Source organism: Salmo trutta, chromosome 35 (assembly GCF_901001165.1).
Source record: "Salmo trutta chromosome 35, fSalTru1.1, whole genome shotgun sequence".
NCBI classification, from domain to species: Eukaryota; Metazoa; Chordata; class Actinopteri; order Salmoniformes; family Salmonidae; genus Salmo; species Salmo trutta.
The window spans coordinates 22,025,754-22,097,842 of NC_042991.1; the positions used below are offsets into that span (position 1 = coordinate 22,025,754).

The 72,089-nt window shown below is 42.8% G+C and overlaps 1 protein-coding gene and 1 pseudogene across 2 annotated transcripts; one reads left to right on the top strand and one right to left on the bottom strand.

Moving 5' to 3' along the window:
• Nucleotides 1–9,784: 9,784 nt before the first annotated feature.
• Nucleotides 9,785–16,863, bottom strand: LOC115174864 (uncharacterized). Of its 2 annotated transcripts, none has more exons than XM_029733827.1 (7): nucleotides 16,709–16,863; nucleotides 14,749–14,881; nucleotides 12,533–12,738; nucleotides 12,243–12,418; nucleotides 11,876–11,936; nucleotides 11,393–11,532; nucleotides 9,785–11,306 (listed from the first exon to the last, which is right to left on the bottom strand). In XM_029733827.1, exons 1-7 carry the CDS (start codon nucleotides 16,761–16,763, stop codon nucleotides 10,296–10,298), a joined length of 1,782 nt encoding a protein of 593 aa, XP_029589687.1. In that variant the 5' UTR covers nucleotides 16,764–16,863; the 3' UTR covers nucleotides 9,785–10,295. The 2 variants fall into 2 exon arrangements, with proteins under 2 accessions (XP_029589687.1, XP_029589686.1); XM_029733826.1 differs by having other exon boundaries at nucleotides 11,876–12,020.
• Nucleotides 16,864–22,982: 6,119 nt separating this feature from the next.
• Nucleotides 22,983–57,489, top strand: LOC115174403 (mediator of RNA polymerase II transcription subunit 23-like; annotated as a pseudogene).
• The last annotated feature ends 14,600 nt before the right edge of the window (nucleotides 57,490–72,089 follow it).

A 72,089-nucleotide genomic window follows, 5' to 3' on the forward strand; every position in this document is an offset into this window, starting at 1 on the left:
CAGGTGTAGCGGTGGAAAGGATTCACTCCATGGTGCTGAAAAGAAAGCTCTGCTGTTGGGACAGCTTTATGAAGGCCCTAACAGTTTGTGGGCATTGTTTGTCACTGTTATAGTACGAGTAATGTATTGTTTAGTGCTGTATTGTGTAGTGGCTTTGCTGGCATGCATCAAAAATAATGTTTTTTACGTTGTCCCACCAAGATTGACATGCTAAAATCTCCGCTGGTGCTACCACACCTAATTCTACTACTCAGCTGTTCATCAAGACCATAGCTGTTCATCAAGACCTCAGCTGTTCATTAAGACCATGAATAGTAGAATCAGGTGTTGTAGAACTGAGGTTGAACAAAAAAGCCTGCATACAGTGAATGTGGAAGTATTCAGACCCCTTCACTTTTTCCACATTTTGTTACGTTACAGCCTTATTCTAAAATGGATCAAATAAAAACATTTCCTCATCAATCTTCACACAATACCCCATAATGACAAAGCAAAAACAGTTTTTTTGAACTTTTGCAAATAAAAAAAACAAAAATGTAAATACCTTACTTACATTAGTATTCAGACCTATGAGACTAGAAATTGAGCTCCTTGAGATGTTTCTACAACTTGTTTGGAATCCACCTGTGGTAAATTCAATTGATTGGACATGATTTGTAAAGCCACACACCTGTCTATATAAGGCCCCACAGTCGATAGTGTGTGTCAGAGCAAAAACCAAGCCATGAGGTTGAAGGAATTGTCCGTAGAGTTCCGAGACAGGATTGTGTCGAGGCACAGATCTGGGGAAGGGTAGCAAAAAATGTCTGCAGCATTGAAGGTCCCCAAGAACACAGTGGGATCCATCATTCTTAAGTGGAAGAAGTTTGGAACCACCAAGACTTTGGACCCACCAAGAACCACCAACTGAGCAATCTGGGGAGAAGGACCCTGGTCAGGGAGGTGACCAAGAACTCGATGGTCACTCTGACAGAGCACCAGAGTTCCTCTGTGGAGATGTAAGAACCTTCCAGAAGGACAACCATCTCTGCAGCACTCCACCTATCAGGCCTTTACGGTAGAAGGAAGCCACTCCTCAGTAAAAGGCACTTGAAAGCCTGCTTGGAGAAACAAGAACAGAACAGCTACGTCTGGTAAGACAAGGGGTGGGGGTGTGTGTCTATTTGTCACTAACAGCTGGTGCGTGATGCCTAATATTAAGGAAGTCTTGCTCACCTGAGGTAGAGTACCGCATGATAAACTGTAGAACACACAATCTACCAAGAGAGATTTAATCAGTATTTTTCATAGCCGTCTATTTACCACCACAAACCAATGCTGGCACTAAGACGACACTCAAAGAGCTGTATAAGGCCATAAGCAAACAAGAAAATGCTCATCCAGAAGCGTCGCTCCTAGTGGCCGGGGATTTTAATGCAGGCAAACTTAAATCCGTTTTACCTCATTTCTACCTGCATGTCACATGCACAACCAGAGGGAAAAAACTCTAGACCACCTTTACTCCACACACAGAGACAAATACAAAACTCGCCCTATATTTAGCAAATCTGACCATAATTCTATGCTCCTGATTCCTGCCTACAAGCAAAAACTAACCAGTGACTCACTCAATACAGAAGTAGTCAGATGATGCAGATGCTACGCTACAGGACTGTTTTGCTAGCACAGACTGGAATACGTTCCTGGATTCATCCAATGGCTTTGAGGAGTATACCACCTCAGCCACCAGCTTCATCAATAAGTGCATCAACGACGTCATCCCCACAGTGACTGTACGTACATATCCCAACCAGAAGCCATGGATTACAGGCAACATCTGTACTGAGCTAAAGGCTAGAGCTGCCGCTTTCAAGGAGCGGGACTCTGATCCTGATGCTTATAAGAAATCCCGCTATGCTCTCCGACGATACAATACAGGACTAAGATGGAATCCCACTACACCGGCTCTGATGCTCGTCAGACGTGGCAGGGCTTGCAAACTATTACGGACTACAAAGGAAAACCCAGCCGCGAGTTGCCCTGTGACATGAGCCTACCTGACGAGCTAAATGCCTTTTATGCTCTCTTTCGAGGCAAGTAACACTGAAGCATTCATGAGAGCACCAGCTGTTCCAGGCGACTGTGTGATCACACTCTCCGTAGCCGATGTGAGCAAGACCTTTAAACAGGTCAACATTCACAAGGCCGCTGGGCCAGACGGATTACCAGGACATGTACTCAGAGCATGCGCAGACCAACTGGCATATCTCCCATTTATAACATTGCACTAATCCATCAAAGTTTCTCACAATAAAGTGTAATCTGTGTGTTTGCTTGTTTACGTCTCTGTCCCTTACCCTGTTCCTTTTAACTCTGCTCCTGTTCTCCAGGACCTAGGAGTTCTGCCCAACACCCAGACATGGATCCACCTGATGTCCTCCATTACCAACCATTCTCCAACGTTTTATTACATCATCTACAGCTACTGTTGTTGTCATGTTGTCATTATCTGCTAAGAAAGTTTTATTGCTCTATCGTACCGGGCACATAATATGTGAGATACACAGATTAACTAAAAACACTAGCACTGCAAACACTCAGAACAAAGACAGCAACAGTGCCTGGACTTTGCAGTTTCCCTCTTCAAGTCCCTCTTCTGAGACTGGCTTCCTGTTGAGAACATGTGACAGGCAGAAACTCGCAGCCACCTCTATATTCCAAACACCAGAATTCAGTATTTTAGTCTATGATTGCCATGTGAGCGCGGTGAAAATAAATGAATGACGATCAAAGTTTCTGTATTAAAATCTTAAATATTGCCGGTTTTTTTCTCAGCTGTTTCACAGGGTGTTCATTATTGTGCGTTATCCTTTGATTGTATTTATTTGCTCCACATTATTCATTGTTGTGTCCTAGGACCTACTAGATACATGTATATTCATCCACAAGGGTGTATTAATGTGCTATGCGAGATTGAAAGAAATGAATCATAATAGAGGACTAGTGAAATTATATTATTTCAGTGTAGATAAGGGAAGGGCAGGTTAAAGGGCAGGTTAGCCTAGTGGGCAACCTGCTACCTGCCACCCCAACATTGAATTTACTTACCTTACAGATGACGAGGTCAGCTAATTTCCACTCCATTCATACGCAAATCCATTTGATTCATACACTGGTTTGTCTGGCTGCACATGCGAGATAGGCTACCTGCCACCCCAGCATTGGGCAGTAACCAAAAGGTTGCTTGTTCAAATCCCCGAGCTGACAAAGTTAAATCTGTCATTCTACCCCTGAACAAGGCAGTTAACCCACTGTTCCCCGGTAGGCCATTATTTTAATTAAGAATTTGTTCTTAGCTAACTTGCCTAGTTAAATAAACATGGATTAAATGTTGTAATGTTAACAAGGCAATTAATGTTTTCATTTTATTAGCTAAACAAAACCTTTTTAAACAGCAAAATTGTTGCAGAAATCAGTCTTGTTTGCATAGCAATGATGAAATGAACATCATTTAGGCCGTAATGATCTCCAAAATTCTAATCATTAGGTCATCACAACGTTGATATAGCAACGGACGCTAATAGTTTATCGAATCCCATTGTGACGTAGAGGAGGACACTATATGGCCGGGGGACATTACTTGGGATGGGGGCCCCTCAGGGGAGCATGCTTCGTCCCCTCAAGTACTCCCTGTTCACCCACGACTGCGTGGCCAACCACGACTCCAGAACCATCATTAATTTCGCTGACGACAAACAGTAGTAGGCCTGATCACCGACAACTATGAGGCAGCCTATAGGAAGGAGGTCAGAGACCTGGCAGTGTGGTGCCAGGACAATAACCTCTCCCTCAATGTGAGAAAGACAAAGGAGATGATCGTGGACTACAGGAAAAGGAGGGCCGAACACACCCCCATTCACATCGACGGGGCTGTAGTGGAGCGGGTCGAGAGTTTTAAGTTCCTTGGTGTCCACATCACCAACAAACTATCATGGTCCAAACACACCAAGACAGTCGTGAAGAGGGCACGACAACACATTTCCCCCTATCAGGAGACTGAAAAGATTTGGCATGGGTCACCAGATCCTCAAAATGTTCTACAGCTGCACCATCAAGACCATCCGATGGTGCAGCTGATTGGTTGCATCACCGTCTGGTATGGCAACTTCTTGGCATCCGACTGTAAGGTGCTACAAAGGGCAGTGCGTACGGACAAGTACATCACTGGGGCCAAGCTTCCTGCCATCCAGGACCTTTAAACTAACCTGTGTCAGAGGAAGGCCCAAAAAACTGTCAAAGCCTCACCCAAGTCATAGACTGTTCTCTCTGCTACTGCACGGCAATCGGTACCGGAGTGCCAAGTCTAGGTCCAAAAGGCTCCTTCAGCTTCTACTCCCAAGCCATAAGAATCTGAACAATTAATCAAATGGCCACCCAGACTATTTACATTGACACCCCCCCCCCCCCCTTTGTTTTTACACTGCTGCTACTCGCTGTTTATTAACTTTACCCCTACTTACATGTACAAATTACCTCAAATAACCTGTACCCCCGCACATTGACTCAGTACCGGTACCCCCTGTATATAGCCTCGTTATTGTTATTTTATTGTGTTACTTTTTATTAAATGTTTTACTTCAGTTTACTTAGTAAATCTTTTCTTGAGTCTATTTCTTGAACTGCATTGTTGGTTAATTAAGGGCTCGTAAGTAAGCATTTCACGGTAAGGTCTACACCTGTTGTATTCGGCTGTCACGTCCTGACCAGTATAGGGGTTATTGGTTATTGTAGTTTGGTCAGGACGTGGCAGGGGGTATTTGTTTTATATGGTTCGGGGTGTGTGTGTACTTAGAGGGGTGTTGTATTTATGTGTTCCGGGGTTTTTGGTTTATGTTCTTGTTTTGTATTCTAGGTTGTCTATGTTGTGTATTTCTTTGTTTGCCTGGTGTGGCTCTCAGTCAGGAACAGCTGTACATCGTTGTTTCTGATTGAGAGTCATACTTAAGGAGCTTGTTTTCCACATGTCCCTTTGTGGGTAGTTGTTTTTGCATTGCTTGTAGTCGAGCCTGCAAAACTGTTTACTGTCGTGTTTTCTTGTTTTTCCGTGTTTACGTTTATAATAAATATAATGATGAGCACGCAACCCGCTGCGCCTTGGTCTAATTCCTACGACAGCCGTTACATCGGCGCATGTGACAAATAAAATTTGATTTTATTGCTAAAATAAAGGTTTAAGGAAACACATGCATGCAGCACATCAAAACAAGAAAAAACAGCTCAATGAAGCCTGATGGTTTTTTAAGTACAAAATCAAATCTTGCCTTCATTTAACAAAAAATTTTAAAATCATGAAAAGGTAACATGATGTGATAATATCTTACTGTGGTGTGTAAAGAATCCAATAATTTACCCTGTATGCAGTACAAATCACATTGTTTTGGAAGCACCTCCTCTAAGAGTATGAATTAGGCTGTTTGAGAAGGTTTGAATCCTAAGCAACCTGCCTACACATAGTTTGAAGCACAATACCAACATAGCTACAGTAGTAGGTCAAAGTTGTGTGCTGGAAAATCTTGGTACAGCATGGGTGGAATAGGCATTGTGGTGTTTGTGAATTTCCTTTATTTTTCTGCTTCAGACCAATGCCTATTCTCACTTAAAACATAGTATTTTTGTTTTTAATAGTCCCAAGCTCTCGTCTTCTGGCCTATAGATCATCCATCAGCATTAAACTTTGCTTCGTCCACAGCTGTCTATTACCCAGTTCTGCTGCAAATATGGATTTCCTTTACAGAGGAGCACAATCATGAATTTCTGATATGATCATTCACCTACCATAAAACCTACTTCCCGATAATGAAAGGGCTTTGGAGCAGTCGTGTGATAGATCCAGCTCAGACCTTTATATTACCCCATGGATCTGGCTGGGAGGATGACAGACTTTGAAGCTTGGAGTGGGAAGATTACCTGAAGGCTTTCCTGGCCATTACCGCTGTTGTCTCCTCAGCTGCACAAGGTAATTGAGCAGAATATATGTCTGGTCTCAGCACTGTGTTCAATATCACCCCACTCACCCCTCATTTGTGCAAAATAAGCAATATGACTTAAACAGGCAAGCACTCCTTTGTCTTCCTCGAAAGAGTGAGGCTGGCTGTGAGAGGAGGGAGAGAACTCAGTGAGTGAGGGAGAGTGTGACAGAGAGTGTGAGGACTTTACTTTGATGGTGTTTGCAGTGCGTGACCCACATGGAAACACGGCCTACAGGTTTGAGCTGTCTTCACTCTGTGTAGTGCTGCATATCCACATTTGCCAGGCTTACGAGATTTTAAATACAGCAGAGCTTTGCTAAATCAGCTAAATTGGAACTTCCTAGGTTTTTCTTTAAGAAGCATATGAATGATGTTTTTTGCCTAAGTAAAAGGAATGCTCAAAGAGAAGTGAGATAAGCTTGCCTTGAGCTATCACGTTTGTACAGAAATTACACTTCTGTACAGAGCAGGAAACTGTCTCTCAGAAGTGCACCTTCCAAATCCACATCTTCCAATTCACAGTCAGTACAGACAGATAGACTGCAGATGTGCTGTTATAGGAAAAGGGCCCCATCTAGTGTACCTATGATTCTGTTTTTATGATATAAGATATGAAGTTCTGGTTTCACTTGTGAGCAACAGATTTAGGGCACTGATGTGAACAGTAGGCCTGCATGTATTTTTTTATTTAAAACTCAGTCTTGAAGTGCTGTGCTTTATCTTGGCCAGGTCGCAGTTGTAAATGAGAACTTGTTCTCAACTAGCCTACCTGGTTAAATAAAGGTGAAATAAAAATTAAAATAAATAAAAAAGTCTTGAGAGATCTTTCATATTTAATCTGTTCAATTTTCAAGAATGTCTGAATCATGAGAATAAAATACTAACATCCACTAAGCTCCTCTTTTCTGAGTCCTGATTGGTGCATTTCCTTTTCTTCAGTTCCTCTTTTCAAAAGCTTTCATCACAAAAGAGAATAGCTCGCTTGTATTATGCCTCACAATGAACCAACATTATGCTTCTGGCAGTCTGTCCTATGTTTTTGATGCTGTGTACAACACAGGAGGTTGGTGGTACCTTAATTGGGGAAGACGGGCTCGTGGTAATGGCTGGAGTGGAATCAGTGGAATGGTATCAAATACATCAAACACATGGTTTTCATGTGTTTGATGCCATTCCATTTGCTCCGTTCCAGCCATTATTATGAGCCGTCCTCCCCTCAGCAGCCTCCCCTGGTGAACTGTACAATATATTGTAGACCTACATCATTGTTGATTTCTTAATTAAGAACAACAATTGCATTGCTTTTGTGCACACCCAGTGCTGTATGATGTAAAACTATGCTCTTGAGTCACTGGCCTTCTCATATAATGGTTGTAAACCCTTGTTTGAACACACAGATAAAAGCACACAGTTGATTCACACCATGTTTCAAATCTAAAGTAACTGCACCTTTTATTCTTAAGAACAGATGACAAGATATTTCATAACCACAATGTATTATTCAGTCTATTTCCTCACACCCTCCCTACTCAGTGAAGATTAGAATACATGGAGATTCCATAGGGAGCTTTGTCACCTCCTCAGGTATTGGTCAGAGCATGGACTATTATTTCCAAATAGTTTTACGCCACATGGACGGTCGTTTTCAGCATTGAATCATGACTAGTAGTGTGGGTGATGCCCTACACAATGTAGGGCATAACACAATATGTTGTTATATGATAATTTTATAATTAACCACTAACAGGCCTGCAGATGGAAGCAGGAGTTATCAGGGTGTACAATCATTTATCTGGAACTGACTGGTTCTGTCCTTTAAAGAGACTACAATAAAGCTCACATTCTGCAGTATAAAGACAAATCTGTTTTTAAGGAATGATGTTAAATATCAAACACAGGCAGATATCTTTTTGACCTTTGTGGATACCTTTTCGTGACATAAATGACCCACTTCCTTTTTAATGTGGTTTTTTGGAACAAACAAAAACAAAAGGTCCCTCAGTTCATGTTCTAAATGGTAGACTTCTTCAAAGAGGTGATCATGAGAATAAATATCCAGAGTCCATGTGAAAGTCAACTGTTAACAGTTAACCAGTTCACACACGCACGCATGCACGCACAGTCACACTCGCATACCCACCAAAATATTAAGTAGAAAGAAGTGAATAAACATGCTTTTGGTCGTTGGTGCTTTCAAAAGTCAATATTGCCTCAATGTGCTAAGTATAATACAAGTCACCAACGACATCAACGTGTAAAGTGTTTAAGGAAATATCAGATATAAAGTACCAGTCAAAAGTTTGGACATACCTACTCATTCAAGGGTTTTTCTTTATTTTTACTGTGTTCTACATTGTAGAATAATAGTGAAGACATCAAAACTATGTAATAACACATATGGAATCATGTAGTAACCAAAAAAGAGTTAAACAAATCAAAATATATTCTATATTTCAGACGCTTCAAAATAGCCAACCTTTGCCTTGATGACAGCTTTGCACACTTTTGGCATTCTCTCAACCAGCTTTATGAGGTAGTCACTTACATTTCAATTAACAGGTGTGCCTTGTTAAAAGTGGAATTTATTTCCTTCTTAATGCGTTTGAGCCAATCAGTTGTGTTGTGACAAGGTAGGGGTGGTAAAAGACCAAGTCCATATTATGGCAAGAACAGCTCAAATAAGCAAAGAGAAATGACATTCCATCATTACTTTAAGACATGAAGGTCAGTCATTGTGGTAAATATCAAGAACTTTGAACATTTCTTCAAGTGCAGTTGCAAAAACCATCAAGCGCTATAATGAAATTGGCTCTCATGAGGACCGCCACAGGAAAGGAAGACCCAGAGTTACCTCTGCTGCAGAGGATAAGTTCATTAGAGTTACAAGCCTCAGATTGCATCCCAAATAAATGCTTCACAGAGTTCAAGTAACAGACACATATCCAGATCAACTGTTCAGAGGAGACTGTGGGAATCAGATCTTCATGGTCAAATTGCTGCAAAGAAACCCCTACTAAAGGACACCAATAAGAAGAAGAGACCTGCTTGGGCCAAGAAACACGAGCATTGGACATTAGAGTGGTGGAAATCTGTCCTTTATTCTGATGAGTCCAAATTCTTGATGTTTGGTAGCAACCGCCGTGTTTTTGGGAGACGCAGAGTCGGTGAACGAATTATCTCCGCACTTGTGGTTCCCACCGTGAAGCATGGAGGAGGAGGTATGATGGTGCTTTTCTGGTGACACTGTCTGTGATTTATTTAGAATTCAAGGCACACTTAACCAGCATAGCTACCACAGCATTCTGCCGCAATAGGCCATCCCATCTGGTTTGTGCTTGGTGGAACTGTCATTTGTTTTTCAACAGGACAATGACCCAAAACACACCTCCCGGCTGTGTAAGGGCTATTTGACCAAGGAGAGGGATGGAGTGCTGCATCAGATGACCTGGCCTCCACAACCACCCAACCTCAACCCAATTGAGATCGTTTGGGATGAGTTGGACCGCAGAGTTAAGGAAAAGCAGCCAACAAGTGCCCAGCATATGTGGGAACTCCTTCAAGACTGTTGGAAAAGCATTCCAGGTGAAGCTGGTTGAGAGAATACCAAGAGTGCGCAAAGCTGTCATCAAGGCAAAGGGTGGCTACTTTGAAGAATCTAAAATGTACCTTGATTAACAATTTTTTGGTTACTACACAATTCCCTATTTGTTATCGCATAGTTTTGATGTCTTCACTGTTTTTCTACAATGTATAAAATAGTCAAAATAAAGAAAAAGTTTGACGGGTACTGTATATATCCTTTATTTGCATTGTCTTCATAGTCAAAGGGAAAGGACATATTGTTCTCTGTAAGTTAACAGTAAGCTTTGAAGTTTAGTGTGCGGTTAGAAACCTTTACAGCCACACTCCTCCTTCTTGTTAATCATCATGAGGTAAAGTGGCATTGCATGTGCCTTCATATAAACTTTGTATTAAATTTTAAACAAAAAAGCTATCTGGCAATACATTAATCGCAATAAGTTAGCAGAAAAGTATGGATAAAAAGGTAAACAAAACCTCCTCAAAAATAAGTTAGTTACAATCACATTGCTGAAGCATTTTCAAAGCATTTTGGATTAGTTAAAAAGATGTCCTTCATTTGACTTGGCAACTGAATCAATTGGTACATACAGCAATCTGAATTATTCTTCCACATACGGTAAACAAACTTTTTTGCTGTAATAATGTGTGTCCAATAGGTTAACTGTCCGATAGGTTAAGTGTCCAATAGGTTAACTGTCTAATAGGTTAGTCCTCCATGTTGATCTGTAGACTCCAGACATTCTGTAGTTTAGTCAGGTCACTCTCACCCTCACTCTCCTCTGAGGATTGCCTCACTAACACACTGGGTAAGATCTCCAACTGCTCTGACTGCCTGTCCTTCCTCGCTCCCTCCACTTCTGGAATAGGCTTAGAGAGCAAAGGCATCTGGAGGATCCCTGTTGTAGGGCTCCAGTCAACACAGTTACCACCACCTAATCCATCCTCTTCCTCAGACTCCTGTGGAAACAGAGCTTGCCTCTGGCTTCTGTACAGGTTGACCTGGGCTAGCAGCAGGGGCTGATTATCCCTCCTGTTAGACCGCGTCTGGTACTTTGTTGTCACCATCTGCTGCTTTGGGGCTGCTCCCACGAAGCCGTAGTCTGAGGGGTAACTTTGGGGCTCTTCAGCTTTGTCTCCCCACAGGTCCACCTCAGTGGTCTCTCTGACAGAGAAGTGCTGTAGTGCGTAGGGACCCACCTGATCAGGCTCTTTGTAACTTGTGCTCTCCACCCCCAGCTTCATATCAGACAGCAGTGGCATTCTAAAGAGCCCTGTCTTGGGGTCCATGTCTAAACAGATCCCAGTCAAAACATTCTCCACAGGCTCCTGTGAACCTGGTGCACATCCCTGTGCTATGTACGGGTTGACCTGGCTGAGACGCAGGGGCAGGGTTTTCTCACTGTCAGATGCCTCACTTTCCCTTACTTCTGGCATCTCTGGGGCCGCTCCAACGAAGCCGTAGTCTAGAGGCTCTGGTTGGGCCTCACCGAACTCATCTTCGCATGATCCCTCCTTTGGAGGCTCTATGCCAGGGGCTTGCTGGGCAGTGTAGGGTAGTACGAGTTCCCGCTCTGTTTGGTGGATCAGGGCAGGGATGTTGTTAGGCTTTATGGCCATCAACTCCATGGGCTTGGCAATGTTGACCAGTACCACATTCACTGTCACAGCATGCTCAGGACAGAAAGTCATCGGTGGGTTCTGAATGTCCAATATTTCCTGAAAGAGCAAAAAGGGTGACATCTTAGTAAATTGCACTTCGTAGCCATTGTTGAAGGCTTCTATTAGTCGCATATTATTCTTACCAGGAAAGGGGGACTTTTCTGTTTATTACCACAGACAAAGTGGTAGACAAGGCATCCGGCCAGGATCAGCATGAAAAGGCAGATAACTGATGGCACAACGGCTCCCATCAGCATCAGTAGCAGCTGGTTGTAGAAGGGATCTGTAAAGACAGAGTGGTCGGGTAGAGATCAAACAAGAGATCTATACAGTGTACAGACATCACAGGAAGAGAAAAGTCTATAGGTTACAGCTGAGGACACACACACACGCACACCTTCAAATTCAATATAATTCCTTCTCTACCAGGAAGAGAAAATACACCATGGGAAAACACCTAAAGTCTCCTGTCACATTTACCGGTAGAGAGAACAATTGTTGGAATGCTTTTGTGATTTACCAAAACCTGTTGGGCAGGTTTATCCTGACAGACATCCATGCATGTAATAAACATTTTCAAAAACACTGCACACTAGGTCATTGGATTAACTCAAGTCTTATTTTACCCTTTGGGGTTGTTAGGCACTGCCATTCAGATGCATGCCAAGGTATAGGAAGTGATAGGACCTGGGAATTAGCAGAGAAACAATACTGGGTTTCATAGGCAAGCAACCTATATTCAAAGGATCTGTTTTCCACAGTGAAGTGATGCTAAAAGACAAAATGAATACAGAAAGTTAAAATACAGAAAATTGAACTGACACTCATAAAAATCTGCATTATAAAATAATTACGATGATATAAAAACATAGAATTGTCTATTATAATATATTAATGCAGCAATTTGCACTGATTAAAGTCCCTATATGGAGTCCTACATATTATGTAATTGAATTATTTACACAGTGTTACAGTAACCAACATAGCACCAACCGTTTTGCTGCTTCTGTTGTCGTACACAGAGAGGTTGTATGTCATCTGAGGGTATATTCTCAACAAGGAGTACTCTTTTGTCATGTTTCCAGTCTTCCATCTCATTGGACCCTTCAGCTTGACAGTAACACTATTCTCCTTCATCACAAGTTTTACAAGTGGAGGTCCAAAGGTTGCTGTTGGGGATGATAAACATTTCATATCCTTCTCTGATTTTATTTCGAAGTGGTTCGCTATCACTCCTAAATCATAGATAAGGAAAATTATATTTGAAGAGGATCTCAACTTACTATCAGCTTTGGGGTCAAACCTCTTTTCCGTGAATGCCCATTTGGAGGATAGGTTTGTGCCCACAGCCTTGACTCTGGCAAAGTAGCCTTCATCCAGGTCAGTGGTCTCATTGGATAGATCACACCAGGTCTGAGGGATGTCTCTGCACTGCTTCTTCACCCTCCAGCGCACCTGTGTCGCCCCACTATCCATTCTGTCACCATAACTAGGAGACGACAAATAAACACATCATGAGATGTGTCCTTAAATCCATGGATCATGGGTATCTATTTACAATTATAAACTGGGTGGTTCGAGCCCTGAATGCTGATTGTCTGAAAGCTGTGGCATATCAGACCGTATACCACGGGTATGGGAAAACATTTATTTGTACTGCTCTAATTACATTGGTAACCAGTTTATAATAGCAATAAGGCACCTCCGGGTTTGTTGTTTATTGCCAATATACCACAGCTAAGGGTTGTATACAGGCACTCCGCGTTGTGTCATGCAGAAGAACAGCCCTTAGCCGTGGTATACAGTGGGGGAAAAAAGTATTTGATCCCCTGCCGATTTTGTACGTTTGCCCACTGACAAAGAAATGATCAGTTTATAATTTTAATGGTAGGTTTATTTGAACAGTGAGAGACAGAATAACAACAAAAATATCCAGAAAAAGTCATGTCAAAAATTGTATGAATTGATTTGCATTTTAATGAGGGAAATAAGTATTTGACCCCCTCTCAACTAGAAAGATTTCTGGCTCCTAGGTGTCTTTTATACACTCTTAAAGGAAGTGCTCCTAACCGCAGCTTGTTACCTGTAAAAAAGACACCTGTCCACAGAAGCAATATATCAATCAATCAGATTCAAAACTCTCCACCATGGCCAAGACCAAAGAGCTCTCCAAGGATGTCAAGATTGTAGGCCTACACAAGGCTGGAATGGGCTACAAAACCATCGCCAAGCAGCTTGGTGAGAAGGTGACAACATTTGGTGCGATTATTCGCAAACGGAAGAAACACAAAAGAACTGTCAATATCCCTCGGCCTGGGGCTCCATGCAAGATCTCACCTCGTGGAGTTGCAATTATCATGAAAACGGTGAGGAATCAGCCCAGAACTACACGGGAGGATCTTGTCAATGATCTCAAGGCAGCTGGGACCATAGTCACCAAGAAAACAATTGGTAACACACTACGCCGTGAAGGACTGAAATCCTGCAGCGCCCGCAAGGTCCCCCTGCTCAAGAATACATATACATGCCCGTCTGAAGTTTGCCAATGAACATCTGAATGACTCAGAGGACAACTGGTGAAAGTGTTGTGGTCAGATGAGACCAAAATGGAGCTCTTTGACATCAACTCAACTCACCGTGTTTGGAGGAGGAGGAATGCTGCCTATGACCCCAAGAACACCATCTCCACCGTCAAACATGGAGGTGGAAACATTATGCTTTGGGGGTGTTTTTCTGCTAAGGGGACAGGACAGCTTCACCGCATCAAAGGGACGATGGACGGGGCCATGTACCATCAAATCTTGGGTGAGAACCTCCTTCCCTCAGCCAGGGCATTGAAAATGGGTCGTGGATGGGTATTCCAGTATGACAATGACCCAAAACACATGGCCAAGGCAACAAAGGAGTGGCTCAAGAAGAAGCACATTAAGGTCCTGGAGTGGCCTAGCCAGTCTCCAGACCTTAATCCCATAGAAAATCTGTGGAGGGAGCTGAAGGTTCGAGTTGCCAAACGTCAGCCTCGAAACCTTAATGACTTGGAGAAGATCTGCAAAGAGGAGTGGGACAAAATCCCTCCTGAGATGTGTGCAAACCTGATGGCCAACTACAAGAAACCTCTGACCTCTGTGATTGCCAACAAGGGTTTTGCCACCAACTACTAAGTCATGTTTTGCAGAGGGGTCAAATACTTATTTCCCTCATTAAAATGCGAATCATTTTATAACATTTTTGACATGCATTTTTCTGGATTTTTTTGTTGTTATTCTGTCTCTCACTGTTCAAATAAACCTACTATTAAAATGATAGACTGATCATTTCTTTGTAAGTGGGCAAACGTACAAAATCAGCAGGGGATGAAATACTTTTTCCCCCCACTGTACCACACCCCCTCGGCCCTTATTGCTTAACTAGTTCATGGAAATAGTCTCTCGTGACAAAATTGAGGAGCTGATTTGGTTCTGGGTACCAAGATTATGGAAATGTATAAAAGTGTCCTTACATTGCATACTCCACTGTGTAATGTGTGTCATTTGGTGTGTCTTTCCCAGGATGCCACTTTGCAATGTTCCTCAGGTTCACAGAGTTAAAATGAACTCCTTCAGGACATCCGACACTGGACCCATGTGAGACAACTAGGAAAGGAGAAACAGCAGAAAGTAGGTGATCAACTGCCAAGGGCATTACGAATTGTCAACTTGAGACACATTAGACTTTTTAGAGAGCATCACTCCCTGTAAACAATTCTAAAATAAATAATAAGATCATTAAGAGAATGAAATGACATCCTTTTTCCTTAAGATACTGTAGAATGTCTTAAAGTTCTAGTTGAAGAGAAACATTGTATAGAACAACAACAGGATGTTGATGTGATTAAGGTTGAGAGATAAGATATTTCATAAGCCCTCACAAAGAAGCGCTTATTTTCCCGACTGCACGAGACCACATTTGTTTCCTGTGTGTTTCAGAATACCACATGTGCTCAGTTAAACAGGTCTTTCAAGGACCTCTCATGATTATATTAACCATATTAACTCCATTCATAACTTCAACATACTTTTTGTTGTGATCAATGCCTCAGCATAGCATTAGCATTAAGTGTTATATATGTCACTACTCAACTCTGTAACTGCATATTTTTTCGATATAGCACATACTATATAAGGTTAGTGGAAAATACAGTAGAGGGAGTGAAAACAAAAGTAAACCAAAGTAAATGCCACCCACATACGTGCTGCCGTTGGCTACAGCTGAAGGTGTGTTTGGGCGAGTTTTAAAATGACACAAAATGATTACATTGGTTAAGCATGCTTAAAATGCATTTTTAACCATCTACTGGACATCGTTGCCCTAAGGCAACAGAAAACCGTTTTGCCCCTCCTCCATAGGGCGACAGGTAGCCAAGCAGTTAGAGTACTGGGCCAGTAACTGAAAAGTTGCTGGTTTGAATACCTGAGCCGACAAGATGAAAAATCTGTCGATGTTCCCTTGAGCAAGGCACTTAACCCTAATTTGCACCATGGGCGCTGTACTACTATGGCTGACCCTGTAAAACAACACATTTCACTGCACCTATCCGGGCGGTGTGTGTGACAACAAAACATGTTTTTTTTATGCATATTTGATGAAATGTCTGTAAACAATCCAATGAGGTGCAGAAGTTGGTATGACGTATCAATTGAGGCAGGAAGCAGAGTGAAGTGAAAGCATTGTGTGAATAGAGACATGTACTTGTGTAGGAATTTCTAAAGAAGCATATTTGATTGGTTTTGAACATATTTTGCTTTTATATATATTCAAAAAAGTGTTATATTTGTTGCCTCAGGGCAACAAGTTAGGGTACTTTTCAGGGTAATGAAAGGCATGTTACATGATGTTAAAAGATGGCCTTGGTCAATGTTTTTGCCAACATATCCACTGACATTGACAAGCAATTGAGCAGATAGGATCATACCCTCTGATAGTGAGAACAGTGAGCTTAAGGACAGTGACAGCAAAGAAGAATAGAACCCAGAATCAGGTTTGAGAGGCAGTGAAAATTACTAGTTTATGTCCAACTTGTATTTTTTTATGAATAGTTTTTGTTTCTACTATATTTCACTTAATAAATGTTGTGAAAATATTTTAGTATCCTTATGGCACAGCATTATGCCATAAATGTCTGGGTGTGGGGGGTAAAAGTGTTTTATTTGTATTATTATTGATGGGAAAATGGGAATTTTAAATGATATACAACATGTATCTTCCAAATTGATCTACAACAGCTGAACGATGACAGCTGAACAATTCCTATAGCTTGACGGAAAATAATACTTTGTATTAGTAAAATATTGAGATTAAGACATAATTAAACTTGCCTGCTCAATATGTGAATAGATGTAAACTACACTACATACCACAATAGTAAACATTTTCCTTGTAATTACTGATTATGAGACGCAGCCAATGAAAACGAAGCCTACCTGCCGTCCATAAATAAATAATCAAGAGATATTTGACCATTCTTTCCGGTAGCATTGGTAAAACAAATATAGAATATTAAGCTCATGGACATTTCAACCAATCGGCTACAGTAAATTATTCAGTTCGAGGATCTCCTTCAGTGTTGCTATTTGCTTTACTTTACCTTGGTCAGGTAGCCTTGTTGTCAATACTCACGTGAAATGGGCGGAGTTATTTACAGTCAGCAAGGAGGAATTTAGTGAACACGCATCTGTATGGTGAGATAGTGCTCCGTAAGCCACGCCCCAGTGGGCAGAGCTAGGCATGTTGGACTGGGACACGTTTCCATTCTAAAACGATGGGGGGAGGGGGCTGCTAAACTGACATGGATTTTTTTTTAAAGATGGTCATACTATGGATCATTTAGCTATTTGATTTAGAATTTTAGTACCCTTTTAGGTATCAAAAGTATTTCAAAATGAATTGATAAAATATTGATTTTGGCCTTTACTACTAAAGCCCATAGAAACGCATTGAATAATACAACCATAAATGGCAAAGTACAATAAATTAAAAATTAAAAATAAGAAACAAGGTTTAACCTAGGAGACATAAAAAAAAATAATCCGGAAATATATATATTTATTATTTTATTTTACACATATTTAGCACCTTTTTGGGGGTAGGTTCAAAACTACCTTCAAACTTCCTTCGGTTTTTAAAACCGGTACCGGTGTTGTGCCGAAAGTCTCCCCCCTGCCAGAACCCCCATTTCATTGATCTTAGTAGCAGAAAGCTTTTTTTTATTTGTGTCCTTTAAGGTAACTGTCAATTATCACGTTAAGCTGCATTTCCTTACATTTTTTATGGCAATTTGATTGTGGGGGAGGCACTAGTAATGTCTGCAGTTTTCGGTTTGGCTATTTGTTTCAAGTGTAGTCCACAAATAAATCTCTTTGCCAAAAGTCATCTCTCCCATGTCTTATTCGACTAGTAGTTGTTCTGAAATGTTTATTGCTTGCCTACATTTTACTCCCTCCTCTATAACACACATACATTCATTATTCATTTCGGTTGCCTATCCTGATGTGAAGTTTGTTCTATAGAAAGTATTTGACTCTGATGTGTGCCACAGAAACTATTTGACTCTAGTGACAAAATTCAGGAATTTAGAAGGGGAGGGGGGGGATTTAATACGGTGGACCCATTTTACAATGGGTCCACCGTGGTTCTGTGTAACCTAGTTATGATAATATAGGCTATTTGAGACCAATCTATTGCAGTTAATTTCGTCTTTGACCTAATAAGCCAAATATCTTTGAGTGTATTTGAGTAGTAAGCAGGTAAACAACAACGAGTCCTAGACAGTTTGCAATAGAACATACCAGAGGGGGGCATTGTTTACTAGGCAACTTAAATTATTGGGAACATCTGGTTACCAGCAGTGTTCGGGAATACATTGAGTTTATGACAAAACAGATCAGAGGACACCTTTTCACACAGAGATGTATTTATAGCAGTGAATATCATGTATTTTTAAGTAGCAGCCATATCAGGCAGGGAAACTAATTGTTCACATTTTGGTAGAACATTCAGATTTTACAGCTTGACGGTGGAGCCACTTTTGCCTACCTGAATTGTTAGGATGTTCATGTGATCACAACAAAACTACTTATTGGGCTCAAATAGAGATATAATTTTTCTTTGAAAAAATTGGCCTGGCTGAGAAAAGAAGATTCAGTTTTCTGCCTGAGTGTGGCGCCGTTTACAGCAATTTTCTGGATTATCTCGTGACCAGAACAAAACTACCTATTTTACTAGCGATTGAAATAAATGGTGTTTCTTTGAAGAGATGGGCCTGGATGACATTAACGGTTTTCTCACCTTATTCTCCTTGAGGTGATCCATGGTTGTTGGTTATTTACCAGGTAACAAGAAGTGAAAAATGAAACAAGGACTGAAGCAATAGACACCTTATTTTACATAACTAGAGATGTAAAAAAATGTTGTTTCTTTGAAAAGAAAGACAGGCCTGGCTGACATGAAAAATACATTAAAGGGAAAGGATCCACAGACACACAGGCTGATTATCTTCCTGCACATCTCTTTATTTACCATGCTGGCTGCCATGGTTAACACAAACGCAGGACATTGAATGCTACCCGAATTTACTCAGAAAAGTAGCATAAGTAGGCCTACAGTATCACAGCGAGGTCGAACAGGTGTGTGCTAGTTAGATTATCCAGGGTCCACAGCAACACTATTGATTATTCTCTACCTCCAGTGCATGCTCTCACTAACACTCATCTTATCTTTGTCTCCCCTTTCGGAGGGCCTGAGGCTCTAGAACCGTGACTGAGGACTCCCTGGCCTGACACCTCGACATGCCTGGCCCAATCCAAGCTGTCCACACTCTACCTGCTACTTGCCTGTTACCATGACGACTTTATGAAAAGCGATCTGACCATAGGGTCTTGAATGTATGCTTTTATACGGCCTGTATCTTTGTATTACAGCAGTCAAATAAAAAGTATTGCAAACTGGAAGTGTGACTTCTTTCCCTAAGGATTTCCTATGGCTGAGGTATTTTGTTAGTTATCAGGTATTCCATACCAAGGCTAGATGAGCCTGAATGGCAACAACACCAGACACAAATGCAATGCAACTAATTAATCTCATTGGTACATGACGGTTCAGTCTGTTGAATACTGCATCAATGAAAAGATGGATTTGTTGGCTGAATTAAGGTTTTATTAAAACTTCAAAAAGGTCACACACACAATAGAGTACGTTTATAAAATAAAGTAATTGACAGGAAAAGTAATGTACAACATCAATTATTGTCACCGGCTCTCCCTTTATTTTGCTTAACTGGGGGAATGGGATGGAGAAATGGTTTACAGTAGGCAGGGTGGTGCACTATGTATTGGGAAAATGGTGCCATTTGGGAGACATTCCATCTGTTGATGAAGCCACCTAAAAATCAATGGCTGCATACCAATTATCCATCCCTCGCCTAATGGGTACCCAAGCATTGGATAAGTGTAAGCATTGGCTTGAGTTACTTTACGCCATTGTTAAATGGATATGCAGCCAAAGTTAATGGTCACACACCTTTGAATCATAAAGGGTGTTATATAAACAAGCAAATAATTGACACAAGTTGTTACAGTAGTGGGTAAGACATTGGATCCAGAGCTGTATGAGTTAATTATGGATTTTAAAGTAACAGGCATGTAGAGGGGAGCCAGGTGGGATTGGGCCAGGCATGCCTAGGTGTCAGGCCAGGCTGTCCTCAGTCACGGTCCAAGTGCCTCAGCCCCTCCGGAAAGAGAGACAGAGAAAAATTAAAGTTAAGAGTTAGTGAGAGAATGGCTAAGACTATAGTACACACCACGTGCACTGGAGTAGAGAATAATCAAGTGTTGCTGTGGACACTGGATAATCTGACTAACACACACACACCCGTTTGACCTCTATGTGTCACTGTAGGCCTGTTTATGTTACCCTGTCTGATTCAATTCGGGTAGCATTCAACCATGGCAGCCAGCATTGGAAATAAAGAGACATGCAGACAGATAATCAGTCTCTGTCTCTGTGGGTCCCATCCCCTTAATGTATTTTTCATTTCAGCCAGGCCTATGTTTTCAAAGAAATACCATTTAATTCAATCTCCAATTGAGAAAAATAAGTTGTTTTGTTCTGTTAACCAAATAATACAGAAAATTGCGGTAAACAGCTCCACACTTAGACAGAAAGAGGAATGTACTTTTCTCAGCCAGGCCCATCTTTTCAAAGAAAACAATTTAATTCTATCTTTATTTGAGCAAAATAAGTAGTTGTGATCACAATAAAATCCTAACAGAGATCAGGTAAAGAGCACCACAGTCAGGCAGAAAATTTGCACTTAAATATGTGTAAAATAATATATATATATATATATATATATATATATATATATATATATATATGATGAGTTTTAAAAAATCTCTCCTAGATTTAGGACAGACACTTCAAAAACTTGTTTCTTAAGATTCATTTCTTTATTTGATTGTCCTTTTTGCCATTTATGAATGTATTATTCAATGCATACACTGGTCTCGAATATATTAGCATAACTAGGATACACAGAACCAAGGCGGACGCATTGTAAAGATACTTATCATATTGAAACGTGTCCCAGTTCAACATGCCTACCTCTGCCCACTGGGGCGTGGCTTACAGAGCGCTCTTTGAAATAAGCGCTCTGTATCGTCGTATTCCACCGGATCGAGTTCCCTTCACACCGGTTGTAAAGCACACATTAACCCTGCAATTATTGCCTAATTAAAGCACTGGTCTATTCTGACTGGGTAACACAGGTTATTTGATAACTTCTGTGACATGATATATGATAATTAATGTTTTTACAGAAGAATCTACAATATTTTGTAATAACTTTAGTTTTGTAGGGCACAATAACATTGACCCTTTGTCAGGCCCACAACATTCTTGAGACGGTAGTGCAGTCATTAATGTACTTGATTGCCTGATTGAGGACTGGTTTGACTGATGCGAATAATTAATCAGATTGTCAAAAGAACACCAATGGCACCACTCGATTTGAAGCTCTTGATGTTTTACATGATTATGAATAAGTACGTTTAATTCATTTTAACTGGACGAGACATGTTAAATGTAGCGGTCTCATTCATATTTCCATTTCAGATATGTCACTGATCTCATTGAACCGTAGATCATATTTTTATATTAGATGAAATTACTGTACAGATGTGGAACAATTTAGTTTTGATTGTGCCACATCGGTTTGTTTTTAAGGCTGTACAAACGTCCAATTAACTGTTTAATTGAACTACAGATGATGACAGTTCTAGAGTTGTTATACAAATCTTTGCCTTAGCAAAGACAGTACAGTTTAGAAACTCCGTGGCCGTTGCATCCAAAGGCAATCCATACTCTGCGAATGGAGCAAAGTGCTTTTGCGATTTCTGAAATGATTTCGTAATGTTACTTTTCATCGTTGAAACATGGCGATTTCATGGAAACCCAGCTCCTGAGCATATTTAAGCAATAAAGCACGCGGGGATGTGGTATATGGCCAATATACCACGGCTAAGGGCTGTTCTTAGGCACGACGCATCGCAGAGTATATTTTTGCCATTACATTTACTTTTGATAATTAAGTATTAAAACCAAATGATTTAAACTTTTACTAAAGTAGTATTTTTCTGGGTGACTCACTTTTACTTGAGTCATTTTCTATGAAGGTATCTTAACTTTTACTCAAGGATGACAATTGGGTAGTTTTTCCAACACTGTTCCATAGTCTGAGTTACTCCTTGGCTAATGAAAAACACGCCATAGATTTGTCAACTAACCTGGGGTGTATTCATTACGCCGATTCGTTTTGCAACAGAAACAGCTAACTCCAAATGCCCTTCAAGGTGATGTAGGGCGGCAGGTAGCCTAGCTGTTAGACCAGTAACCGAAACATCTCTGGTTCGAATACCCGAGCCGACACCGTGACAAATCTGTTGATTTGCCCTTGAGCAAGGCACTTAACCCTAATTTGCTCCAGGGGCACAGCACAGTAATACTATGACTGACCCTGTAAAACATCACATTTCACTGCACCCATCCGGTATCTGTGACAATACAACATTTGTGTTTAGTTTTTATTTAATAAAACTTGTTCTTAAACGGAAGTTGTAGTTCATTTTAAATTGTATGGTTTCAACAGTTGCCATTCTAATCTGAATAGTCTGCAAATTGCCTACACATCAGACAGGTTTAGACATTTTTGCAAATGTATTAAAAATACAAGTACATGCATATTAATTACTTTGAAATTACTTTGGCAATTATTTGATCGCAAAAGTGACCAATCTGGTGATATAGTCCATCTTCTCTGGGATCAGGGCTTTCTTTGGCAGTGGTGTAGTTTTCATGTCATGCTGTTTTTTGTGTGTGTGTTCTGTTCTAACCAACTTTTCTGAGACTCCCATTTGGGCCAAGTGACTTTAGTGATGTTGGTGTGAGACAGTGTTTGAGGTGAGAGGGAAGGGAACTAGAATGAAGCAGTCAATGAGGCCAGTCAAGTGCCACCTTTTTTTAAATGAACAATATTTCTGAATCCACTATTGGCTGGTCTCACTTGATTTGGTGAAGTGCAGGTCAGTGTTGGAACCCCCCCACCCAAAGTCAAGCGAATTCCCTGTATTGACATTTACTGAATTTACCACCCCTCTCTGACCTCTGGCATCGCTCTCTCTGGGCCCTCCCCCCTCACATCCGGTAATCGAGGACCAGCTGGTGTACGCCATTGAGCGCTCTGAGATGTAGGAGCAGTTCTACGATGGCGGCACCAGCCAGCTCCTGTGGCAGCACCTCTCCATCCAGCTTATTTTCTTTGTGCTCTTCCAGTTCGCAGCTTCCCACACATGGTGCTCTCGCTTCACCAGAAGGTGGGATGGTGTTGATTGGAACAGAAACACACTTATAGATGTGGACACAGTCAATTGTCCTATTATCTTTAACACTTGTTCTTGCTTAATTTTTACCATTAGCGGATGAATAAGCACTTCTGTTCCACACAGTTAGTGTGTGAGACAGAGACCGTAAGACAGACCGTGTCTAAAATGTCTGTCTTGTGTGTGTTGCTCCTCAGCTGGCCGGCCGAGGCTTGATCAAAGGCAGAGACCACCTGATATGGGTCCTCCTCCAGTTAATCTCTGGCAGCATCCAGAAGAACGCCCAGGCAGACTTCCTCCCTGTCATGAAGCTGTTCGACCTGCTCTACCCAGAGAAAGAGGTGTGTGTGTGTGTCAATGACTGTATATATGAATGGACAAAGCCATGGGTCACGTGACTACATCCATTCCTATGTGACTCAATAGCGCATTGAAGCCAAATAAAGTTGGTTAAGATTAAGATGGCAGCCTCCCGAGTGGTGCAGCGGTCTAAGGCACTGCATCGCAGTGCTTGAGGCATCACTAAGACCCTGGTTCGATCCCAGGCTGTGTCACAGCCGGCTGTGACCGGGAGACCCATGAGGCGGCGTACAATTGTCCCAGCGTCGTCCGGGTTAGGGGAGGGTTTGGCCGGCCGGGATTTCCTTGTCCCGTCGTCCTCTAGGAACTCCTTGTGGTGGGCCGGGCGCCTGCAAGCTGACTTCTGTCGCCAGCTGGACGGTGTTTCCTCCAACACATTGGTGCGACTGACTTCCGCGTTAAGCATGCAGTGTATCAAGAAGCAGTGTGACTTGGCAGGGTTGTGTTTTGGAGGACACAAGGCTCTCGACCTTTGCCTCTCCGAGTCCTTAGGGGAGTTGCAGCGATGGGACAAGACTGTTGTCTTGTCCAACTACCAATTGGGGAGAAAAAGTACCAAAAAAATGTATAAAATATTATTAAGATGGTGTGTCATGGAGACATAACATAGCAGTTTGAGCTACTCCAGGAAGTGACGTTGCAGGCTAGCTCGGTGCTGCCCCCTCTCATTGAGTAACTCAAGTTGAAGGCCGACCGGGGTACTGCAGGCTGCCATGAACAACTATTTCTTCTGTGTGCGATTTATAAAATTATCGGTTCAAGGTCATACATCTGGTTTATTGGAATCAATTATTTTCTTGAAAAAAATATTTTTGACACACAAAGATTGCAATTTTTCCATTCCTGATAATGGGGGAACCTGTTTTCTGCAAACCAGGCCTGTAGTACCACGGTTGGCCTTGAACTTCCGTGGCTTCAATGAGAAGGGCCAGTCATTCTCCCCTGGTATGTGTATGTCTACTGGTGTAGAGGTTAGCATGCTCACTGTATCTAGAGGGGAGATCATGGAGTAGGACTATACAGTAGCATTGCCCCCTGTGTATCTGTGTGGTAGCTCACCCTGTGTATCTGTGTGGTAGCTCAAGTAAGAAGTGACTGTGCTGCCATCAGAGCTCTGAGGGCCTGTTATTTCAGTTTCCTCCATCTGTCTGAGCAGCCCTGCAGGAACCAGGATCCTCCACTTTGAGCCTAACTACATCTGGAGCTGCCGTATCCAAGGGAACGCAATTAAGGCATCTGCAGCCCCATCTCCATCAATTAACTCCCAGCCAAATCTTGCATTAGCATGTAAATACTGAATCTGTGTACTAACGCTACACTAACACACGCACTCATGGTTGACTCGTACAGCTTAGCCCGGAGCAAAGTGGTTATTTATTAGCTTTTGACCAATGATGATACAGCAAATTGTGAACGAATGAGTAACGTGTTTCAATGAGATAATAATGCATTATACTAGTCCGGTTCTAAAGCTATTTACTTGGTGTCTACTTTGTTTACAAGATATTGTTATGAATTGAGGATTTATTGAAGACGATTTATTTAAGGTTTTATTGGGATTGCTAAAGACATTGTGATGTGTGTATTTCTACAGTGCATCCCGGTGCCGGACATCAGCAAGCCCCAGTCGACCCACGCCAGATCCGCATTTCCCACTCCCTCAAGCTGCACCATGAGTAAGAGACTGTCTCCTCCACCTTATAGAACAATAGGCCCTTAATACCAGCTCTTATCTGTCATGCTGTCTACTAGGAAGCTCAGATGGATACACTTACTTCCGGAAGAGTTTGGAACAGTTCATGCATATACATTATGATGACATTTTGTGACATTTTGGTCTTCGGCAAGGGTTTTTCCGGCTGTTAGTGCACACACAAAAAAATCTCAAGACAACTCGAAGTCGGTAGTCTGTAGCCAAAGTCTACACCCCTTCGCTGGTGATTGGTCAACAGAATGGATTCTTCAATTAAGTGTTTGTTGTCATTCAGCGAGAGATGAATCGTTTTCAGGCACAATTTGTCACTTGAGAAATACTGCAATAAACATCTTAATGTAAAATTGTGCGATTAAGATCGGCAAAACGTCAAAATTAATGACAGATTTCTTGATTAATTCTGACTATTTTGAGGAAGTATGCTGGCTATGGCGTCTCAAGATGGACAAACAGTACTATTGCCACATTTTGTTATTGTTTTTCAAGCTAAAGTTTTTTAAAGGGAGTATGCGAGCACACTCGCTCGGTAGGCACCAGCTGAACCGAAGCATGCAGAAGGCTTTAGGCAGTCAGTCTAAAAGTATTACAGTGGTCAGTGGTCACCAACATGCAGTGTTACTCTCAGATGCATGATTTTTGATCCCTTGAGTTTGAGATAAAAGCAACATCTCAAATCTGGGATTCAATTGCATTTAAACTACTTGCCTCATATTGAACTCTACCTGTCCTTGTGTGTTTAGGTTTCTCCAGCAGAGTCTGAGGAACAAGTCCCTGGGGATGACGGATTATAAGATCGCCTTGCTGTGTAATGCCTACTCCACTAACTCAGAGTGCTTCACTCTGCCCATGGACATGCTGGTGGAGACTATCTATGGCAACGGCAGCATGCGCATAACCTTACCTGGCACCAACTGTACCGCATCGGCCTCTGTCACACCACTACCCATGAATCTCCTGGACTCGCTCACTGTCCACGCCAGGATGAGGTGAGCTATACTTACCATTGAGATAGATACAGATACCATATATCTCTATTGTCCCTACAACCACTACTACTGTTCTGCTAACAGGATAATACAGCAACATCAACAGTAATGATTAATTTACACTGAACAAAAATAAACACAGCATGTAAAGTGTTGGTCCCATGTTTCATGAGCTGAAATAAAAGATCCCACAGATGTTCCACAAAAAAGCATATTTCTCAAAAATGTTGTGCACAAATTTGTTTACATCCTTGTTAGTGAGATTTTCTCCTTTGCCAAGATAATCCATCCACCTGACAGGTGTGGCATATCAAGAACCTGATTAAACAGCATGATCATTACACAGGTGCGCCTTGTGCTGGGGACAATGAAAGGACACTAAAATGTGCAGTTTTGTCACACAACACAATGCCACAGATGTCTCAAGTTTTGAGGGAGTGTGCAATTGGCATGCTGACTACAGGAATGTCCACTAGAGCTGTTTCCATAAGCCGCCTCCGACGTCGTTTTAGAGAATTTGACAGTAGGTTCAACTGCAGACCATTTGTAACCAGGCCAGTCCAGGACCTCCACATCGGGCTTCTTCACCTGCGGGATTGTCTGAGACCAGCCACCCGGACAGCTGAGGAAACTGTGGGTTTGCACAACAAAATAATTTCTGCATAAACTGTTAGAAACCGTCTCAGGGTAGCTCATCTGCGTGACCATTGTCCTCACCAGGGTATTGACCTGACTGCAGTTCGGCGTCGTAACGTCATACTTCATTTACAAAAATATAAACGCAACATGTAAAGTGTTGGTCCCATGTTTCTTGAGCTGAAATAAAATATACGAGAAATGTTCCATACGCACAAATTTGTTTACATCCCCGTTAGTGAGCATTTCTCTTTTGAGATGAATATCTGTATTCCCAATCATGTGAAATCCATAGATTAGGGCCTAATGAATTTATTTAAATTCACTGATTTCCTTACATGAACTGTAACTCAGTGAAATTGTTGAAATTGTTGCATGTTGCATTTATTTGTGGTCAGTGTAGTTAGAGCTCTTAATAGGGGTTATTGAAGTAAAAATAGAATATCCTCAGCATACGAGAGGCTTACAGGAAGACTTGAGGATGCGTCCTATGATGTTTTAAATTAAGTAAAAAAACACCCTGCTTGAAATACTGTGGTAAAAATAGTCATTTGGATCTTTGTCGTGTTTTTTTTAATGACATGCCATGCCAATTTATTCCCATTAATACTGCCCTATTTAAAACGGAATGAGTTTTAAATAATGAGTTTATATTTAAACATAACATTTATACGTTGTCGTCATCTCACCTCACTCAATTCAGTGTAGCCCAGTGTGTATGAAATGACATTTCTCTGTGATACATCACAGAAAAGAGATGAGCATGTTGAAGCGAGACGTCTTCCTCCCTCTCTTGTTGATCATGGTTGTATTTTCCCTGCTGTTAGTTGCCATTTAGAACTGAGGATAGAAGGTGGTGGTGGTGATGAGTTTAAACAACATATATCGATTTCAACCTAAAAGCTATTTTTACAGAGATGAGTGGGCTCTTCTTTAAGTCATGAAAAAATATGCTCTGGCGGCTTTGCAGAGGATTCAGTGCTTATTGATTTTACAATAAAAAGCCATCTGCAATTTCTAAGCCAATAATGCCTCGAACATTCAGCTGTTTTCTGCAAATACCAACACTTGCATATGCAGTATTCTGACAGTTTAGTGATCAAAGCCTATTAAAAAAGGTAAGCAAAAACTCAATATAAAAATAAAATCAGACTAAATGTCCCGTCTAATTTCACTCTAGCCTCATCAACAGCATCGCCACGCGGGTGATCAAGTTTGCCCTGGCCCCAGTCCTGGTGGAGAACTACAGCAGACTGCTGGTCTACATTGAGATAGAGTCCCTGGGCATCAAGGCATTCATCAGTAAGTCCTGGGCTGTGTTCAGCAGGGCACAGCATTGTGGAACGTTCAAATAAAATATTATGTTGAACAAACATGCCTTTCACTGTAGAAAAAGAAGTCACGTCAGATATAGCGCGGACATTTGGGTCTGCTATGTTACAAATCAAATTAAGCTTCATTTATACAGCACATTTCAGACATGGAATGCAACGCAATTTGCTTTACAGGAAAAATATAACAAAACAATGAAAATAAAAGCTGAAATATTTACCACACCACAAACCTAAGATAAAAAAAACAAAAGAATGACAAACTGAATAACTAAAAACCATCCTAGGGAAAAGCAAAGCTAAAAGTATGTTTTAAGATCTCTTTTAAATATGTCCACAGTCCAAAAAGTTAGACTTTTGACTCATCTGTCCATAGAACATTCTTCGAAGAGTCTTCCAGGTGCTTTTTTGACAAACTTGCGTCAACTTTTTAGACGAGATTGGTTTTCGCCAGACATAATGGGACCTAACACTGCATTCCACAGCAAGAACCTCATACCAATGGTCAAGTATGGTGGTGGTAATGTGATGGTTTGGGGACACTTTGCTGCCTCGGGACCTGGAAGACTTGTCTTAATAGAAGGAACCATGAATTCTACTCTGTATCAATTCTACGGGAGAATGTCAGACCATCCGTCTATGAGCTGAAGCTGAAGCACAGCTAGGTCATGCAGCAAGACAATGATCCAAAACACACAATCAAATCTACATGAAAATGGTTAAAAAGCAACACATTTGAAGTTTTGGAATGGCCTAGTTAAAGTCCAGACCTTATCCCATTTGAGATGTTGTGGCAAGACTTGAAAGAGCAGTTCATGCTATAAAACCCACAAATGTTGCTGAGCTAAAGCAGTTCTGCATGCAAGAGTGGGCCAAAATTCCTCCACAGTGATGTGAGAGACTGATCAACAGCTACAGGAAGCATTTGGTTGCAGTCATTGCAGCTGAATGTGGCACAACTAGTCATTGAGTATAAGGGGGCAATTACTTTTTCACACAGGGGAATTGGGTGTTGCATAACTTTATTTTATTTATTTAGGTATACATTTATTTTGTTATTTGTTATCTCAGGTTCCCTTTATCTAATATTAGGTTTTGGTTGAAGATCTGATAACATAGAGAAAATCAGTAAGGGGGCAAATACTTTCTCACTGCATTTGGAAAGTATTCAGACCCCTTGACTTTTTCTACATTTTGTTACATTACAGGCTTATTGTTTTTCCTCCTCAATCCACACACAATACCCCATAATGACAAGCAAAAACAGGTTTAAAAAAAAAGAGTATTCAGTATTCAAGTATTCAGACCCTTTACTCAGTACTTTGTTGAAGCACCTTTGGCAGCGATTACAGCATCGAGTCTTCTTGGGTATGACACTACCAGTTTGGCACACCTGTATTTGGGGTGTTTCTCCCATTCTTCTCTGCAGATCCTCTCAAGCTCTGTCAGGTTGGATAGGGAGCGTTGCTGCATAGCTACTTTCAGGTCTCTCCAGAGATGTTAGATAGGGTTCAAGTCTGGGCTCTGGCTGGGCCACTCAAGGACATTCAGAGACTTGTTCCGAAGACGCTCAAGTGTTGTCTTGGCTGTGTGCTTAGGGTCATTGTCCTTTTGGAAGGTGAACCTTCGCCCAAGTCTGAGGTCCTGAGTACACTGGAGCAGGTTCATCAAAGATCTCTCTGTACTTTACTCTGTTCATCTTTGCCTCGATCCTGACTAGTTTCACTGTCCCTGCCGCTGAAAAACATCTCCACAGCCTGATGCTGCCACCACCGTGCTTCACCATAGGGATGGTGCCAGGATTCCAACAGATGTGACGCTTGGCATTCAGGCCAAATAGTTCAATCTTGGTTTCATCAGACCAGAGAATCTTGTTTCGCATAGTCTGACAGTCCTTTAGGTGCCTTTTGGCAAACTCCAAGCGGGCTGTCATGTGCCTTTTACTGAGGAGTGGCTTCTGTCTGACCACTCTACCATAAAGGCCTGATTGGTGGAGTGCTACAGAGATGGTTTTCCTTCTGGAAGGTTCTCCCATCTCTACAGAGGAACTCTACAGCTCTGTCAGAGTGACCATCGGGTTCTTGGTCACCTCCCTGACCAAGGCCCTTCTTCCTTGTTTGCTCAGTTTGGCCTGGGGGCCAGCTCTAGGAAGAGTCTTTGTGGTTCCAAACTTTTTCCATTTAAGAATGATGGAAGCCACTGTGTTCTTGGGGATCGTCAATGCTGCAGAAAGTTTTTGCTACCCTTCCCCAGATCTGTGCCTCGACACAATCCTGTCTCAGGGCTCTACGGACAATTCCTTTGATTTCATGGCTTAGTTTTTGTTCTGACATGCACTGTCAACTGTGGGACCTTACATAGACAGGTGTGTGCCTTTCCAAATCATGTTCAATCAATTGAATTAACCAAAAGTGGACTCCAAACAAGTTGTAGAAACATCAAGGATGATCAATAGAAACAGGATGCACCTGAGTGCAATTTCGAGTCTCATAGCAAAGTATCTGAATACTTATGTAAAAAATTTGCAAAGAATCTCAAAAACCTGTTTTCGCTTTGTAATTATGGGGTACTGTGTGTAGATTGAGGATTTGTTTAATATTTAATCCATTTTAGAGTAAGGCTGTAACGTAACAAAATATGGAAAAAGTTTCCGAAGGCACTGTATGTATGAATGTGTGTGTACAGTTGAAGTTGGAAGTTTACATACACTTAGGTTGGAGTCATTAAAACTCGTTTTTCAACCACTCCACAAATTTCTTGTTAACAAACTATAGTTTTGGCAAGTCGGTTAGGACATCTACTTTGTGCATGACACAAGTAATTTTTACAATTGTTTACAGACAAATTATTTCACTTAATCACAATTCCAGTGGGTCAGAAGTTTACATACGCTAAGTTGACTGTGCCTTTAAACAGCTTGGAAAATTCCAGAAAATGATGTCATGGCTTTAGAAGCTTATGATAGGCTAATTGACATAATTTGAGTCAATTGGAGGTGTACCTGTGGATGTATTTCAAGGCCTACCTTCAAACTCAGTGCCTCTTTGCTTGACATCATGGGAAAATCAAAAGAAATCAGTCTGGTGCATCCTTGGGAGCAATTTCCAAATGCCTGAAGGTACCACGTTCATCTGCAAAAACAATAGTACACAAGTATAAACACCATGGGACCACGCAGCCGTCATACCGCTCAGGAAGGAGATTAATGTACTTTGGTGCGAAAAGTGCAAATCAATCCCAGAACAACAGCAAAGGACCTTGTGAGGATGCTGGAGGGAACAGGTACAAAAGTATCTATATCCACAGTAAAACAAGTCCTATATCGACATAACCTGAAAGGCCGCTCAGCAAGGAAGAAGCCACTGCTCCAAAACCGCCATAAAAAAGCCAGACTATGGTTTGCAACTGCAGATGGGGACAAAGATCCTACTTTTTGGAGAAATGTCCTCTTGTCTGATGAAACAAAAATAGAACTGTTTGGCCATAATGACCATCGTTATGTTTGGAGGAAAAAGGGGGAGGTTTGCAAGCCGAAGAACACCATCCCAACCGTGAAGCACGGGGGTGGCAGCATCATGTTGTGGGGGTGCTTTGCTGCAGGAGGGTCTGGTGCACTTCACAAAATAGATGGCATCATGAGGATGGAAAATTATGTGGATATATTGAAGCAACATCTCAAGATATCAGTCAGGAAGTTAAAGCTTGGTCGCAAATGGGTCTTCCAAATGGACAATGGCCCCAAGCATACTTCCAAAGTTGTGGCAAAATGGCTTCAGGACAACAAAGTCAAGGTATTGGAGTGGCCATCACAAAGCCCTGACCTAAATCCTATAGAAAATTTGTGGGCAGAACTGAAAAAGTGTGTGCAAGCAAGGAGGCCTACAAACCTGACTCAGTTACACCCGCTGTGTCAGGAGGAATGGGCCAAAATTCACGCAACTTATTGTGGGAAGCTTGTGGAATGCTACCCGAAACGTTTGACCCAAGTTAAACAATTTAAAGGCAATGCTGCCAAATACTAATTGAGAGTATGTAAACTTCTGACCCACTGGGAATGTGATGAAAGAAGTAAAAGCTGAAATAAATCATTCTCTCTACTATTATTCTCACATTTCACATTCTTAAAATAAAGTGGTGATCCTAACTGACCTAAGACAGGGAATTTTTACTAGGATTAAATGTGAAAAACTGAGTTTAAATGTATTTGGCTAAGGTGTATGTAAACTTCCGACTTCAACTGTATATACAGTACTAATGAAAGGTTTGGACACACCTACTTGTTCAAGGGTTTTTCTTTATTTTGACTATTTTCTACATTGTAGAACTATGAAATAACCCATATGGAATCATGTAGTAACCAAAAAAGTGTTAAACAAATATCTGTTATAATTGAGATTCTTCAAAGTATCCAACCTTTGCCTTGATGACAGCTTTGTACACTTTTGTTATTCTCTCAACCAGCTTCACCTAGAATGCTTTTCCAACAGTCTTGAAGGTGTTCGCACATATGCTGAACACTTGTTGGCTGCTTTTCCTTCACTCTGCGGTCCAACTCATCCCAAACCATCTCAATTGGGTTGAGATCGGGGGATTGGGGAGGCCAGGTCATCTGATGCAGCACTCCATCACTCCCCTTATTGGTCAAATAGCCCTTACACAGCTTGGAGGTGTTGGGTCATTGTCCTGTTGAAAAACAAATGATAGTCCCACTAAGCGCAAACCAGATGGGATGGCGTATCGCTGCAGAATGCTGTGGTAAGTGAGCCTTGAATTCTAAAAAAATCACAGTGTCACCAGCTAAGCATCCTAACACCATCACACCTCCTCCTCCATGCTTCACGGTGGGAACCACACATGCGGAGATCATCCATTCACCTACACTGCATCTCACAAAGGAATGGCGGTTGGAACTAAAAATCTCAAATTTGGACAGATTTCCACCGGTCTAATATCCATTGCTCGTGTTTCTTGGCCCAAGCAAGTCTCTTCTTATTATTGGTGTCTGTTAGTAGTGGTTTCTTTGCAGCAATTCGACCATGAAGGCCGAATTCACACAATCTCCTTTGAACAGTTGATGTTGAGATGTGTGTGTTACTTGAACTCTGAAGCATTTATTTGGGCTACAATTTCTGAGGCTGTTAACTCTAATGAACTTATCCTTTGCAGCAGAGGTAACTCTGGGTCTTCCTTTCCTGTGGCGGTCCTCATGAGAGCCAGCTTCATCATAGTGCTTGATGGTTTTAGCGACTGCACATGAAGAAACTTTCAACGTTCTTAATTTTCCGTATTGACTGACCTTCATGTCTTAAAGTAATGATGGACTGTCGTTTCTCTTTGCTTATTTGAGCTGTGCTTGCCATAATATGGACTTGGTCTTTTACCAAACAGGGCTATCACCCCTACCTTGTCACAACACAAGTGATTGGCTGAAACGCATTAACTTTTTAAGGTATAGGGGGCAGTATGTTTCAATTTCGGATGAAAAGCGTGCCCAGAGTAAACTGCCTAATACTCGGGCCCAGAGTCAAATATTTGACTCTGGGGGATTGGAGATGATGCAGACAATTACATTAATGGAAGCTATAATATATCTGCCAGATTAAAGTTGATCTACCCCCTAAAAAAAAAACAATAATAATTGTATTCAACCACTTTATGGTAAGCCTAAATAAGTTCAGGAGTAAAAATGTGCTTAACAAGTCGCATCACTCTGTGTGCAGTTAGTGTTTAACATGATTTTTGAATGACTACTTCATCTCTGTACCCCACACATACAATTATCTGTAAGGTCCCTCAGCCGAGCAGGGAATTTCAGACACAGATTCAACCACGAAGACCAGGGAGGTTTTCCAATGTCTCGCAAAGAATGATACCTATTGGTAGACATAAAAGCAGACATCGATTATCCCTTTGAGCATGGTGAAGTTATTAATTACACTTTGGATAGAGTATCAATACACCCATTCACTAGAAAGATACAGGCGTCCTTCATAACTAATTTGCCGGAGAGGAAGGAAACCGCTCAGGAATTTCACCATGAGGCCAATGGTGACTTTAAAACAGTTACGGAGTTTAATGGCTGTGATAGGAGATACCTGAGGGTGGAGCAACAACATTGTAGTTACTCCACAATACTAACTTAAATGACAGAGTGTAAAGAAGTAAGCCTGTACAGAATATAAATATTTCAAAACATGCATCCTGTTACAAGGCACGAAAGTAAAACTGCAAAAAATGTGGCAAGAAATTAAAGTTATGGCCTGAATAGTTATGGCAAATCCAAGAACACACATCACTGATTACCACTCTTCAAATTTTCATGCATGGTTGTGGCTGCATCATGTTATGGGTATGCTTGTCATCGGCAAGGAATAGGGAGTTTTTTTTATAAAAAGAAACGGAATAGAGCTAAGCACAGGCAAAATCCTAGAGGAAACCTGGGTGTCTACTTTCCAACAGACACTTGGAGACAATATCACCTTTCAGCAGGACAATCTAAAACACAAGACCAAATATACACTGGAGTTGCTTGCCAAAACAACATTGAATGTTCCTGAGTGGCCTAATTACTTGAAAATGGCTGTCTAGCAATGATCAACAACCAACTTGACAAAGTTTGAAGAATTAGAAAAATAATAAATGTACAATACATGTGTGCAAAGCTCTTAGACTCAAATCAAATCAAATGTTATTTGTTACATGCGCTGAATACAACAGGTGGTAGACCTTACCGTGAAATACTTACTCACGAGCACATAACCAACTATCTAGTTCAAGACTTACCCATTAACTCACAGCTGTAATCGCTGCCAAATGTGATTCTGACATGTATTGACTCAGGGGTGTGAATGCTTATGTAAATTAGACATTTCTGTATTTAATTTTCAATAAATTAGCAAAAATGTCTAAAAACAAGTTTTCGCTTTGTTACTATGGGGTATTTTGTGTAGATGTGTACGAAAAAAATATATATATTTAATCCATTTAGAATTCAGGCTGTAACACAATTTTGGGGGGAATAAGTCAAGGGGTATGAATACTTTCTGAATGCACTGTATGAATACCAGATGGCTCAACATAATGTTCTAACTATAACAACATGATGTCCTGTTTTACAAGGCCAGCCCCTGCCCAACATGTTCAGGTCCCACGCCTGGGGCATCCTTCACACTCTGCTGGAGAAGTTCAGCTTCCATATGCGCTACATCCAGCCCCACAACCGTGTCCAGCTGCTCAGCCACCTGCACTCGCTGGCCGCAGTGCCCCAGACCAACAAGAACCAGCTTCACCTTTGGTCAGTAACCCCAGGATCAGGCACAGTCAGCCGCTATTTGTAGGGCCAGAAGTTTTTTGACCAGGTTTGTAAGGGCCAGCAGTTTTTTCTGACTCATTACAATAATGCTGACAGATACTTCAGACTGGGAAGGATTTAGTACTAGTCTATACTCTGAGGTCAAGTCAGTGCAAGACAAGGTGTTATACAGCAGTGTCTTAAAATGAGAAGGTGAATGATGTGCTATTGAAGTAATTAGGTAAGAACATTCCTTAGAAACACCGGAATGGGTGAGCGCTTTGCAAATACGCTATTTTCTACAACATAACCACTAGCTTTTATAATTCCGCTTCCTCAGTGACCCCAAAACAGTGCTGTCAGCTGAATATGAGGAGCTCAACCGTGCCCTCATCCTCACTCTGGTCAAAGCCACCCACATGACAGGTATGCCTCTATCTAATGTTAGTTCAATATTTAACACGTTTCTGATAAAGGCTGTGAAACTCATTATAGGTCAGTGTTTAACGCTAACTAGTAGGTTAGCGTTAAGAAAATGTGCTCCTAACCCAGTGTTACTCACAATTGTTTGTAAGGGGGCCACTTTGGGTTGAGACAGTCATTCAGTCATTTCATTTGTTGTACTTTTTCTTCCAATATTATCAATTATTAATTGAGAGCAAATTCAGAGCAATAGAGCACATGCAATTGATTTGATGTACAGTACATCACAAATATATACATACACACATCAAATAGGCTACATCACATGTATAAGACCCATTTTAAGGGTTACCTCAGTAGTTGGATGAGTGAAAATGTCCCCTCTGCTCCTTGACTGAATTCATTCTAAATGTATAGTCTGTTGTTGCTGTCCTTGTGAGGCAAGCCAGGTGCGCATTGGTCAGTCTGTTTCTCTGTTTTTGTTTCACAATGCTCATTGTTGAGTCCCTTCTCCTTTCCTCACATGTTTGGGGCGCAGTCAGTGCACACAGATGCCACATTTGACCAGTCAATATTATTATGAGCAGAAAATGTAACAAGGGTTTTCAGAATATCCTCTCCTCGTGTTTGTCCCTGAAGGGGCAGTAAACATAAAAGTCCCTCTATGAACGACTCGTTTTGAGGGAAGCGGAACCAAATATAATTGGGCAATGTCACTTACATCAGTGCTTTCGTCAAGCACAATACTAAAACACGGCGCCACGGATATGTCAGTAATCAGTTCCTTACCGATGTCTTCTATGTGTCTTGTTATGGTCGGGTTTGAGAGTTGCAGTCCCTTGATTTGCTTTAAAATAGCTTTCTTGTTTGTGAAATCAGCATACAATATTTCGACTGAGGCCAAAAAACATTATTTTACAATCTCCACGTCTGTGAAGGCCTTCTTGTTTCTCGCGAGTATCCAAGCAATCTCTTATGTTGCCTCTTGTCGTTTCCTCTGCAACGGTGCAAAATCTGTCCATCATTTGTCGTTGTCCTTTTAGCTGTCCTTTGACTTGTGCTATTTTGTTGTTTCTGAGATTGCTTCGTGGCGGATATGTTTTGTCAAAGTGGGCATGGTGTGACTGGAAATGTCGCTCTAAGTTTGCTTGTTTAAAACAATTGACTGCCTTGTATAATAAGACAAAGTGAGCTAGTCCCGTCATGCAGTAAAAAATAATATTTGTCTGTCCATTTCTCTTGGAACTTTGTGTTCTTCTTGAATCGACTGTAGCCTTTAGCTAGCAACATTTCCCCGCCTCCATCTTCCTGGTTATCTGGTGGTTGTTCGTTCATAGCTGTCACGTTGTTCTCCAGCTCTTCCCCCTCATTTTCATTGTCAATAGATTTACGTTTATTTTTTAACAATAAATCGATCCATGTCGACCAGACTGCAAAATGAGCTAGTAGCATATTGATGTGTCAGTCGCTGTAGGTGAGCGGTTGCTTTCTATTTCGGCAAACGTTGTATTTTGGCCTTTCTGTTCAACAGCTACGCTATACTGCCATCTATCTGCCGTCCAGGGAATAATAGATATATTCAATGAAGTGATTCAGGCCTGCATTAAACGCATTGAATTGAAATTGTATCATTGTTATGTATTATGAATGGAAAATAGGAAAATAACCATGAGCTGCAAAAGTAGGGAGGCCCGTGGGCTGCGCAATGAGTACCACTGTCCTAACACAAGACTAATTCTCCTTCCTCTGCTTTCCCTGTCCCAGATTTCTTCGCAGGCACTGACTCCATCCAGGGTACTGGTGTAAGGACATCCTGCAGACCATGATGAACTTCACTCTTCACAGCTCAGACAACTGATCAAGACAAATAGGAGGCAGAAAATAGGTCCTTTACCACAGTTACAGCAAAACAAGTTAATCTGTCCTACCATCACTTACCCATAAAAATGCCCACAACAAACCAAGACCTAAAATGTACAACTGTTTGGGCCTCTCACACCCTCAGCATCTTCCCTGCTCCTCTTCAGGTACAGAGAGTTAGTCCCTGACTGAGCTTAGGGTTTATGTCTACAGGGGCAGCCATAGAGAATTATTGACTCAGAGAATCCGATAGATATCTATCTCTGTATCTATACTGAACAAAAATATAAACACAACATGTTAACTGTGGGTCCCATGTTTCATGAGCTGACATAAGATCCCAAAAATGTTCCATATGCACAAAAAAAGCTTATTGTTTACATCCCTATTAGGGAGCATTTCTCCTTTACCAAGAAAATCCTGACAGGTGTGACAGGTGTGGCATATCAAGAAGCTGATTAAACAGTGTGATCATTACACAGGTGCACCTTGTGCCGGGGATGCTAAAAGGGCACTCTAAAAATGTGCAGTTTTGTCACACAACACAATGCCACGTGTCTCAAGTTTTGAGGGAGCGTGCAATTGGCATGCTGACTGCAGGAATGTCCAACAGAGCTGTTGCCAGAGAATTGAATCTTAATGTATCTACCATAATCAATCAATCAAATGTATTTATAAAGCTCTTTTTACATCAGCCGATGTCACAAAGTGATGTACAGAAACCCAGCCTTAAACCCCAAACAGCAAGCAATGCAGATGTAGAAGCCGACTCCAAACTCATTTTAGAGAATTTGGCGCTACATCCAACCAGCCTCACAAACGCAGACCATGTGTATGGTGTTGTGTGGGCGAGCGGTTTGCTGATAAAGTTGTGAACAGAGTGTCCCATGGTGGCGGTGGGGTTATGGTATTGGCAGGCATAAAGTACAGACTATTAACACAATTGCATTTTATCAATGGCAATTTCAATGCACAGAGATACAGTGGAAATTAAATCCTGAGGCCCATCAGCGGCCATCACCTCATGTTTCAGCATGATAATGAACAGCCCCATGTCGCAAGGATCTGTACACGATTCCTGGATAATGAAAATGTCCTAGTTCTTCCATGGCCTGCATACCCACCAGACATGTCAGCCATTGAGCATGTTTGGGATGCTCTGGGTCGACGTGTATGACAGCGTGTTTCAGTTCCTGCCAATTTCCAGCAACCACTAGAGGAGTGGGACAACATTCCACAGGCCACAATCAACAGCCTGATCAACTCTATGCGAAGGAGCTGTGTTGCGCTGCACAAGGCAAATGGTGTTCACACCAGATACTGACTGGTTATCTAACCCACGCCCCTACTTTTTTTTTTTAAGGTATCTGTTACTACATGCTTCAAGAGGGCCACCATTGTTCCTGTTCCCAAGAAAGCTAAGGTAACTGAGCTAAATGACTACCGCCCCGTAGCACTCACTTCCGTCATCATGAAGTGCTTTGAGAGACTAGTCAAGGACCATATCACCTCTACCCTAGACCCACTCCAATTTGCTTACCGCCCCAATAGGTCCACAAACGATGCAATCGCAATCACACTGCCCTAACCCATCTGGACAAGAGGAATACCTATGTAAGAATGCTATTCATCGACTACAGCTCAGCATTTAACACCATAGTACCCTCCAAACTCGCCATTAAGTTCGAGACCCTGCGTCTCGACCCCGCCCTGTGCAACTGGGTCCTGGACTTCCTGACGGGCCGCCCCCAGGTGGTGAGGGTAGGCAACAACATCTCCACCCCGCTGATCCTCAACATTGGGGCCCCACAAGGGTGCGTTCTCAGCCCTCTCCTGTACTCCCTGTTCACCCACGACTGCGTGGCCATGCATGCCTCCAACTCAATCATCAAGTTTGCAGACGACACTACAGTGGTAGGCTTGATTACCAACAACGACGAGACGCCCTACAGGGAGGAGGTGAGAGCCCTCGGAGTGTGATGTCAGGAAAATAACCTCACACTCAATGTCAACAAAACAAAGGAGATGATCGTGGACTTGAGGGAGCAGCCCCCTATCCACATCGACGGGACAGTAGTGGAGAGGGTGGAAAGTTTTAAGTTCCTCAGCGTACACATCATGGACAAACTGAAATGGTCCACCCACACAGACAGCGTGGTGCGCCTCTTCAACCTCAGGAGGCTGAAGAAATCTGGCTTGTCACCAAAAACACTCACCAACATTTACAGATGTACAATCAAGAGCACCCTTTCGGGCTGTATCACCACCTGGTACGGCAACTGCTCCGCCCATAACCGTAAGGCTCTCTAGAGGGTAGTGAGGTCTGCACAACGCATCACCGGGGGCAAACTACCTGCCCTCCAGGACACCTTCACCACCCGATGTCACAGGAAGGCCAAAAAGATCATCAAGGACAACAACCACCCGAGCCACTGCCTGTTCACCCCGCTATCATCCAGAAGGCGAGGTCAGTACAGGTGCATCAAAGCGGGGACCGAGAGACTGAAAAACAGCTTCTATCTCAAGGCCATCAGACTGTTAAACAGCCATCACTAACATTGAGTGGCTGCTGCCAACATACTGACTCAACTCTAGCCACTTTAATAATGGAAAAATGTATGTAATAAATGTATCACTAGCCACTTTAAACAATACCACTTTATATAATGTTTACATACCCTACATTACTCATCTCATATGTATATACTGTACACTATACCATCTTCTGCATCTTGCCATCTTGATGTAATAAATGTATCACTAGCAACTTTAAACAATGCCACTTTATATAATGTTTACATACCCTACATTACTCATCTCATATGTATATACTGTACTCTATACCATCTACTGCATCTTGCCTATGCCATTCGGCCATCACTCATTCATATATTTTTATGTACATATTCTTATTCATTCCTTTACACTTGTGTGTATAAGGTAGTTGTTGTGAAATTGTTAGGTTAGATTACTTGTTAGATATTACTGCATGGTCGGAACTTGAAGCACAAGCATTTCACTACACTTGCATTAACATCTGCTAACCATGTGTATGTGACAAATAAGATTTGATTTGACTAACAGATGCATATCTGTATTCCCAGTCATGTGAAATCCATAGATTAAATGATCAAATAAATGTATTTCAATCTATATATATCATTAATAAATAATATGAGTTAACATGGGAACATTGTAATAAGGTAACATTTTTTGATAAGATGATTAGGTGAGCTCTGTGAATGTTAAGTGAATGGGGAATAGAGGGCATGGTCTCCCTGTGGTGCAGCTGCTCCCTCTCCAGACAAAGGACAGTTCCCTTTCAGTCTATCACTCAGTATAACATACTATGAGGAGTCAACGACCAATCCTATTCACCCGAAGCAAACTGAAATCACGCCCAACGGGCCAATGGATGCCGAGCTCGCCCTCTGAAGCCCCACCTTCCGGGCTATAATACCGGGGCCTGCATCCGTTTCCTAAATTCTTTGCTCTTCAGCGAGCCTGAAGAAATAACGTGTCACGCAATTTACAAACTTTTCAAGCACTTGAAGGCTACGAGATTCGGCTCCAACTTAGGTGTCTGTTAGTGGCGAGAGAGTACTTGTCCCCCTAGATGTTGCGAGTTTTGGGTCTTGGTAATGGTTTTTGTGTTTGCTAAAAGCTAACTACTTTCTACTCTGCTTGTGTAGCCAGTTCTTCCTTGTTTGAGTAAGATGGCCAGTGGTAAGAGTCAGTTCAAAAAGACTAACCAGCCGAGTGAGGCTCATGCAGGTTTCGTTGGCAGAGATTATGCACTATTCCTGATTGGCTCTGAAGGGTTTTCAAAGTGAGAATCTGTTGACATCAGTCATCTTTGGAATCAGCGGAGGAGAGTGAACAATTGGTGGTAAACGCGCCTTTGATGGCGTTTTCTCTACCAAAGCAGAGTTCCTCCAGGTTTGGATGAAGGTATTTATCTCCTGTCCCTGCAGCGGTGAAGTGTCGCTTACCCCTTTTTAAAGTTTTTGCAGATGAGTGGCGAGTTACTTCACTCCAGAGACTAACAAGGGCTAATCCTAGCACGGTGCTTCCAAATAAACGTGCCGGTTCTCTGGATTCCTGAGAGGGACAGGCGGATGAATTTGGATGAGCCTGTTTCGTCAAAAAGGTTGTTTGGCTCGGGGCCCTCCTCCCCAAGCATTTACTGTGGCAACAGTACCCCCAAGTGGCTTGGTCAATGGGGGCAAGTTACTAGTTGCCGAGGTCCCTGAAGCCGGTCTGGGCCAGGTATCAGAATGCACAATTATTTCTGCACGTTCAGAAACACAGTTGTCAAGCGTGGTGGATATGAATAACATAAAATGACAGGAATTCACAATTCAGATATGGTCCTGTGTATGACCAGTAGGGGGCAATGCAGTTCAATCCACATGATCCTGGCTGGCTACCTATCTTACTGCTGTCCCCCACCCACTGGGCAACGATGGTATTAATACCGTTTTAGGTTCTCTGTTGTGTGCCTCTCCTTGTTCTCAGTGGTTAGTACATGGAACTTCATGTCCCACTTCTCATTAATGTGATGGCTCGTTGCAGTGATTTATAGACGTCCAACAATCTGTTAACGCCACATATGGCGTTTGAGAGATCGCGCTTTGTACTTGTAGAGCAATCATTGTAAAATTGATCCATCAGGACTGTCACGACATCCTCTACCATTGACAATGGCTGCATATCAACTGCAATCATTTCTGTAATCAGCACTGGGATTTTCTCACTCTGTCCCTTATCACACTGCTGCCAGCAATGGGCTGGGTCTCACGGTGCCTCCCTTTCAGCATTACATCTGTAATGCCACTGTAGCCCAATTCCACCTCGCAAAGTTTGAATTTCATCACCTTCTCATTTAAATTCTCAAAGTATTGCCATACAACACTTCGCTGCTGTCGCTTCCTTGTCTCCCTCTCTGCCATTTTTCCAACTATGGCAGCCGATGACAACGTGCGGTGCGCTTTATATCCACGGCAAATCATTTGAAAGATGTATATCTCCTAGTTACAGCATTGTTGCATTAGGTATTTGTTTAATTTAAATGTTTGTCTTTATGATGATTATGATTTGGACCTGTTAGTGGTAGTTTTGTGATAACTGCATTGTGGTTAGGAATTTTTTCTAAACGTTCACAATGCCAAATTCGTTTAAACGTCACACCTCTAAAAGGTCCCACAGTTGACAGATCATGGCAGAGCAAAAACCAAATCATGAGGTTGAAGGAATTGTCCGTAGAGCTCCGAGACAGTATTGTGTTAAGGCACAGATATGGGGAAGTGTACCAAAACATTTCTGCCGTATTGAAGGTCCACAAGAATACAGTGGCCTCCATCATTCTTAAATGGAAGAAGTTTGGAACCTCCAAGACTCTTTCTTGAGCTCTCCGCCTGGGCAAACTGAGCAATTGGGTGAGAAGGGCCTTGATCAGGGAGGTGACCAAGAACCCGATGGTCACTCTGGCAGAGCTCCAGAGTTCCTCTGTGGAGATGGGAGAACCTTCCAGAAGGAAAACCATCTCTGCAGCACTCCACCAATCAGGCCTTTATGGTAGAGTAGCCAGATGGAAGCCACTCTTCAGTAACAGGCACATGACAGCCCACTTGGAGTTTGCCAAAAGGCACATAAAGGACTCAGACCATGAGAAACAAGATTCTCTGGTCTGATGAAACCAATATTGAACTCTTTGGCCTGAATGCCAAGCGTCACGTCTGGAGGAAACCTGGCACCATCTCTACGGTGAAGCATGGTGGTGGCAGCTTCATGCTGTGGGGATGTTTTTCAGCTGAAGGGACTGTGAGACTAGTCAGGATCGAGGGAAAGATGAATGGAGCAAAGTACAGAGAGATCTTTGATGAAAACCTGCTCCAGGGGACTCAGGACCTCAGGATGGGGCGAAGGTTCACCTTCCAACAAGACAATGACCCTAAGTACACAGCCAAGACAACACAGGAGACACTCCCCGTCCAACCTGGGAGAGCCTGAAAGGATCTGCAGAGAAGAATGGGAGAAACTCCCCAAATACAGGTGTGCCTGTCACACCCTGATCTGTTTCACCTGTCCTTATGATTGTCTCCATCCCCTCCAGGCATCGCTTATTTTCCCTGGTGTATTTAGCCCTGTGTTTCCTGTCTCTCTGTGCCAGTTCGTCTTGTATCTCTTTCAAGTCAACCAGTGTGTTTTCCCGTACTCCTGCATCTATTCTCTTTTACTAGTCTTCCCGGTTTTGACCCTTGCCTGTTTCTGGACTCCGTACTCGCCTGACCATTCTGCCTGCCCTGACCTCGAGCCTGCCTGCCACTCTGTACCTCCTGGACTCTGAACTGGTTTTGACCTTTTTCCTGTCCACGACCATTCTCTTGCCTACCCCTTTTGGATTGAATAATACATATCAAAGACTCAAACCATCTGCCTCCTGTGTCTGCATCTGGGTCTCGCCTTGTGTACTTATAGTGCTAAGCTTGTAGCGTAATACCCAAGAAGACTCAAGGTTGTAATCGCTGCCAAAGGTGCTTTAACAAAATACTGAGTAAAGGGTCTGAATACTATTTATTTTTAATAAATATGCAAAAATGTCTTAAACTGTTTTTGCTTTGTCATTATGGGGTATTGATTGTAGATTGATGAGGGGGACTTTTTTTTCAAATCCATTTTAGAATATGGCTGTAATGTAATTTTGGGGGGGAAAGTCAGAGTTTATTTTCATTGTACAAATGCTATGGCATAGGCTAAAGGCTAAATAGGCATAGGCTAAATGTGTCTGGAATAAATGCAGGCAGCAATAGCCAGACATGCATTAAGGTATTTATTAGCCTATTTCATTGATAATTGAATAGAACTAAGTAAATTAATCATGCGTATTTTCATATGCCGTTCTTGTTCTTTGTACTCTGATGGTCATCACTAGTTACCACAGCCACAAAGTCATAAACCCTGCCTATTTCTACAATTTATCTTCTTAAAATCTGATTTTAAACCTAACCCTAAACTTAACCACACTGCTAACCTTATGCTTAACCCTAACCTTAAATTAATATTTTTTTTCATACATTTTTTCAATATAGCCCATTTTTACTCTGTGGCTGTAGTAAATAGTGGAAACCCCCTGAGATGCGCTCTGGGTGATAGTGCAGTAAATGGCTTTACAGGCATTTAAAGGACACTTCTGGGTTTTCCGATCACGAGTGAATCCTATTATCAGTATCAAGTGTGACACAGACGAATAGTAGTTTTACGAGATCGGCACACCCCTGTTTATAACTGTACGTTGTGTGGATGGAAACAGCCTGACCATACACACACACACACACACACACACTCCTCATCAGCCCACTTGTCATTCTAATCACAAGCGCTGAATGAGAACTACACTTGGCTAAATGTGAATCTCTACTCTCCACTGTCTCTGACAGCACCGATACAGCTTCCCTGCCGCTACCATCTTTCATTTTTTTTCACAGGACCAGTCTATACTAGCAAGGCAGTTTTAAAGTGCCTTCTGAAACAGAAGTTGTGGAGTCTGACTGACAACCTGTAGCCAGTGCCGTGCTGTTAAAGTGCTGTTGTGGATTCCCTCTCACAGTGTAAAAATCAGCACAGCCTCACAACCAATCCCTGGAGCCACATGGCAAGCCATGTGCTGAGAACTACTGTTCAACAGAGGCTATATTCTATCTGATGTCTGCTCTCTCTGCAGGCCAGGGGTTTGGAGAGCAGAGACTTTCTGCTTATCACCAGGCAGGAGGAGTGATAATGGGTCTGTGAAGGACTGTTGTTTGCATAACCCTCCGGAGAGAGTTGCTGCGAATGTTATTAAACGCTTCAACTCCCTCCCTAGCACTTTCTATCCCGCTCTCTATCCCTCCCTCTCTTTTTTTATATATCCCTCTCCCTCTCTCTCTTTCTCTCTCCCTCCCTTTTCTTTCTCTCTCCCACCCTGGCACTTTCTCTCCAATTCTCCCTCCATCTCTCATCTGTAGGAAAGAATTTACAACCTCTTTCCCCCACAGAGTTTGAGTGTCAGGAATGAATAAAGCCTTTTCTATTGTAACCTGCCTGCGCTCTTTACGTCACTACCCAGCAGAGAGTGATGGCTTTCCTCGAGAAGGCAGTCATGGGGGGCTTTTTGTAGCATTGTGTCAAGCGCCGCACACCTCCATTTGTAATATGATTTACCGCCAGTGAAAGCCTCAGGTATTTTCCAAAAGGGCTTTAAATTAAGAAGTGGCTAAAGGCTTTGGAGCGGAAAGTGTGCTCGCTCTGCCAGTGACTGGAAGTCTGGTAATGACTGTCTTGTAACGCAACAGAGCTGGTACAGTAAAACTGTTCTCCTGTTATCTTAATAGGGCCTGTCTACCAGGAAGCTGGAGCCTGGGGGATTGGGAGATGCCAGTGGTGGTGGTTGTGGTGTGGCCAGGTGTGGTGGTAGGAAGGGGTCTGCAGGGGGAACTACCACTGGGAAGAGGAAGGGGCTGCTGTGGGCCCCAGGCGCTCTGTCTCTGGATGCTGTTGAGGAACACACACACAATCACACACACATACACACACACACACTAGAGGCAGATGGTGTCAGAAAGCTGTTTGGTGGTTGTTTGTGTTGATGATTGTTTTAAGGGTGCTGATAGTGTTTGAGACAACAGCTTTGCGTTGAATCATGAAATAATCTTGTTATTGACAGATGGCCTTTTGAATTCAGAGGAAGACTAGTAATGATGACTCATGGTAAACAATGAGCCATGTTACAGTACATTATGCCAATTTGACGTGTCTGTGCGTTCGTTGTGAGTTGAGGCCATCATCCTGACCAGGCAGTGTGTCATGTCTTGCCCCAGCGTTCTGGAGAGGATAGGAGCGCGGGCTCTGGTGGCCCATGTCAGGACGTTTGCAGACTTCCTGGTCTATGAGTTCTCCACGTCGGCTGGTGGCCAGCAGCTCAACAAGTGTATCGAGATCCTCAACAACATGGTGTGGAAGTACAACATTGTCACGCTGGACAGACTCATCCTGTGTCTGGTAAGGGCGTGAACATTATTTATAATAAGGGTAACATGGAGAAAATTGGACCTCTCTGAAATGAAAATGGATGGCCCTCCCTTTAGCTAAATATATTTTAACTAAACCCAGTCTTAACGCTTGACAACGTGACCCTCCCCTATACCCAAAAGAATGAATTTAAACAAAGTGGATAGCAGAGAACATGTCTACTGTTAACCCTCACGTCTTGGACAGACCAGAGCCTTAGATATGCCGTTTTACAAACTGTTCTTCGTCCTGTGAGTATTACATGGTTATGCAGTAGTTTTCATAGCGCACCGTGGACAAGAGTAGGGATGGAAATATCTCCTTTATAGTAAAAGCCTTGCATGAATCTATCATCGTATTTGCAGATCCGAGAAAAAAAAGCATTTTATAAACATTTCATGCAATTCTACGTCATTTTACATATTAGCAGAATCTTTTTTAATACCACAGAGCAGCCTGGTGACCTAAAGGCCGGAGAGGGAGTGTAACCGATGTGAAATGGCTAGCTAGTAAGCGGGGTGCGCGCTAATAGCGTTTCAATTGGTGACGTCACTCGCTCTGAGACCTTGAAGTAGTTGTTCCCCTTGCTCTGCAAGAGCCGTGGCTTTTGTGGAGTGATGGGTAACGATGCTTCGTGGGTGTCAGTTGTTGATGTGTGCAGAGGGTCCCTGGTTCGAGCCCAGGTAGGGGCGAGGAGAGGGATGGAAGCAAAACTGTTACATTGGTGCCGTGACCCGGATCACTGGTTGCTGCAGAAAAGGAGGAGGTCAAAAGGGGGGTGAGTGTAACCGATGTGAAATGGTTAGCAGTGGTGCGCGCTAATAGCGGTTCAATCGGTGACGTCACTCGCTCTGAGACCTTGAAGTAATTGTTCCCCTTGCTCTGCAAGGGCCACGGTTTTTGTGGAGCGATGGGTAACGATGCTTCGAGGGTGGCTGTTGTCGATGTGTGCAGAGGGTCCCTGGTTCGAGCCCACGGTAGGGGAGGGACCGAAGCAGAACTGTTACAGGAGCACACGTGACAGTATTTTACAGCTTGTTTGCGCTGTTATAGATCACTTTATATAATCGGATTTGTGTTATTTTCTTAAATATCTTAAACTAATAAGTGGTAGGCCTGTCCTTTTTGACATTTTCTTTAAGAAGAGGTAGGCCTATGGCATACCCTCTGAAACCCCCTCAATTCGAGTCCTGGTTTTAACTTAACAGCTTTTCACTGACTCGGAGGTACGCTCATTAAAGAGTGCGTGGTGGGTGGAGGATTTGACCGACACATCTATGGATATAGCAGCCTATAGCCTAATTCCGTCTATCGAACAGGTAGGCGTACCTGTTATTTATTAAATAGGAAGAAATAGGCTACAATACAAATCCCTCTTTGTTGTTAAAGTCTAATTAAAATGAAGACTGTTTAAATGAATTATGACTACTCAAATTTACCTACATACAGCACCATGAGCAGTCCATTTCTGATGTATTTTTTTATTTAACCTTTATTTAAACTAGGCAAGTCAGTTAAGAACAAATTCTTATTTACAATGACGGCCTGGGAACAGACAGAGATACACTGACCTGACAGAGACAGGTTAACTGCCTTGTTCAGGGGCAGAACGACAGATGTTTACCTTGTCAGCTCGGGGATTCGATCTAGAAACCTTTCGGTTACTGGCCCCACGCTAGGCTACCTGCCGCCCCTATTATGCCACGGCTGTTGCTTCAAGTTTCAGCACCACAATGTAAGTTACTCGAATTTGGCTTATTGTGAAGTCAATAACTCTGATAAATACATCATGGCCAAGAAACGTATTGTTTGTTTTATAAAAATCAATTCTAGTAGTAGCAAGCTATCAAAGTTGACCTCCGGTCCTCCTTCTAATCTTCACGCTCTCCTTCTCAAACTGAACAGAACATAGGCTATAGGCATGCAAGAGAGTGGAAGAAGCCTGACTCTCCTCCTGAACTGCCACCGTAGGCCTACACAGCACAGCATTGGTTAGGCAGCACACAAAACGTTTTGATCAGTAAGAGCAGACCAGGCCGGGACTCAGGGATGGAATATCCATTGCAGTTTTTAATGCAGCCTAGTTGTAGTTACACCATCCCAGCAGCGATCTTAGAAATATAACTTTGCTCTGTGCTTCCCCCGAGCATGCATTTTGTAGCCTATAGGCCATGGGTCATTTGATTGAGACCACACTATAGGCGCACTTGATATTGCGAGCCAAGCGGAGAATCAGAGATGAAAAGCTGCATCGGGCACATTTAGATTTCGCATCCATCGGTCAATTTTCTGATTTTGGGATATTTTACTATAACTTATATAACTACTATTATGACTTCCCTACTTTCATAAAATGTCTAAATAAATCGGCAATAATCTATATAAATACTTGATTTGTATCATTTTATCCCAACTCCGTCAACTACACCTAGCATACATTTTGTTCTTGTTAGCATGTTTCATGTAGATATTCAACCACTATTTTTAAAACTCTCCATGTTGAATCATATATCATTCAAAAGCTTGTTTTACGGAGCATATCGTTAGCTAGTCCATACATGGCGATATGCTTTGTAGACATAGTGCTTTGTGCTGAAAGATTAGTCATTTCCTGACATCCGATTGGTTACTGGCATTTAAAGGGCCTTTCCGGCAACCTGATTGGTTAAAATGCCTCACGTGCGCGCAGCACTTCCTTGTTTGAAAATATCTCTGGCGAAGGATCTACGTAAAGAGAGACAAAATGAGCAAATCTCAAAGAATATACCAACAGTATGTGAATAAAAATAGTCGAGCTCAGTTAGCCAATGCGAGAAAAGCATTGAATGAAATAAAATTGAGCCTGATCAGCCGATTGAGGCAGGGGCAGTACAGGTAGACGAGCAAAAGGAGGTAGCAGGCAGCAGCGCGTCAAGACGCAAATTAGTTGAAACGAAGATGAAAGCTAGCAGCGATCAACCGGATAGGTGTGTGCATAGACATTGCAACAGGTCTTGTAATAGACTATGAGGTGTTGTCTTCATACTGCCATGCATGTGTGACGAAAAGGAAAAGTGGAATTAGTGAGGAGGAGTTCTGGGAATGGAAGGATTCACATGCAGATGACTGTGCTCAAAACTTCTCTGGTTCAAGCAAAGCAATGGGAGCAGGAAGCAGCTAAATGCATGTGGACCAGATCAGTCAGTCGCTACCACCGAGATACTCTCAGATGGTGACAGTACTGCATACAATGCAGTTGTCAAATTATATCTCTACCCAGGCATTGAGAAAGGGGAACTAGAATGCATCAATCATGCCCACAAGAGGATGGGTACAGCGCTTCGTAAACTTAGTTCAGAGAAACACCTTGGGGGGAGAGGTGTAGGGAAACTCAATGCACAAAAATGTAAGAGTCTGCAAAACTATTACGGGGGTGAGATTCTTGATAACCAGGGTGATGTAGAGGGCATGAAGAATGCTATCTGAGCTGGTCTTGTCCATTCCATGTCAACAGACAAAATCCCTAATCACGATAGATGTTCGTCATCAAGGTGCTGGTACCAGCGAGCCCAAGAAAATGGTGAAGATCCACCCAGTCACAAAAACCCTGGAGGCTTTACATTTTTGTATAGAGAGGTTGCACAGAAAATGGTACCTCTATATCATAGGATGTCAAATGATAACCTCCTCAAAAGAATGCAGCACGGAGGAACCCAGAATGCAAATGAATGTCTTAACTCTAATATGGTCGCGATGCCCCAAAACTGTCTTCGTGGGCTAAAGCCACATTGATGCAGCAGCCAGTATGGCAGTAGCCACCTTCAATGAGGGAGCCACTGCTATGTCAAATATGATGGACAAATTGTGGCTTGACAGCACCTTGGTGACACTGGAAGCAATCAGAGAGGATGATGCGAGGCGTGTTGTGAGAGCTGATGCTGCTTCAACGGAGTGTGCCAAGCGTAGGCGCAGGTCCCATGACAAAGTCAAGAAAGTAAAGCGGCACTAGCAACAACTCAAAGAGGGCCTTACATATGGGGCAGGCATAGCTGATCCATGTTCTGCACATTTCAACAGCCATACAAAATCCTTGTATGTGACAAATTGAGCAAAGCGATATGAGAAGTTGCCCAAAACTGCATATTTGCCCAACAGACCAGTATTCAAAGCATATGCTCTATTGCTAGAAATAAATGTATTAAACGTGCTAATGTATTTATTTGTAAAAGGTATATTTGATGTTTATTTGTCCGTTTTTAAGTGATATATGAATAAGAGTTCAATTAATGTGACAAATGGTCATATTTATGGAAAGTACATTTTAATTGCATTAGCCTATCTTTATCGGCCATTTTCTGAAAATTACATGTTCCCCGTGCGCCAATTCCTTTTTCTTAGTCTTCCAAGGACGTACATTCACATTATTCCACATACATGTTCTTAGGTCTTATAGTCAGACTTTTACAGAGGCTGTTTTTTTATATCTTGTGTTGTTTTGATTTTAAGTGTCATTTTATATGTAAATATGTGAAAAATATGCATCAGTCATACATGTGAAGTGTTTATCAATATTTTGATCAACTGATCTGTAAAAGTCTGACCATTGAGTGTCTTATCACAATAAAAATAAAAAATGAATCTGCCTTGAAGCAATGTGTTGAAAAAAAATGGTTTCCTGTAATATGCAAATTGGCGCATATTAAAGTAGGTTGTCTCATTTGCATATATTTATGTTAAAATATATCAAACTTGTAATACAATAACATGTTGTATTTATGTATACTTTCATCTGGTAAAGATTCAGTCTGACTAGACTAAATAAGAAAAAAAATCCCTATTAGCCTGTGGTGCCTGGTCTTAACCTGTCTCCTCCCCTTCATCTGCACTGATTGAAACGGATTTAACAAGTGACATCAATAAGGGAGCATAGACTGACCAGATAAACACTGTCATGGAAAGAGCAGGTGTTCTTAATGTTTAGTATCCTCAGTGTATACTGTAGCCTAATAAGCAACTAATTGTAAATTCTGAAATTTCATTAATTACGAATTACATGACCCGCCGTTGGATTAGATTTAAAAAAGACTAAACCCTCCCCGGGACTGAAATTTTCCTCCAGGTAACCATTCTGTAAATTTCGATCCATCCCTAAGAATGAGACAAATAGATTTAGAACTATGGTCCAGTCATATGTTTGACCTCTATTTAAGTCTTTGGAAGCTTCAATTACATTGTGATAACATACATTCATATTTATTTGTTCAATATTAATCTGTGCCGGTTCAGCAGCTATCAAACAAATGTTTAATTCCCTATTAACCTCTCCCTCTTTCCCATTACTTCCCTCACTCATCTCTCCCCTCTTCCCATCTCTCCCTCTCCTCCCCCCTCCTGTCCAGGCCATGAGGAGTCACGAGGGTAACGAGGCCCAGGTGCTACTTTATCATCCAGCTCCTCCTCAAGCCCAACGACAACCGCAACCACGGCTCAGACTTCGTCAAGGAGAACGCCCCCGAACACTGGCTGCAGAGCGACTGGCACACCAAGCACATGACCTACCACATGGTACCATACTGGCTCCAACTCTGCTAGCATGAAAAGATCAGCGTTGCCAGAAAGACGGTTTGAAAGAATCACTAGGCACACAGTGGCTCAAGGCGATAAGAACGTGAATGTCAACGAGAGGCCGCTATTGTTCAGCCTGCTCCATTCCCTGTTGACGTTTGGTCCTGTTTAAATTTGATATTTACATTGGCTCAACTGTGTTCTTTAACTGAGCAGTGAAAATGGGTTGTCTCTCGTTCTGTTCTGCTGTGGTGACTATTGCTTTGACCACTTACTGTTTTGCTGTTATCAAACATGCTCTTTTAATAAAGCTTAAAGATGATACAGTTACAGCGTTTCACATTTCATGTACTTTGAGGTTCAGGCGGAGCATGTAAATCCGCCCATGCAGCATCAGTCCCACTACCTGCCCATCTACTTCGGTAACGTGTGCCTCCTTATCCTGCTCGTCTTCAACATTGTCATCCACCACTTCCTGGAGCTGCTGCCCGGAGACGCTACTGGACCACCTGGGAGGACTCTACAAGTTTCACGTGGGGGAGGGGGAGGGGGAATGGTTGTGGTCTGTAGCTTTGATTGTGTACACAGCCTGGTATAGCATGTATTTTCCACAGTTCTACACATTTTTCCATGGAGCCGAGAGAAATTTCCTGCAATTCTATGCATTTTCCCATGACTAAAACTGTTATTTTGCTCAAACATAACAAAATATATACTGCTAAAGTCATTGTTTTTGGAATTTGAAAATCTCCCTGACTGTCGGGCCATTCCCGAACTGACTGGAGGTTCAACAAGTTCCCCAACCCGGCCGCCCACGCCCTGCATGTCACCTGTGTAGAGCTGATGGCCCTGGCAGTGCCCGGCAAGGACATTGGCAACGCTCTGCTCAGCGTCGTCCTCAAGAGGTCAGCATGGGGTCAAGGCTCGTAGGTCGAACAGGGACTGCTAACCAGCCATTGAGAGGGGGAGAAGTCTGAGAACGGGCTCTAGACTATATAAAAAACAAATATATTCTGACTGCACTGTCCTCTTGATGCATGTGCTCCCGAGTGGCGCAGTGGTCTAAGACACTGCATCTCAGTGCAAGAGGTGTCACTGCAGTACCTGGTTCGAATCCAGGCTGTGTCACATCCGGCCGTGATTGGGAGTTCCATAGGGCGGTGCACAATTGGCCCAGCGTCGTGGATGCTTATGTTGTGTGTAGATTGGGCTCCCGATGCCATGTGTAGATTGGGCTCCTGATGCCATGTGCCCTCTAACAGCCAACCGCTGTTGTCTTGGGGGAACATAAGTGCCTGGATGAACGCTGTTGTCTTGGGGGAACATAAGTGCCTGGATGAACGCTTGCCTGTAAGATTCCTCTCTACACGTGCACTCGCACACACACGCACGCTTTGTTACAGATCAGGAATGTAGTTCATGGCATACAGCAAACTTGTTTTTCCCCATTCGCATGATCAAGTTTCAACTATCCATGAAAGACAAGGTCCACAAATTGTGGTCTTTTACTGCTCACTGTGAAATTCTGGGCTTTACCCAAATGGCTTTACCCAAATAAACATAACTTTATCCGTCCTCCAGACTCCTGTCTGGAAGCTTCTCTAAAGTCTGAAAAGAAGCGAGCTTAACGTTGTATGTTTTCCTCTCTAGGAGCCTTACTGGGTGGTCCTGCAGGACTGTATTATGAGTGTGCTGGGCAACCCGTGCCTCACATCAGAGACTGAGTGGGTGGGGTACCCCTTCGCACTTCTGGACCGCCTGCCGCCAGTCCTACTCTTAGATGTATTGCAGCTACGTGCTGGCCCTGGCCCACACCATCTGACACCACTCCAGCATCGGACAGCTCTCCCTCATACCCAAGTAAGACCCACCAGTAGCCCCTGATTAGCTGTTTTCCATCCCTCTAGTCCTGGTACCAGCTGCACCCTGATTAGCTGTTTTCCATCCCTCTAGTCCTGGTACCAGCTGCACCCTGATTAGCTGTTTTCCATCCCTCTAGTCTTGGTACCAGCTGTACCCTGATTAGCTGTATTCCACCCCTCTAGTCCTGGTACCAGCTGCACCCTGATTAGCTGTATTCCACCCCTCTAGTCCTGGTATCAGCTGCCCCCTGATTAGCTGTATTCCACCCCTCTAGTCCTGGTACCAGCTGTACTCCAATTAGCTGTATTCCACCCCTCTAGTCCTGGGACCAGCTGCCCCCTGATTAGCTGTATTCCACCCCTCTAGTCCTGGGACCAGCTGCACCCTGATTAGCTGTATTCCACCCCTCTAGTCCTGGTACCAGCTGCACCCTGATTAGCTGTATTCCACCCCTCTAGTCCTGGTATCAGCTGCCCCCTGATTAGCTGTATTCCACCCCTCTAGTCCTGGTATCAGCTGCCCTCTGATTAGCTGTATTCCAACCCTCTAGTCCTGGTACCAGCTGCCCCCTGATTAGCTGTTTTATTTGACCCCCTCTCAATCAGAAAGATTTCTAGCTCCCAGGTGTCTTTTATACAGGTAACGAGCTGAGATTAGGTGCACACTCTTAAAGGGAGTGCTCCTAATCTCAGCTTGTTACCTGTATAAAAGACACCTATCCACAGAAGCAATCAATCAATCAGATTCCAAACTCTCCACCATGGCCAAGACCAAAGAGCTCTCCAAGGATGTCAGGGACAGGATTGTAGACCTACACAAGGCTGGAATGGGCTACAAGACCATCGCCACGCAACTTGGTGAGAAGGTGACAACAGTTGGTGCGATTATTCGCAAATGGAAGAAACACAAAATAACTGTCAATCTCCCTCGGCCTGGGGCTCCATGCAAGATCTCACCTCGTGGAGTTGCAATGATCATGAGAACGGTGAGGAATCAGCCCAGAACTACACGGGAGGATCTTGTCAATGATCTCAAGGCAGCTGGGACCATAGTCACCAAGAAAACAATTGGTAACACACTACGCCGTGAAGGACTGAAATCCTGCAGCGCCCGCAAGGTCCCCCTGCTCAAGAAAGCACATATACATGCCCGTCTGAAGTTTGCCAATGAACATCTGAATGATTCAGAGGACAGCTGGGTGAGTGTTGTGGTCAGATGAGACCAAAATGGAGCTCGTTGGCATCAACTCAACTCGCCGTGTTTGGAGGAGGAGGAATGCTGCCTATGACCCCAAGAACACCATCCCCACCGTCAAACATGGAGGTGGAAACATTATGCTTTGGGGTTGTTTTTCTGCTAAGGGGACAGGACAACTTCACCGCATCAAAGGGACGAACCTCCTTCCCTCAGCCAGGGCATTGAAAATGGGTCGTGGATGGGTATTCCAGCATGACAATGACCCAAAACACACGGCCAAGGCAACAAAGGAGTGGCTCAAGAAGAAGCACATTAAGGTCCTGGAGTGGCCTAGCCAGTCTCCAGACCTTAATCCCATAGAACATCTGTGGAGGGAGCTGAAGGTTCGAGTTGCCAAACGTCAGCCTCGAAACCTTAATGACTTGGAGAACATCTGCAAAGAGGAGTGGGACAAAATCCCTCCTGAGATGTGTGCAAACCTGGTGGCCAACTACAAGAAACGTCTGACCTCTGTGATTGCCAACAAGGGTTTTGCCACCAAGTACTAAGTCATGTTTTGCAGAGGGGTCAAATACTTATTTCCCTCATTAAAATGCAAATCAATTTATAAAATCTTTGACATGCGTTTTTCTGGATTTTTTATTATTCTGTCTCTCACTGTTCAAATAAACCTACCATTAAAATTATAGACTGATCATTTCTTTGTCTCTGGGCAAATGTACAAAATCAGCAGGGGATCAAATACTTTTTTCCCTCACTGTATATCTCTGTTCTCTTAAATTGTACACTCATTACTTCCCACAAATCTAAAAGCATTGGATTGGTGCAGGCATGGGCTAGTGGCAGTTTCCATCATATTCCTTATACCAGTCATTTCCTTTCAAATGAGAGAAGGGAAGTGAACACCTACACATTTTGGGAAGAAAGAGAGATAATTGGGACACCTCTACCCTTCTCTTTCTCTCTCACTCCTCCTCCCTCCACCCCCACAGTCCTGCCTCCTCCCTCAGCCCAGGCTTCTGCCAGCCCAAGCTGCTGACTCCTATCAGCTGGAGTTTAGTTAAACCTCTGTTTGCTCCACTCCTACCTTGTTTTATCTGGACATAGAGGTTAAAGTCCTGCTGCCCCCCAGGCCCAGTTTAGGCTTAGCTCAGCAGGGCCTCTCATCTAGCCTGGGAATATCTCCCCATAACGGTGTGTTCAGGCCTTGCTGGACTCCCTAAAGTGTCAGCAAGTGCCTTTCCTGCTCCGACGGACTGTCATGTGAAATGACAGCAGAGCTATGGCCTGCTGAGATTACATTACTGTGAAGCAGATGGAAATGCCATCAGTGTGGGCCGTGATATGTGGGAGGGCGGAACATGAGACATGGGAGATCTCAGCGGGCGACGCAGCATTCTGACGGCAGAGCCCGGTGATGAGACACCCCTAGTGGCACAGGCAGCCGAGTGTGTACGCCTCACACTGACGCTTCTGAAACACCGAACACACATGGCTCTCGCTCTGGAAAAACTCTGTGTGTACACACACACACACACACACACACACCCCTGAGATCTATCTTGTCATCTGCAAACACACTCTGAAGCTTTTGTTCTGCTGTACATCTGGTTTATTATCCGCTGTCTGTTCATTCAGAAAAGCCTGTAGTTTATCATTCAAATTCAGTGCCTCCATTGTCTTCTCCCAATTGCACACAGCTCTCACAGTGAGAGCCTTAGTCACTTAATATCAGGTCATTGGCTTTACCAAGCCTTTCATGAATTTCTGTAGAGATGTTTTTGTCCTTTTCTCCTCCTTCCCAGTATGTCTTTGAGAGAGCAGTCCATTCTCTCCTCTTCAGTCTCTATCTTTCTTAGACATCTAACATCTCCTCTCTCCTCCCTCCCCAGGTTCTGTCTGAGGTGCTGAAGCCCATAGTAAAGACAGAGTTCCAACTCCTCTATGTGGACCACCTGGTGGGGGCCTTCCTCCAGCGCTTCCAACAGGAGAGGACCCACTGCATGCTAGAGGTACTGACCTATGGCCACTTCTGTCCATATATCCCCCCTCCTTTTCTCCCCCATGTCCCAGTATAACCCGAATACACCATACAATCCCACACAAAAGGCCTGTAAATGAAATTCCCTTCCACACTCCCTCAACCATTAGAGAGAATAGAGCTGATGGTGGGTATGTGGGTGGGTATGTGCACGTGCCGTGTGTGTGCACGTTTGTATTACCTCAACTAACCTGTACCCCCGCACACTGACTCGGTACCCCCTGTATATAGCTTAGTTATTGTTATTTTGTGTTACTTTTACTTTAGCTTATTTGGTAAATATTTTCTTAACTCTTCTTGAACTGCACTGTTGGTTAAGGGCTTGTAGGCATTTCACGGTAAGGTCTACCATCAACCGTATTCGGCGCATGTGACAAATAAAGATTGATTTGATTTGTTCCAAAGCTTTAAAACAGCCAGTCAGTCCAAACACAACCGAGCACAACCAGACTGTTGAACCAGACTGTTGAACCAACCATGAACTGTTACACATCACAGACATACATCTTTATAAACTTTAGCTTTATAGTGCTTTTTTTATAGATCTTGTTGAGGAGTGTATTGGAAAAAGACAAGTGTTTCCTCTGCAATCATTGATCTCCTAGTGTGTACATAAAAGATCAGGGTTGATGTCTGCTTCTCGCTCTGTTATTGCTCTTCCTTTGTAATAACATGAGACGGACCAGCGCCTTGTGACTCCCCACTTAATCATGAAAGAGGTGGTTTATGTTGTATTTTTCACATTAAATAATAATAATAAAAATGTCTTAGTACCCTGTAGTCTGTGTTGGATTGTTGTTTGTCTGATCATCTGTGTTATTCTGTACTGAGCTCTGTTGAAAGGATCTGTAGTCTGTGTTGGATTGTTGTTTGTCTGATCATCTGTGTTATTCTGTACTGAGCTCTGTAGAAAGGATCTGTAGTCTGTGTTGGATTGTTGTTTGTCTGATCATCTGTGTTATTCTGTACTGAGCTCTGTAGAAAGGATCTGTAGTCTGTGTTGGATTGTTGTTTGTCTGATCATCTGTGTTATTCTGTACTGAGCTCTGTAGAAAGGATCTGTAGTCTGTGTTGGATTGTTGTTTGTCTGATCATCTGTGTTATTCTGTACTGAGCTCTGTAGAAAGGATCTGTAGTCTGTCAGCTCAGGACCTCTGCCAGATGTCTGTACAGATGTATGTTCTTAATTTGATCACCCTGTTGCAGGATAACTTTTTACTGTGCTTGAGTAATAAAAAGGCTTCTATAGTTTGTAATTTCACTTCGAAGTTTCAGACTTGATATTTCCTTACGAAAACATGTATCAACCCCTACAAAAATGTCCATTAAATATAATCCACATACTTCACATTTCCTTTTGTTGCAGGATTATTTTCCTGCTGTAGCAAACTGTCTCAAATTAAGATTCTACATCTGTATGTTGATGCACAAACACTAAGGTCAGAACAGGGTCAACAACTCACTGTTCTTTAAACACAAACTGACTGGAGAGGCTTAGTGTGTTAACACTATCTCCACATGATTGGAGTGAGTCAATCCACTCATAGTGAGATGTGCAAAAACATGAGAATGGATTTGAATGAGTATTGATTGACTGGTTCTGAGGATGCTCTAGAACTCCTCAAGCAGAATAAGAAGCTGTCAAGTGGATTTGACTGAATTATCATAATTAACCTTGTCACTTGTGTTCCCTCTCCGGCATCTAGGTCACCAGGCTGCTCATTAGGGCGCACACCTGTCACCAGTGTTACGTGCTTAATGACACTCACCTGGACTCCATCTTGATTACCTGCCCTTTATGTCACTCCCTTTGGTTTCTTCCCCAGTCGTCATTGTTGCTGTTTCATGTCGGTGTGCTGTTTGTTTCTTGTTTTGTTCATTTATTAATTAAATGTATTCACTCCCTGAACTTATTTCCCGACTCTCAGCGTACATCGTTACAAACCTCTTGTGGATTCCCTTGTCTAGTCCTTTGATGGTGTTTCATATAGTATTCTCTTATACATAGAAAAAACGGCAATGTTGCTAGTGTTTTCTTTAGGGGCTGACTGTGCCTGTGTTTATATGATTTACCAAAAGTCAGAAAAGTCCTTTAGATGTGTTATGCATGTGTTCATATCTCCCATAAATTAATGTATAATTTGGGTCAATCATACCTTATCACTGCCTGCCTGCTGCCTTCAGTGCCGGTAGCTTTTTTCAATAATTTTTCAGATATTGACAGTAAATTAGGTGTTGCTGCTAAAGCAGGCTCTTAAGACATTACCAAGTTAGAGATGGGGCTCTGACAAACAGCATGACATCACTAGCAGTCAGTGGGGGGGATGTGTGATTTCATGTCAGCACTGTTGCAAGGCCTGTGCTAACTGGAATGGAAGTCATTTTAGGTGGGTACTATGTACAGTACGAGTGGTAGTTCTTTCAGAAAGAGTATATGAGAGCAACGTTTTGGGAATGAGTCCAGTGTTCATTGAGACGCACAAGGCTACACTCTCCTAAAGGAGCCTTTCACCTTCCAAGGACACTAATGTCACATTGGAATAGGAAATGAACTCAAACGAGGGGAATAGGGTAATCATCTTTTATGTATTTACTTAACCTTAGTAATTCATTTCCATGCCCTAGGATTCTTATAGACACTGATACTGAGTGACAGGCGTTTTGCTGAGTGATGACATCTAACTGGTGCTGTAGGGGTGGGCCAAGGGATGTGAGCGTTACACTGCATTGTGAAATCTCGACCAATCACAGCAGGCACCGCATCACTCCATTTGTTGTTTTATACTGCATAGCGCAAGTGATGCGTGCTTATGGAAACTCACAAGACTTGATTTGCCAATCAAAAGGTTGGGCTTGACCAAAAACATCCGGGGTTGAAGCCCCGGAAGCCCAGGCCTAGTGCGATGTTCTATGGATTATGCGATTCGCATAATCTATAGAAAGAAATAGATTTTATAAAGAGGTTTCAGAAAGCTGTCAACTGCTGCACTGAATGATGTATACAGTATAAGATGGCTGTAATTCTGGTACTGTATGCAATGACACTAATTTAAAGACGCTCTTGATAAAAAACTGGGGCAGTGTATTTTCTATCATGCCTCTAGCACTTGTAGATATAAATTTAGCTGAATATATGGTTTTACATTTTTTCTCTCCCATCTTTCCAGTTGGAAACTGGAGAAATATAGTAGCTTAGACCAGCATCCCCCAACTGACGGACAAATTTGGCTCGCAGGTGCATTTTTTCATTGTTGGACATAACAGACTGTAAAAACACCAGGAAATCAGCTCCAAGTGATTTACATTTTGGAAATCTGTTCCCAAGTATTCCCATGCATAATAGAGAGACACGTGAAATGCATCAAGTGGTTGCTGATGCTGAAGCTCAGTAAAAAAGCAGCAGGCTGTGGAGTCCTGGAGGACAGTGGCAAGGCACTAATGGTATATCAGTGTTCACACTTCATACATTCCTGAACTAACCCTTACAGTATCTATTCTCCCAGTTGCCCTTCCAGATCGTTCACACCACATGACTTTTGATTGCACATATGTCAATCAATATAAAAAGGACCTGAATATTGATGGCTATGTAAAAGGGAGGTGGCAGCGGGCTCCCGTCGATACAAATGATCACTGAGATGCTTAGCCTACGTACCGGGGTATTTGTCGTCTGAGATGTGGAGGGGTTTAAGTTACTCACATCCTCTCAAATGTTTTGTATGCCCCTGGGGATCTATTTGCACAATTATTGTATCATCATATTTATGTCCCTGGGTAACCGCCCAAGAGTTTATTTGGTATTAATGGTTTGTTGTTTGGATTTGATAATATGTAGCTGCTGGGTGACATTAGAGTTATTCTCAGGGAGTATAATAATAAAATAATTTGGGAAAAGATGATATAGAAATACATGGTAAAGGCAACACAGGCCAATCGAATTTCGCTTGCTCACGATAAATCTAATTCATGAGATTAATGTTACATTAGGTTCAGATTTCTACTTTATGGAATTATGTAAAGAAAGTGTCACTAATAAATAAGTACACAAAGTCTTCCAGTAGCAGACCTTACTCTCTCCTACACAACCAGGATGCCCAAACAAATATCGTCCTTTACAGAGAGTCTTGGCTTGGTTACTGTGGAGAGACAGGGCCAAGTCTTCAGCTCCCACCTCACCTCTACTTCCTGTTAATGGTCCCAAGGGCCTGCCATTGGTGGACTGCTGCAGTTGCCATGGTCACAGTGACCAGACAGACCTTTCAGACCAGATCAGAGATCCAATGTGACTCCAGGGAGCCTGAGGGAGAGAGCGAAGGGGAAAAAAAGGAGGAAGAACTGAAGAGAGAGGGAGGGAGTGGGGACAGTCTGGGTAAGGTGCTTTGCTGCTTCCTGTGTCCAGAGTATCAGGCCCTTTCTGTAGGGTCACACAGGTGCTACAATAAGCATGATTGCTTTCAGTAATCCCTGGTTAAAGCCGAGACGGTCAATTAAAACAAGTGATGCTACTTGTACGAGGGCTGAAAGTTTATGTTCTGTGGAAGGGAACAGGCTGAACATAAGATTGTTTTTGTTTTAGAATTTTGAGTTCTTTATTCCAAAATTAAAAACAACCGTTTGTTTTTCTTTAAGTGCATGCTGTGTCTGACATTTTATTGTAGGCTGCACTGTAATGGCTGCTATACCCCCCACCTATTCAGTTGCCGTTAACAGCTACAATGCCAAAACATTTTGTTGTGTTATAAAGTGGGATTAAATTTTTTTTGTCAACAATCTACACAAAATACTCTGTCAAAGTGGAAGAAAAATTCTAACATTTGTAAAAATATAAATAAAACAACAAAAAACAAATGTATATTGATTAGATATGTATTGACTCAGTGGGTTGAATACTGTTAGAATCACCATTGGCAGTGATTACAGCTGTGAGTCTTTCTGGGTAAGTCTCTAAGGAGGACCGAGCGCGCGCCCATTCTCATCGATAGGGCTGGAGTGGAGCAGGTTGAGAGCTTCAAGTTCCTTGGTGTCCACATCACCAACAAACTATCCATGGTCCGAACACACTAAGACAGTCGTGAAGAGGGCACGACAAAGACTATTGCCCCTCAGGAGACTGAAACGATTTGGCATGGGTCCCAGATCCTCAAAAGTTTCTACAGCTGCACCATCGAGAGCATCCTGACTGGTTGCATCACTCCCTGGTATGGCAACTGGTCGGCTTCCTACCGCAAGGCACTACAGACGGTAGTGCGCACGGCCCAGTACATCAATGGGGCCAAGCTTCCTGCCATCCAGGACCTCTATATCAGGCGGCATCAGAGGATGGCCCTAAAAATTGTCAAAAACTCCAGCCACCCTAGTCATAGACTGTTCTCTCTGCTACTGCACGGCAAGCGGTACCAGAGCGCCAAGTCTAGGTCCAAAAGGCTTCTTAACAGCTTCTACCCCCAAGCTATAAGGCTCCTGAACAGCTAATCAAAGGGCTACCCAGATCCCTCTTTTATGCTGCTGCTACTCTCTGTTTATTATCCATGCATAGTCACTTTAATAACTCTACCTACATGTACATATTACCTCAATTACCTCGACTAACTGGTGCCCCCGCACATTGACTCTGTACCGGTACTCCCTGTATTTAGCCTTGCTATATTGCTGTAGTCGATAAAAGACAATACTGTGCAGCCGTATTCATCGACCTGGCCTAGGCTTTCGACTCTGTCAATCACCACATTCTTATCGGCAGACTCAATAGCCTTGGTTTCTCAAATGACTGCTTCGCCTGATTCACAAACTACTTCTCAGACAGAGTTCAGTGTGTCAAATCGGAGGGCCTGTTGTCCGGACCTCTGGCAGTCTCTATGGGGGTGCCACAGGGTTCAATTCTCGGGCCGACTCTTTTCTCTGTATACATCAATGATGTCGCTCTTGCTGCTGGTGATTCTCTGATCCACCTCTATGTAGATGACACCATTCTGTATACTTCTGGCCCTTCCTTGGATACTGTGTTTACTAACCTCAGCCACGCTCAAGGTCCTACCGATGTCATTTACAAAATAGCCTCCAAAACTCTACTCAGCAAATTGGATGCAGTCAATCACAGTGCCATCCGTTTTGTCACCAAAGCCCCATATACTACCCACCACTGCGACCTGTATGCTCTGAACACTTTCTGAAGGCACTGTACATCATTATTACATTATTTCCCTTGCAATTGTATTTTATCAAGTATGTTTATATTGACTGCATCTGAAAATGCAATGCATTCTCAGTCCTTGTTATTCTCCCAGCAGGGTACAACAAGCTTTCTCCAAATGCCATGCTCACTCGTCTGAGAATTTGTCACGTCCTGACCAGTATAGAGGATTATTTGTATTATTTGGTCAGGGCGTGGCAGAGGTATGTTTGTTTTGTATGGTGTTTTTTTTTGTGTATAGCTTAGAGGGGTGTGTTATTTAAGTGTTCCGGGGTTTTGTGGTGTATGTTAGCACTGCTTTTGTTTAGCCTGCTACACTGTTCCTGTCGTGAGTTTTGTTTATTGTTTTTCCCTCGTGGTCACATTTAAAATAAATGATGATGAGCACGCAATCCGCTGCATATTGGTCCACTTTGTCCGACAGCGATTTCAACATATCTTCTGACGAAGAGGTTTGTGACAGAATTAACAATACGGTGTGCCAGGAAACAGGAAACCTGCTCAGAAGGCTGATGGGGCATCCATGACTGTCTAATCTGGCCTGACCCTGCCCTTGCCTTTCGCCAGCCTGCACCAGACTCTCAGCCTTAGCCTCAGCCTTTCCCCAGCTTCTCAGACACTCAGCACCTGCCCCCAGGCCATTGGCCCCAGCCTCTTGGGCTTCTCAGCCCTCCAGTTTCTCAGATGCTCAGCCTCAGGACCCCAGCCCGATCTCCTCCATCTGCTGCCTTGCGTTCTGCCCCTGGGACTCCTGATGAATGGTAATCAGGCCAGAGCTGTCATTAAAGACTGGAGAGACAGCCAGCCCTGCTCTGGATGACAGGATGGCCATTAATTACATGCCACAGTCACAAATGGCACAAATCAATGAGCTGCAAATGTGAGACGGACGCCAGCAAATATGCATAAAATGTTTTCCCAGAGTGCGTCACCAGACATCGACGTTTCATGGCTATAGCTTTTTTCTGCTGTGTTCAATCAATGCAATTTCCATATTATTCATGTTTTCTTTCCGGCCATACCACTCTCAATGCATGTAACAGGTGCATGCATGTAACAAGTTGACAATGAGTTGAGTTGATATACACTGAGCATACAAAACATTAACATGACAGACTGACCAGGTGAATCCAGGTGAACGCTATTATCCCTTATTGATGTCACTTGTTAAATCTACTTCAAATTAGAGTAGATGAAGGGGAGGAAACAGGTTAAAGAAGGGTTTTTAAGCCTTGAGACAACTGAGACATGGATTGTGTATGTGTGCCATTCAGAGGGTGAATGGGAAAGACAAAAAATATAAGTGCCTTTGAACGGGGTATGGTAGTAGGTGCCAGGCGCACCAGTTTGTGTCAAGAACTGCAACACTGCTGGGTTTTTCAGTTTCCTGTGTGTATCAACAATGGTCTCCCACTCAAAGGACATCCAGGCAACTTGACACAACTGTGGGAAGCATTGGTGTCAACATGGGCCAGTATCCCTGTGGAAGGCGTTCGACACCTTGTAGAGTACATGCCCCAACGGATTGAGGCTGTTCTGAGGGCAAAAGGTGTTCCTAATGTTTATTATACTCAGAGTAGATAATTGATTTGCAGTCACTATTTGAAAAAGGAAATTGTTAAGCCTCTGCAAGAGAGAGGCACAGTTGTCATTTCCTAAACTGATGCTTTATCATCTCCCTGGCTGATGAGACAGACATATGATATGAACCATTGAAGTCTTTGACAGACTCCTATTTGTGTGAGATTAATAGTGTCTGTCAGGGATATCATAAGATGATTCTCCCTGAGGCTACAGTGTGTCTGAATGATTCAGGAGTGCCTGTTGCTTGTCATTGCATATTTGCAGAATGCTGTTCTGTGTTACCTGGCAACATAAATGTAGATGGCAGCCTGAAAAGCCAGGGTCTGTTTCTGTCAGAAAAGTCATGCCCTCACAATTCAACATGAACTATTTCCATTTTAGGATCATGTAAGTTCATATTCTGAATCATATGGTTGAACACATGTTTATGCTCTTAAAAGTAACCTTTATACTGTTGCAAATCTCTCTGAGAAAAGAGAGCTGCAGTAGATTTGTATTCTGTCTGAAAAGCTTTAGCCATAATGACTGCGCCAAAGACTTTTATAACTAAACCAAGATAGACCACACACTGTCGTTTCCAATGGGAACAAATAAGTCATAGTGGGCAGAACAAGCAAGGAGGTGGGCAGAGCCAAGCACGAGCTAACGAGATCCTATTGGCCTGTTCTAGCATGCATCTGCATATTTCCGTTAGGGAACGCCTACTCTGTGAAGTGCGTGTGTGCAATATCTCAATTCGCCTTTGCACTCCTAAACAATGCAATTTTTAAAAACTTTAGCAAAGGGTAAAGTCTACAAAACATAGTCCACTCTGTTCATAACAGATTGTAGTTTTGGGAATGGAGGAGATGGCTGCCTTTTTATGGGCTCTTAACCAATTGTGCTATTTTGGGTATTTTTTCACGTTGTTAACAACTTATTTTGTACATAATGTTTCTGCCACGGTCTGTTATGACTGAAAAGAGCTTCTGGATATTACAACAGTGATTACTCACCTCGAACTGGACAAAGATTTTTTCTTTAACGAGTCGGACGCAAAAGATTTACTGCTGATACCGGACCAGGCCCAAATCCCTGTCATTCGCATGAAGAGACGCCGATTTAGGAGACGCAGGTCCAAGTGCCTTGTGAGAATTCGGCGGCGAGTGGGTAACCCACCTCTATCATCCATCCTTTTGGCCAACGTGCAATCATTGGAGAATAAACTAGATGAGCTTCGTTCGAGACTATCCTACCAACTGGACATTAAAAACTGTAATATCTTGTGTTTCACCGAGTCGTGGCTGAACGATGACATGGATAATATACAGTTGGCTGGATTTTCCGTGCATCGGCAAAACAGAATTGCTGCCTCTGATAAGTGGTGGTCTGTGTCTATTTGTCAATAATAGCTGGTGTGTGAAATCTAATATTAAGGAAGTCTCAAGGTTTTGCTCGCCTAAGGTAGAGTTTCTCACAATAAGCTGTAGACCACACTATTTACCGAGAGAGTTTTAATCTATATTTTTCATAGCTGTCTATTTACCACCACAAATCGATGCTGGCACTAAGACCGCACTCAGCGAGCTGTGTAAGGCCATAAGCAAACAAAAAAATGCCCATCCAGAGGTGGCGCTCCTAATGGCCAGGGACTTTAATGAAGGCAAACTGGAATCCCTTTTACCTCATTTCTACCAGCATGTCACATGTGCAACCAGAGGGAAAAAACTCTTATGCCACCTTTACTCCACACACAGAAACGCGTACATAGCTCTCCCTTGCCCTCCATTTGGCAAATCTGATCATAATTCTATCCTCCTGATTCCTACAAGCAAAAACTAAAGCAGGATGTACCATTGACTCGCTCAATACGGAAGTGGTCAGATAACGCAGATGCTAAACTACAAGACTGTTTTGCTAGCACAGATTGGAATATGTTCCGGGATTCATCCGATGGCATTGAGGAGTATACTACATCAGTCACTGGCTTCATGAATAACTACATCGATGATGTCGTCCCCACAGTGACCGTATGTACATACCCCAACCAGAAGCCTTGGATTACAGGCAACATCCGCACCAAGCTAAAGCGTAGAGCTGCCGCTTTCAGGGAGTGGGAATTCTAGGCGCTTATAAGAAATCCTGTTATGCCCTCCGACGAACCATCAAACATGCAAAGTGTCAATACAGGACTAAGATTGAACCCTACTACATCGGCTCCGACACTCGTCGGATATGGCAGGGATTGCAAACTATTACGAACAACAAAGGGAAACCCAGCTGCCTAGTGAGCCTACCAGATTAGCTCAATTACTTTTATGTGCTCTTTGAGGCAAGCAAAACTGAAGCATGCATGAGAGCACAAGCCGTTCCGGACGACTTTGATCACACTCTCCATAGCCAAAGAGAGTAAGACCTTTAAACAGGTTAACATTCACAAGGCCACAGGAATTCTGGAATTCTGATAGACTTTGGTTATTAATGTAAAGATATAATTTAATCTTATTATTATATGTAGTAGAAAACGATGGGTAAGAAGAAGCCTACATAACCAACCCATAAAGTAAAATGTAACATCTATATGGCCAGCTATGTAAACATTAACATTGATTTATCCTGCAATAGATGGTGTTCAATTGGTAACAAACATTTTTGTCTTCTAATGCCTTTTTAGGGGAAATAAATCTAAAAGTAACTGAATGTATTCAGATTATGTTACTGAGTTTGGGTAGTCCAAAAGTTACGTTACTGATTATAATTTTGGACAGGTAACTAGTAACTGTAACGGATTACATTTAGAACGTAACCTACCCAACCCTGCCAGCCACCGAAGGTAGATAAAAAAAATCTTCCAGCCGCTCTGATTTTTTACAAACCCAAATATTTTTTTCCTGCTAAAATTACAGCAACAAACACCAACAAAACGTATGAGCATGCTTTGGAATGTTCCTAAAACAATACATGTATTGCTAGTAAGAAGTAATGTGGTATATTATTTAATACAATTTTTGGTGACCTGAGTCTTATAACCAAAACATTTCACCTGCCTCTTAGAAGCGTTGACTTCTCTTCCCTAGCAGTTGAAACTAAAACATAACAAAACAACCTAGCTTGTGAACAAAACAATGTAAGTATCCAAGAAACACAAGGACAAAGTCTCACTTCATTAGACTTTCATTTCAAGTAAATTGGATCAACTTTTATGCCAGTGTGCAGCGCTTCTAAAATGAATCTTTCACTCAGCTCTTGAAGTGCACACAGCCTCAGCCAGGCAGTGTTGCAGTACGAGGTGAAATAGGCTATATAGGATTCATCTTTTTTTCAGCGATTAATTTACCAGCTATGAAACAAAATGGCAGAATTTATTTGACTATTAATGTGATCATACTTGACAATTTTTTATTCACAAATACGAGTGAAATGCTCGCACTGTGTAGCCCTGACCATCCGCAAACGTGGCTGATGAAATAGACATTTTACCTGCCAATGCCAAAATCTACCCGCATTTGGCAGGTGTTCATTTTAGGCCCTGGTCTCTGGCCTCTAGTGAACTCCCGTCATTTGCAGCTGAATGGAAAACTGCACATTTCCCCCTCCATCTTTAGTGCTCTATTTTTCACCGCCAGCCAGGGTTGCCATGGTAACAGGGAGGATCGGTGTCTACCTGGTGTTTGTCAGTCTGTCTGTCTGTCATTGCCCCTCATGGCTGGCGTGTAATCTGCCTGCACCGTGGGCCTTGTTAAACCACCTTATTCGCTATTCATTACTTCTGCTACAAGCACTCACATCAGCCTCCAGAGGACGAGATGGAGGCAGACCAGACCCCGCTGGCTGGCTGCAGGCTTGTTCAGTCCAGCGACAAGGGCCTCCCTCCCTCACTCCCCAAAGAGCAGCCTTGGCCTGGAGATGTGGGCTGCTGTCCAGAGATAGTGTACAGGAGTGTGTATTTGTCTACGCTTGAGTGCTTGTGTGTGTGTCTGAGAGAGAAAGAAAGATAGGAAGGGAGGGAGGGAGAGAGATAATGCAGTGTTTCATGAACAATTGTAGAGTTTAATCCACAGTGATGACAGTGTGATGTGGACAAGAGACAGAAACAAAGCCAGAGCAAACCAAGTTCAGAGGAGCCTTCAGGACGGTCACACCAGAGTCATGCAGTCACAGTTGACAAGCTAACATGGTTAAGGCTACTTGAGCACAAAGCAGTGTTACAGGGATTCAGACATTCAATTTATAGATCTTTATTGTCCCAGAGGGACAATTCTTGACATTGCTTCCTATTGTTTCTAGCTAGCAGATGCAGTTATATACCAGGCAGGCACGCTATAGTATAATGACATGGGTCTGTAGACTGAATACCATTATGATTACACGATAGATCTGTTAACTTCTCCAATACTCCTCCAATTGGTACACAGTGTGGCATCCATTATTGCTACCGGGGGCATAGTCATTTTTTCACAATTGAATAGGCATCAGGTAATTATGCAGGCCAGCCCTCAGGCAGTTCTGGAGTGTTTATAGGGGAATTATAATCAGAATGAGAAGAGTTTTGGGAGAGCGTTCAAGATGACAAGCACTCGTTCTGGTAATCACACTTGATAAAAAGTGCCCAGTCTACCCATACACAACTGCCCTAATCAAGACAGAGGCATCGAAAGCAATGCCTTCTGAAGGGCACCTGCACCTCTCGTGGACAGAACAGCCACCTGAAATACACTACATGGACAAAAGTATGTGGACACCTGCTCGTCGAACATCATTAATATGGAGTTGGTCCCCCTTTGCTGATATAACAGCCTTCACTCTTATGGGAAGACTTTCCACTAGATGTTGTTACATTGCTGCGGGGATTTGCTTCCATTCAGCCACAACAGCATTAGTGAGGTCGGGGCACTGATGATGGGCAATTAGGCCTGTCTCGCAGTTGGCGTTCCAATTCATCCCAAAAGTGTTCAATGGGGTTGAGGTCAGGGCTCTGTGCAGGCCAGTGAAGTTCTTCCACACTTATCTTGACAAACCATTTTTGTACGGACCTCACTTTGTGCACGGGGGCAATGTCATGCAGAAACAGGAAAGGGCCTTCCCCAAACTGTTGCCACAAAGTTGGAATGACAGAATCGTCTAGAATGTCCTTGTATGCTGTAGCGTTAAGATTTCTCTTCACTGGAACTAAGGGGCCTAACCCGAACCATGAAAAACAGCCACTGACCATTTTTCCTCCTCCACCAAACTTTACAGTTGGCACTATGCATTCGAGTAGGTAGCGTTCTCCTGGCATCCGCCAAACCCAGATTCATCCGTCGGATTGCCAGATGGTGAAGCGTGATACATTTACTCCAGAGAACGCGTTTCCACTGCTCCAGAGTCCAATGGCGGCGAGCTTTACACCACTCCAGCCGACACTTGGCATTATGATCTTAGGCTTGTATGCGGCTGCTCAGCCATGGAAACCATTTCATTAAGCTCTCGACGAACAGTTCTTGTGCTGATGTTGCTTCCAGAGGCAGTTTGGAACTCAGTAGTGAGGGTTGCAACCGAGGACAGACGATTTTTACACGCTATGCGCTTCAGCAGTCGGCGATCCCTTTCTGTGCACTTGTGTGGCCTACCACTTCTACTTTACAATAACAGCACTTACAGATAACCAGGGTAGCTCTGGCAGTGCAGAAATTTGACAAACTAACTTGTTGGAAAGGTGGCATCCTATGACGGTGCCACGTTGAAAGTCACTGAGCTCTTCAGTACAGGCCATTCTACTGCCAATGTTTGTCTATGGAGATTGGTTGTCTGCTCGATTTTATACACCTGTCAGCAATGGGTGTGGCTGAAATAGCAGAATCCACTCATTTGAAGTGGTGTCCACATACTTTTGGCCATGTAGTGTAGGTGAATCTGGAATCCACATGCTTGGTTCCAAGTACAGCTCAAGGTTGCTTTATTGTTGGATAAAAGCGATTATTTTCCAGAGAAATATAAATACATGCGCTGGTATATGTCTCTGTGCTTTTCTGTTCATTGCACTCCCTCACACTGCAGACTGGCTTTAGGCATTGCCTCAGGGGGGAAACTGAAGACTTGGCCCGATCTCCCACAGTAACCAAGCCAAGACATTCTCTGCAGATGAAGATGAGGGAGAAAGTAAACTACTGGGAGGCTTCATATAATTATTTATTCGATAAATCTAACCATCTTCATATCAATAAAGTCTGAAGATAAAATCTATTTTCATTAGCTTGATTAATCATGAACAAACTGTAAACTATTTTATTTGTAAACCTATGTGTCATCATGATGGTTTTGTGTATCCTCACAGCTTTAAGGTTTCATGTCTGAACTCTAATTTGAGAGGTAATATTACGTGGAGGCGCAATCGCACAGGAACAGTACTGACTCGAATTAGGGTGCCCTGAGCTAGTGAATAGATATCGCCCCCATACCTACACACAGTAAGATACCACACCATGATCATGTGCAGCACACTGTGCCTTCTACATATCTGGTTGCCTGTGTTGTGTTCCCCTGTTGGAGTGATGCTGTGCTGTGGAGATTAGTTATGCAGTAGGATGATAAAATACACATCTTCAAGCGGTTTGACGAGGCACACAAGATGAGTGCATGTATTAGTGAGCTTGTGGTGTGTCAGAGCAACACAGTGGAGGGCGGCAGCAGCTAGAGCCGTGTGGGCCTCACATGCTCTCCTCAACAACAATGTTATTCTAATCAATGCTATTCCCTCACATATCTCCCTTCATTATAATGTGGAAAGCTGGACGGCCACTTCTCCACTAGCTGTGTAATAGGGAGTGATAAAGATCTATCACAACTCTGACTAGGGGTCTCTATCGGGGCTGGAGCTTTAGATCTCTCCCCAGAAGGGAGCCTGG

Excerpts from the sequence above, each read along its gene's own strand:
- LOC115174864 (XM_029733826.1), bottom strand. The coding sequence starts at position 16,763 with ATGCTACCGGAAAGAATGGTCAAATATCTCTTGATTATTTATTTATGG. Across the intron at positions 11,533-11,875 it reads GTGCCTAACAACCCCAAAGG|ATCCCTTCTACAACCAGCTG; the intron begins GTAAAATAAGAC and ends CTGTCTTTACAG. Across the intron at positions 11,307-11,392 it reads AGAAAAGTCCCCCTTTCCTG|GAAATATTGGACATTCAGAA; the intron begins GTAAGAATAATA and ends TTGCTCTTTCAG.